The 72,089-nt window shown below is 36.9% G+C and overlaps 3 protein-coding genes and 2 long non-coding RNA genes across 6 annotated transcripts; 3 read left to right on the top strand and 2 right to left on the bottom strand.

Moving 5' to 3' along the window:
• Positions 1-27,337: 27,337 nt before the first annotated feature.
• Positions 27,338-29,449, top strand: LOC145124829 (Tetratricopeptide repeat (TPR)-like superfamily protein). The gene has a single exon (XM_079060293.1). It carries the CDS (start codon positions 27,437-27,439, stop codon positions 29,222-29,224), a length of 1,788 nt encoding a protein of 595 aa, XP_078916419.1. The 5' UTR covers positions 27,338-27,436; the 3' UTR covers positions 29,225-29,449.
• Positions 29,450-30,363: 914 nt separating this feature from the next.
• On the bottom strand, positions 30,364-50,628 carry LOC145126117 (BEACH domain-containing protein C2-like). The gene is made up of 32 exons (XM_079061528.1): positions 50,351-50,628; positions 47,945-49,968; positions 47,075-47,859; positions 46,122-46,769; positions 45,905-46,039; positions 45,726-45,830; positions 45,456-45,569; positions 45,029-45,105; positions 44,835-44,916; positions 44,280-44,591; positions 42,499-43,109; positions 41,875-41,959; positions 41,369-41,563; positions 39,969-40,535; positions 39,282-39,425; positions 38,747-39,199; positions 37,963-38,108; positions 37,739-37,808; positions 37,574-37,657; positions 36,993-37,049; positions 36,854-36,922; positions 36,681-36,767; positions 36,482-36,598; positions 35,452-35,601; positions 35,258-35,342; positions 35,039-35,159; positions 34,437-34,533; positions 34,233-34,346; positions 32,953-33,322; positions 31,548-32,335; positions 30,883-31,005; positions 30,364-30,771 (listed from the first exon to the last, which is right to left on the bottom strand). The coding sequence occupies exons 2-32, from the start codon at positions 49,920-49,922 to the stop codon at positions 30,697-30,699; spliced, it is 8,844 nt and encodes a 2,947-aa protein (XP_078917654.1). The 5' UTR covers positions 49,923-49,968; positions 50,351-50,628; the 3' UTR covers positions 30,364-30,696.
• A 5,271-nt stretch (positions 50,629-55,899) lies between these two features.
• Positions 55,900-58,416, bottom strand: LOC145123398 (cytochrome P450 76T24-like). Its single transcript, XM_079058613.1, has 3 exons — positions 57,917-58,416; positions 57,378-57,809; positions 55,900-56,715 (listed from the first exon to the last, which is right to left on the bottom strand). The coding sequence occupies exons 1-3, from the start codon at positions 58,361-58,363 to the stop codon at positions 56,107-56,109; spliced, it is 1,488 nt and encodes a 495-aa protein (XP_078914739.1). The 5' UTR covers positions 58,364-58,416; the 3' UTR covers positions 55,900-56,106.
• Positions 58,417-58,562: 146 nt separating this feature from the next.
• Positions 58,563-61,318, top strand: LOC145123399 (uncharacterized). Of its 2 annotated transcripts, none has more exons than XR_013715120.1 (5): positions 58,563-58,924; positions 59,078-59,390; positions 59,519-60,042; positions 60,263-60,354; positions 60,793-61,318. It is a non-coding gene; the product is annotated as an uncharacterized LOC145123399 (long non-coding RNA). The 2 variants fall into 2 exon arrangements; XR_013715119.1 differs by having other exon boundaries at positions 59,022-59,390.
• Positions 61,319-62,036: 718 nt separating this feature from the next.
• LOC145123400 (uncharacterized) lies at positions 62,037-64,041 on the top strand. The gene is made up of 2 exons (XR_013715121.1): positions 62,037-62,798; positions 63,861-64,041. It is a non-coding gene; the product is annotated as an uncharacterized LOC145123400 (long non-coding RNA).
• Positions 64,042-72,089: the final 8,048 nt, after the last annotated feature.

Here is a 72,089-nt window from a genome sequence, read left to right as displayed (position 1 = left end):
GTTTGTTTCCCGATTTCCGATTTGTTTGACAAAGAACTTAATCGAACACATCAATTTAGTTCTGACCGGGCCCGGTACATAGGTCAAAACAAAATCATCGAGGGGCCCAGATATCGCTTCTATTTCTAGAAGGAACAGATAAACTTCGACTCATATGCTTGTTCTACTACTCATTGAATTGCACACAAAGGCACGTTTTATAACATCAAGTTACTGATGCGTTTACGTGCAATCAATGCACAACCAACTCATAGGTAACAACTCATATCTCTAGGTTTGAAGACTTATATGATATTACCGTCTCACGATCACTCGAGATAAATTCCATGAAGTGATACAAGTGAGCGTGGGTTTATTCCAATACTCATAACTTATGAGTACTCATGAATGTTGTAGCAACCATTGCTATGGCTAAACACCTTTAGTCATCTACAATCCCAATTCATGACAGTCTTGATTCATACCTACTTCCGACATATGACCGACTGTGGAGAGTTTGAATAAATTTATTATTCTGGAAGTCAAAACATGCAAAACTGAAACAATAGTAAATAATTGACAATGATAGCAACACCTTACTCATGAATAAATCACAACTTTTATTCATCATCAAACGTCGATTACATTTTACAAGTTTCAGTAATAACTATCTAATCTGTAAAACTAATATTGTCCCTCAGCCCGATGCGTCTCGCATGCTGCAAATGCTTCACCCTCGTCAGTCCCTTCGTAAGGGGATCTGCAGGGTTCTCATCTGACGATACCCTCTTTGCCACGAGGAGTCCCTCTTCTATCTTGTGTCTTATGAAGTGATATTTTCTGTCAATGTGTCGGGATCTGCCATGATCTCTCGGTTCCTTGGCTAAGGCAACCGCACTATTGCTGTCACAGAAAATCTCCATAGGCTCCTTAATAGCTGGTACAACTCTAAGGTCTCCGATGAAGTTCCTCAGCCATATCGCCTCCTTTGCCGCTTCACTCGCTGCTATGTACTCTGATTCACAAGTCGAATAAGCTACAGTCTCATGTTTGGAACTCTTCCAAGTGATTGCCCCTCCATTTAGGGTAAAGACCCAACCCGACTGAGAGCGGAAGTTATCCCTATCAGTCTGAAAGCTAGCATCACTATACCCTACTACTCTCAAGTCATCACTCCCACCAAGGGTAAGGATCCAATCCTTAGTCCTCCGCAGGTACTTGAGAATCTTCTTTACCGCAGTCCAATGAGCCTTGCCAGGGTTCCCCTGATATCTGCTGACCATGCTCAAAGCGAAGGCCACATCAGGACGGGTACAAGTCATAGCATACATGATCGAGCCAACAGCGGAAGCATAAGGTAATCGACTCATCTCAGCTATCTCATCTTCTGTACTCGGGCTCTGAGCCTTGCTCAGTTTGGCATTGCTTTGGATCGGTAATTCTCCTTTCTTGGAATTCTACATGTTGAACCTTTTCAACACCTTATCCAAGTAGATACTCTGACTAAGTCCAATTAGTCTTTTACTCCTTTCTCTTAATATCCTTATCCCTATGATATATGCAACTTCTCCAAGGTCCTTCATAGCAAAGCACTTCCCAAGCCAGGACTTAACCTCCTGCAAGGTTGGGATGTCATTTCCTATGAGTAGTATGTCATCCACATACAGTACCAAAATGTTGGGTTTTGAGCATTCTAACACTCCTATGGTGTACATGCAACCCTATAAACCTTGGATCTATGTTTTCTCTATTATACATGCAAATATTAACTATTCCAAGGTTTCATCCTAACTAGCATATTATGAAGCACCTATACTACAAAGTTCTAGTTAGATGGCATACCTTTTGATGTAGCTTGATGTCTTCAAGCTTTAAGAGCTTAGCCCCAATAGTGTGGAAGCCTCAAATGGAATCACAAATCTCCAAAACGCCTTGGAAGAACTTGAGAGAATATGTATGCACACTAAAATCGGCCCACTCTTATTTTCATACACTTGTGCCTATTTTGTGAGCCAAGGACCCTTTTATATATTATGGAGGATTAGGGTTACATCCATATAAACCCTAATACCCATGACCTTTCATTTACATAGGATCCATGGGTTAAAAGCTCCATGGACCATCCATGAAAGCTTAGCCCAACCTAAATGAACTTGGCCATTCCATATATATAAGAGTCCATATTTAATTAGTTCTTTTTGATCACTTAATTAATTCTAAATTAATTCTTGATCAATACTAATTAAATAATATGATTCCATATTAATATATTAGAACTTATAATATATTAATATAAATCATAAATATACTATTCTCAAAAGACTATCCATATAAATTGTGCCGGTGAAGTGCAACCCAAATAGACCATGCCAGGTCGGGTCAAGTACATACCAAATATAGTTATGGACTTAGACATTAATCCAACATTCTCCCACTTAGATAAGTCTAAAACTATTATTGAGTATGACTTCAAAACCTAACTGGCAATCGTAGCTCTTAAAGCCGCTGTCGAACTCTGACCTTGCCGATGAACTCTGACCTTTGTAAATGACTAATCCATTAGATAAGGGATCATATATTCCTCCATTCTAGATATCATATGGACTGAGACATGGATTATCAATCATTCTCTCTGTCCATTTGTTGTTTCCCGATTTCCGATTTATGATGACTGACTGATTGAACAAATCAAATCAGTCCTGGCTTGGCCAAGCACTCACATGTGTCATCGCTAAATCATCGAGGGGCCCACAGATATCGCTTTTATCCCAAAGGTAAAAGGAATGGATAAACTTCGACTCATATGGCTTGTTCTACTACTTGTTGAATCATACACAAAGGCACGTTTTATAACATCGAGTTACCAATGCGTTTTCGTGCAATCAATGTATAACCAACTCATAGTAACAACTCATATCTCTAGGTTTTAAGAATATAAGATATTATCGTCTCATGATCACTCGTGATAAAATCCATGAAGTGATTCAAATGAGCGTGGGTTGAATCCAATACTCAGAACTTATGAGCACTCATGAGTGTTGTAGCACCGCTTTGTCCAACATCTTAGACCTCTACAAGCCAACCCATGACAGTCTTGATTCATATCTACTTCCAACATATGACCGACTGTGGATAGTTTGAATAACTTAGTCATTCAGGAAGAATGACCTAGTTTATTCTGGAAGTCAAAACATGCAAAATGAAACACAAGAATAAATGAATCAAATATGGTATCAAACCCTATGAATATAAATAGACCACTTTTATTTATCACCATACTGATTACTCATTATTTCATTGTTTCGGTTTTATCAACTTTATACCTGAATTAAAAACACTAGTTGTCCCATGCTCCAAGCATGTACACTATGTTTTTCTAAACAATAGCTTTGCCATACACCAAGTATGCACTCTATGTTTGTCTATGATCCTTAATTTGTGAAATAAACCAATTGAACATAATTTTAATGATTCTAATTTCACACTCCCAAATCCTTATCGAAAAATGTGAGAATTTCAAATTCCTATCATTTATCGAAATTTGTTTAGATTTTAAACTTATATGCACTGACCCTCCTGTAATGAATATGTACAAAGTCACAAAGACTTGTCAACAGTCATTATAAGGTATTCCAATGGAGATCAACTCCATGGAAACTAAGTCTCATATTCAAAGTACATTGCTTTGGACATGCTTCTTGCATTAAGTTTTCTAATCTTACACAGATAACTTCCACCTATGGAGACAACTCCATATTCTCATTTTGACTATCACTTCTGAACAAGAGATGCCTCTTTTCAGAATATGTGAATATGGTCCTTCCAAAATTAGCACTATACTTCCAACTGTCCCTGAGCAACCAATCTTTGGTAAACCTCAGATTGTCCTCGACAATTGCTTAATCATTTTAGTCATATCCAATTCTAGACCTTTTCCCTTCTTAATGCCTCTGGGCATTTGGAAAAATTTAGAAATGACAAATATTATAGCACATGCAATCGATCCTGTACCCAAAGCAAATGGTACACGATTCATGATGTCTCAAATAAAGACATGATTCTAGACCAGTCTTTTGCTACAATATTTTTATTTGCCATGTTTTCAAAATTTGACTATGAAGAGGGATGTCGTAATCATAATCGAATTTTGAGAACGCAATATATAGAATTTCCTTAAGTTGAACCAATCCAACATGAAATTCATATATATATTCTTGACTAAAGATGATTAAGGTCTCAATATAAGCCTTTAGAACTGAAATGAAGTATATCCTCTCCCTTAATTATAGCAAAACAACTTTTTCAATCCCTGCAGCCTCACGAATTGAAACTTTTGTTTTCTATAATTAACATTGCTAACCTGCAACACTAACAATAATTATCATGCTCCCACTAACATGATGATTATTAGCATAACACTTATGCTCCCACTAGCTTTGACATGTACTCATAAATCAGCTGGACTTCTAGAAATCAATACTTTATTGACTTTCTTACCAAAGTTTAGATTTCTGATACGAGATGCTTTGATAAAACTTTATCAAAATCATACACCTTTCCTTAGATAGCATGCATGTGTGTCTAAACAATTTCAGAACTATGAAAAGGGATGCCATAATCATAGTCTCAATTGTTTAGACCTTTTGCCATCTGCTTCAAATCTACTTGGTGGAAGTGTTTCCTCACCATCATTTTCATGAATCGGAGAGAAACCTTATGACCCTTAGATTTTATGGTGTATGTGTTCTTATCCATGTGAATCGTCAAAACCATAGTCACAAGACAAGGATAATGACAAATCCAAACTCATATGGACTGAACTTATGCAATCTTAACTTCTTGCCACCTGGCAGTACAGGGCCTGCCATTGCTTCCAAGTTGTTATGCAACCAATTGAGAACTTTCAGAACTCCTATGCAAAGCCAACTTTAACTGGAATGGGCACAGAATATGTCAACACGATAGGTTATAAACCTCAAGTCGTGTGCTAGTGAAGAACCTCAGGTTTTATTCTTGATTAGTTCTTGAAATTCTTTTTAGGATCTTTAAGACTCCCACTATCCTCTTGACATATAAGACTATCTTGCCAAATATTCAAGAGATAGTGCGGATTCTTTATCAAGACAAACACTTCACACAATTGGCCTTAGTTGGTCTCTGTTTTATCCAAAACATCACAACTTACCAATTTCAAATGTACAAGAGTAGGACACTTTTACTCTTACATTTGACAAGTGTTTTAAACCTTTCTTTAAGATATTTCACTCAAGTTACAATCTTGGAGTATGACTCTAAGAATTGTTTTGGAACGAAGTATGACTTATCTTCCTGATCTAACCATTTCAACAATTCATGACTCATCTTCTTAGTCATAAGAATGCACTAAGATGACCTTTAGAGGACTAATTGTGATATGATTTCTAAATCATTAAGATGATCACAAACATGATACTAAAGTACTCTCCCATCTTTTCAGATTTGAGAAACTTTTATCTTTCTGCCTAATTTGATTCTTCCCATTCGTTCTGCCATACATTGAGACTTTTCCAATGTTTCAGAATTATACTTAAACTTGTAATTATAACCATATTTACTAAACTTTAGTAAATCAAACAGTCTTAACGAGCTTTGTGGTGGACATGACCAGTGCACAAGAATGTGTATTCGATCCCTTTAGTCCTTCACTTGACTCACACATCCATGTGAACAAGTAATTAGTCTTGATTTTCCAATGCTTGAAAGTTCTCATTCATCATACTATTCAACTTGCATGATTCCAAGTTTCGGTCCAATTGAAACTTGGGTGATGAGGAACTTTCCTGATTTGGTAAATTTAGACACTACCACAAATGAAAGAATCAAATCCATTTTCCAATATTGCTGTCAGTGGAATCATATAAGCAACAATTTTCCACAAATGCCATTGTAAGGATACTTCAAATAAATAAAATTAAACAATTTTCTTTTATTTTAAAACTTTGCGGAAAAACTTATCCTTACAATCCACATGGAAAATTGTTGTTATCTATTCCTTAGCAATATATCATAACTTCTTAAGCAACTGCTCAAAATTCTGATGCGATCGAAATCCACCTTCGCAATCAGAATCAGCATATACTTCCTTTAAGATTTCTCTCTATTCTTTGATTCTTAAAATATCAACATGTGACCCAGTCACATCATGTAATGAGGATCTCAGAATAGAACTTAACAGAGTTAGATAATGGGCTCTACCTGTTGTAGAGTCAAACTTATTGACTTTAACATCCTTAGGTAAATTTGGCAGCTTTGCAATCAACGCCCCTTCCTTTGGCAAAATAAACATATGGACCCTTTGGTAATGGGACTATCTTAGACTTAGCCTTTCTCTTTACCATTTGGTCAACCGGGTTGACTATGGCCAATCCCTTTCCATTGGGAAGAGAATGCTTTTTCTGGATTTCCAGTGTCACCATTGTCACTGTCCATAATGTTTTCGGGAAGTTGATCTTCTAATCAAATTTGCTTTACTATCGTTCCAAATCATTGCTGATTCAGCAGCACCAAGCAAATAGATATGATCATTAAGGTTCATGTCATAGTCTGTTTCATAGTAGTCCCAAAGGAACTCACTATGTGACTTAGAAAGTGATTGGACATCCAACTTTCTCAAGACTTTGACACCCAACTCTCCCGGCTTGTCAATATGTGACTTCATCTCTAAGATGTGATCACACATAGACCTTGCTTGCCATTAGGGCTTGAGTGACCTTGAACTTGTGGGTTAGGGAGAATAATTGGAGGAGGTGGAGGAAGAGAAGTATGACTTCCATGAGCCAAACTCGGGAAGTCATATTCATTAGGAAAGCTTGGTTTGGGAAGATCATTGTTGTCTAAACCAGACATCAACAATGGGAGAAATTCACGTAAAGTTGATTTAAGTCCTTAATACAACACCCAATATGATATATTAAGGCTAGGACCCAACAAACTATTTTATAACTTGGAAGAGGGATGCCGTAATCCAAGCTATAAAATATTTGAAGGTAGGTGAATGACGATTCACCAATTTCCACCAAGATAAACGAAATGTATTATTAGGTTTTAATTGGTTTTGAAACTCCTAGATTCTTTTGAGATTCATTGAACTTTTCAATGGCATGTTTCAATCTCGAGTGTGCCCTTCAGGTTTTGTGACTGGGATGCCGAGGATCACAAAACAAGGTGTGAAGTAACCATACAAATATACTTGGTACCCTTAATATTTACCCCTCAATCGATGTGCCGGTTAACCACACACGCTCCAACGATACTATGATAAACATTAAGTTACCCTTTGCCTACCTTGTTAAGTCCAGGTTAATGTGCCGGTTAACCACACAAGCTCCATTAACAGCTTAAACAAAGTGCAAAGTGTAATTTCATGGATTAGCACCTTATTCACATTTTCCTAAGTAACTAAGATTGGGAATTTATAAGTGTTTAGTTACTTAGTATTTATCATTATACTTATAATGAAGGGAGAATTATAGTCCTTGTCCTACCTGTTCGGCTAACGACCCTCCACCGGTCAAGGAAGCGGTGAGTGAGAGTGGACACCCATTAAACTGCCATTTTATAGGCAGTAACCTTATACCCCCTTATAGACCGGCTTCGTGAATGAGGCCTACTAATGGTAAGACGACTTGCTCTTATACATATAATATATTAAACTTTTAATATTATAATAGTATAAGGGTGTATTTTAGACATTTAAAATACTTGGTGGTTTAATCTATTAATTAAACTAGACTTTTAATTTAATTAAACTCAAACCATATATTTATGGATTAATAATACTCTTTTAATTAAACGCTTTAATTAACTATTAATAAAGTCCATAAGAGTTAATTTGAACTATTCAACAAAACATCATAATCCCAATTATTAAACTCAAAATTAAAACCATTTAATTAATTGTTTAAGTTATGAACCCAAGAGTTTTAGAATTCAATTCTTTTTTTCATACAAAACTTTTCTCAAATTCCAAAACTTAAGGGCAAGTTTTGTAATTCTTGAAAACCTTTGGATTCCATAACTTATGGAATTAATGGTGTTTTATGATGAAACTTTCCATGTTCCATAACTTAAGAACAAGTTATGGAATTCTTTAAAACATTAACACCAAATTTTGTAACTCCATAAAAACTTTGAATCAAATTTTTTTTTTAAAGAAAAACTTTGATATCCATAACTTATGGAAGTTTCAAAAACCCTTAAGATCACAACTTTAAAAAAAACTTTTGAGCTCCAAAATTTTATGACAAAATATGTAACTCCTTAAAACATTTAGATCAAACTTTTAAAACTAATAAAATTATCATATCATTTTATCTTTTACTAAATTTGACCTAATTCAACTCATATAACAAATGATTCAAATTTTACAAATAATTCGTTTTTCACAAAACAAGTAATTATCTTAAAATTTGACAAACGTCATGTTTTTTTCTCCCTTTTTTTCAACTTGAAAATAAAACATTTGCATCAATATAACAGAAAACAACCCATGGCTCTGATACCACTGTTGGGTTTTGAGCATTCTAACACTCCTATGGTGTACATGCAACCCTATAAACCTTGGATCTATGTTTTCTCTATTATACATGCAAATATTAAATATTCCAAGGTTTCATCCTAACTAGCATATTATGAAGCACCTATACTACAAAGTTCTAGTTAGATGACATACCTTTTGATGTAGCTTGATGTCTTCAAGCTTTAAGAGCTTAGCCCCAATAGTGTGGAAGCCTCAAATGGAATCACAAATCACCAAAACACCTTGGAAGAACTTAAGAGAATATGTATGCACACTAAAATCGGCCCACTCTTATTTTCACACACTTGTGCCAATTTTGTGAGCCAAGGACCCCTTTATATATTATGGAGGATTAGGGTTACATCCATGTAAACCCTAATACCCATGACCTTTCATTTACATAGGATCCATGGGTTAAAAGCTCCATGGACCATCCATGAAAGCTTAGCCCAACCTAAATGAACTTGGCCCATTCCATATATATAAGAGTCCATATTTAATTAGTTCTTTTTGATCACTTAATTAATTCTAAATTAATTCTTGATCAATACTAATTAAATAATATGATTCCATATTAATATATTAGAACTTATAATATATTAATATAAATCATAAATATACTATTCTCAAAAGACTATCCATATAAATTGTGCCGGTGAAGTGCAACCCAAATGGACCATGCCAGGTCGGGTCAAGTACATACCAAATATAGTTATGGACTTAGACATTAATCCAACACAAAAAGCTAACTATACTCCCACTAGCTCTGACATACACGCATGGCTCATCTTCACTTCTTGAGAAACCAAACTCTTTGACCTTCTCATCGAAACAAAGATTCCAACTTCGAGATGCTTGTTTCAATCCATAAATGGATTTCTCAAGCTTGCACACTCTATTGGGGTACTTTGCACTGACAAAACCCTCTGGCTGATTCATGTAAACATCCTCAGCCAACTTTCCGTTAAGGAAAGCGGTTTTGACATCCATTTGCCATATTTCATAATCATGAAATGCAGCAATGGCTAGCATAACCCTAATAGACTTAATCTTTGCTACTGGTGAAAAGGTTTCATCATAATCAATACCCTGAGTCTGAGTAAAACCCTTCGCAACCAGTCGAGCCTTATAAGTATGCACCTTCCCATCCATGTTGGTCTTCTTCTTGAAGATCCATTTGCACCCGACTGTCTTACGGCCTGGTACATTGTCAACCAAGTTCCAAACTTGATTGTCATACATGGACTGTATCTCGTTGTCCATAGCCTCCTTCCATTTAGCAGACTCTGGGCCTGCCATGGCTTCCTTAACACTGTTAGGTTCATCCATATTTACCAGTGTACTGTCACTGATAAATGTATCACCTTCCGTAGTAATATGAAATCCATAATAAAACTCAGGTGTGTTCCTAACCCTTGTGGAACGCCTCGAAAGTATAGACTCGTCAGCTGGATCAACAGGAATTTCCTCCTCAAGTTGATTGCTAGTGTCTGAGGTTCCTTCACCAATTGAGTCTTGAATTTCTTCAAGGTCAATTTGCCTCCCACTGTCTCCTTGGTTTATAAATTCTCTCTCTCGAAAGACCCCTCTCCTAGCCACAAAGACCACATTCTCACTGGGTCTGTAGAAGAGGTAACCAAAGGATTTTTGTGGGTAGCCGATGAAAATACACCTTTCACTTCGAGGTTCAAGCTTGTCATGAGTCTCGCGCCTCACGAAAGCCTCGCAACCCCAAATCTTGATATGGTCCAAATTGGGAACTTTCCCAGTCCACATTTCATGAGGTGTTTTGGCAACCTTCTTTGTAGGGACTAGATTAAGGATGTGGGCGGCAGTCTCTAAGGCATACCCTTAAAAAGAGATTGGTAGTGAAGCCCGACTCATCATAGAGCGAACCATGTCCAACAAAGTTCGATTACGCCTCTCAGCTACACCATTCAGTTGTGGTGTCCTGGGAGGTGTCAATTGTGAGACAATCCCACACTCCTCAAGATAGTCGAGGACCTCAGTACTAAGATACTCACCACCTCGATCAGATTGAAGCATCTTAATGTTCCTGCCCAATTGATTTTCTACTTCCTGTTTAAACTCTTTAAACCTTTCAAAAGTTTCTGACTTATGTTTGATTAAGTAGACATAACCATATCTACTAAAATCATCAATAAAAGTCACATAATAACGATTAGCATCCCTTGTGGCGGTTTTGAATGGTCCACATACATTAGTATGTATAAGGTACAACAAGCCCTCACCCCTTGCACAAGTACCAGTGAAGGGTGATTTTGTCATTTTTCCAAGTAGACAAGACTCACAACTATCATCCGACTTGAGGTCGAACGACTCCAAGACTCCATCCTTTTGGAGTTGGCCTATGTGTTTCTTGCTTACATGTCCAAGACGACAATGCCACAAAGATACTTTATGCAAGCTAGTAGAAGAATCAATACATAATACATTATTTCCTAAATTATCTACCACCGATACAGCTTCATACACACCATCACAAGGTAATGCTTTAAAATAAAGATCATTATTAAAGAAAGCATTAATACTACCAACTTCATTATCAAAAGAAAAGGTAAAACCTTTTTTGTACAAAGCATGAAAGGAAATAATATTCCTCGCCATTTCAGACGAGTACACACATTTATTCAAATCTAACTTTAACCCACTACCTAGCAACAAAGTATAAATTCCAATCTTGGCAACAGGTATAACCTTCTTGTTCCCCATGATTAAGTTTATCTTTCCGTGCTCCACATCCTCACTTCTTCTTAGGCCCTGCAAGTCACAACAGATGTGAATACCACAACCTGTATCAAGAACCCAAGAATTAGAATATGGTGAGTTATTAGACAATATAGTGTAAATACTTGCATGGGATGGTTTCACTTTCCCATCCTTGACATCCTGCAAGTACTTTGGGCAGTTTCGCTTCCAGTGCCCCTTATTTTGACAGTAGAAGCATTCAGCATCCTTAGGGATGGCAGAAGGAGTGATAGAACCACCTTTGGTTCCAGATGAGGAGCCTTCAAGGGACTTTCCCTTGGTACCCTTCGAAGGGTGCTTCCTCTTCTTCCCTTTGCCTTGCCCGATAGCCAAAACAGGGGTAGTAGTAGGAGTAGGAGTAGCAACCGACTTACTCTTAAGACCACTTTCGGCAGTCTTCAGAAGTCCTTGAAGCTTACTGAGTGTGACTTCCTCCTTGTTCATGTGGTATGTCATACGAAATTGATCATAACACGAGGGCAAGGAGTGCAAAATGATATCAATTGCCAACTCCTCAGGGAAGTTCACATTCAGTTTCATTAGACGGTCCACATACCTTTGCATTTTCTGCATGTGGCTCGTGATTTGTTCGCTATCCTTCATACGGGTAGTGATCATGGAGGAGATTATTTCATACCGCTCTTGACGAGCACTCTGATGGTACCTTTCCATCAGATCCTGATGCATCTCAAAAGGGTAATAGTCCTCATAGGACTTTTGGACTTCAGCTGTCATGGTGGCCATCATGATGCATGCCACCTTGGTGGCATCTCTTTCATGTGCCTGATACTCAGCGACCTCCTCAGGAGTAGCAGTGGACTCATCAAGCTCCTTTAGCTCCTTATCGAGGACATATTCCTTGTCCTCGTAACGAGTGACCATCCTGATGTTCCGGATCCAATCCATGAAGGTGGAACCATCAAAGATGACCCTCCCACAAAGGTTCATGAGGGAAAAGGAGCCAGTAGGGTTAGAGCCCGAAGCATTGTTGTTGGAAGACATCTGAAAAGAAGAAAACAAGTTTAGATTAGATATATCGAATCCTTAATAATACACCCAAATGTAATATTAAGGCTAGGATCCAACACAATATATTATAACTTAGAAGTGGGATGGCGTAATCTAAGTTATAACATATTTGAAGGTAGGTGAATGACGATTCACCAATTTCCACCATGAAAACGAAATGAATTATTAGGTTTAATTGGTTTTGAAATTCATAGATTCTTTTGAGATTCATTGAACTTTTCAATGGCATGTTTCAATCTCGATTGTGCCCTTCAAGTTTTGTGACTGGGATGCCGAGGATCACAAAACAAGGTGTGAATAACCATGCAAATGTTGGGTTTTGAGCAAACTAACACTCCTAAGGTGTTCATGCAACCCTAGAAACCTTGGATCTATGTTTGTCTAAAATACATGCAAAATAATTTTCCAAGGTTCATAACCTATCTAGCATACATGGGGTACTTTTAAACATAAAAGATACAAGAAGAATTACATATCTTTTGTTAGTGAGTTGATTCCTTGGGAGTTTGAGAGCCAAGCACCAATAATGTGAATGCCTCAAATGGAAATCACAAATCACCACAAACTTGGAAAACTTATGAGAGAGTATCCAATCACTCTAGAAATTCGGCCACTCTTATGCACACACACATAGTGTCTTTTCAAGAACCATAAGCCTCTTTATATAGTGTAGATGATTAGGGTCATGAACCATGCAAACCCTAATAACCCATGTCTTTTCCTATTCCAAGGATCCATGGGTTAAAAGCTCCATGGATCATCCATGGACTCCCATTTAAGCTTAGCCCATTTCAAAATGAGTGTTAGCCCACACTATATAAGTACAATAGCCCATTATTTAATTAGTCACCTTATGATCACTAAATTAATTCATAATTAATTTAAGATCAATACTAATTAAATAATACAATTTCATATTAATATATTATAACTTATAATATATTAGTAGGTCGCAAATATACTCTTCTCATAATGTTATCCATATAAATAGTTCGGGTGAAGTGTAACCCAAATGGACCATGCCGGGTCGGGTCAAGCATATACCAAATAAGTTATGGACGTAGACACCTTATCCAACAGTCTCCCACTTAGATAAGTCTGATAACTATATTTGCCTATATAGCTTCAGGAACCAACCGACAATCGTAGCTCTCGAAAACTCTGTTGAACTATGAAGCGCCATTTTAGATAAGTGATCACATAATCCTTTGCTCTCATGATATCAGCCGGAAAAATACATGGAACAATGTCTAACTTATTGTCCAGCAGTTTGTTTCCCGATTTCCGATTTGTTTGACGAAGAACTTAATCGAACACATCAATTTAGTTCTGACCGGGCCCGGTACATAGGTCAAAACAAAATCATCGAGGGGCCCAGATATCGCTTCTATTTCTAGAAGGAACAGATAAACTTCGACTCATATGCTTGTTCTACTACTCATTGAATTGCACACAAAGGCACGTTTTATAACATCAAGTTACTGATGCGTTTACGTGCAATCAATGCACAACCAACTCATAGGTAACAACTCATATCTCTAGGTTTGAAGACTTATATGATATTACCGTCTCACGATCACTCGAGATAAATTCCATGAAGTGATACAAGTGAGCGTGGGTTTATTCCAATACTCATAACTTATGAGTACTCATGAATGTTGTAGCAACCATTGCTATGGCTAAACACCTTTAGTCATCTACAATCCCAATTCATGACAGTCTTGATTCATACCTACTTCCGACATATGACCGACTGTGGAGAGTTTGAATAAGTTTATTATTCTGGAGTCAAAACATGCAAAACTGAAACAATAGTAAATAATTGACAATGATAGCAACACCTTACTCATGAATAAATCACAACTTTTATTCATCATCAAACGTCGATTACATTTTACAAGTTTCAGTAATAACTATCTAATATGTAAAACTAATATTATCCCTCAGCCCGATGCGTCTCGCATGCTGCAAATGCTTCACCCTCGTCAGTCCCTTCGTAAGGGGATCCGCAGGGTTCTCATCTGACGATACCCTCTTTGCCACGAGGAGTCCCTCTTCTATCTTGTGTCTTATGAAGTGATATTTTCTGTCAATGTGTCGGGATCTGCCATGATCTCTCGGTTCCTTGGCTAAGGCAACCGCACTATTGCTGTCACAGAAAATCTCCATAGGCTCCTTAATAGCTGGTACAACTCCAAGGTCTCCGATGAAGTTCCTCAGCCATATCGCCTCCTTTGCCGCTTCACTCGCTGCTATGTACTCTGATTCACAAGTCGAATAAGCTACAGTCTCCTGTTTGGAACTCTTCCAAGTGATTGCCCCTCCATTTAGGGTAAAGACCCAGCCCGACTGAGAGCGGAAGTTATCCCTATCAGTCTGAATGCTAGCATCACTATACCCTACTACTCTCAAGTCATCACTCCCACCAAGGGTAAGGATCCAATCCTTAGTCCTCCGCAGGTACTTGAGAATATTCTTTACTGCAGTCCAATGAGCCTTGCCAGGGTTCCCTTGATATCTGTTGACCATGCTCAAAGCGAAGGCCACATCAGGACGGGTACAAGTCATAGCATACATGATCGAGCCAACAGCGGAAGCATAAGGTAATCGACTCATCTCAGCTATCTCATCTTCTGTACTCGGGCTCTGAGCCTTGCTCAGTTTGGCATTGCTTTGGATCGGTAATTCTCCTTTCTTGGAATTCTGCATGTTGAACCTTTTCAACACCTTATCCAAGTAGATACTCTGACTAAGTCCAATTAGTCTTTTACTCCTTTCTCTTAATATCCTTATCCCTAGGATATAGGCAGCTTCTCCAAGGTCCTTCATAGCAAAGCACTTCCCAAGCCAGGACTTAACCTCCTGCAAGGTTGGGATGTCATTTCCTATGAGTAGTATGTCATCCACATACAGTACCAAAAAGCTAACTATACTCCCACTAGCTCTGACATACACGCAGGACTCATCTTCACTTCTTGAGAAACCAAACTCTTTGACCTTCTCATCGAAACAAAGATTCCAACTTCGAGATGCTTGTTTCAATCCATAAATGGATTTCTCAAGCTTGCACACTCTATTGGGGTACTCTGCACTGACAAAACCCTCTGGCTGATTCATGTAAACATCCTCATCCAACTTTCCGTTAAGGAAAGCGGTTTTGACATCCATTTGCCATATTTCATAATCATGAAATGCAGCAATGGCTAGCATAACCCTAATAGACTTAATCTTTGCTACTGGTGAAAAGGTTTCATCATAATCAATACCCTGAGTCTGAGTAAAACCCTTCGCGACCAGTCGAGCCTTATAAGTGTGCACTTTCCCATCCATGTCGGTCTTCTTCTTGAAGATCCATTTGCACCCGACTGTCTTACGGCCTGGTACATTGTCAACCAAGTTCCAAACTTGATTGTCATACATGGACTGTATCTCGCTGTCCATAGCCTCCTTCCATTTAGCAGACTCTGGGCCTGCCATGGCTTCCTTAACAGTGTTAGGTTCATCCAGATTTACCAGTGTACTGTCACTGATAAATGTATCACCTTCCGTAGTAATATGAAATCCATAATAAAACTCAGGTGTGTTCCTAACCCTTGTGGAACGCCTCGGAAGTATAGATTCGTCAGCTGGATCAACAGGAATTTCTTCCTCAAGTTGATTGCTAGTGTCTGAGGTTTCTTCACCAATTGAGTCTTGAATTTCTTCAAGGTCAATTTGTCTCCCACTGTCTCCTTGGTTTATAAATTCTCTCTCTCGAAAGACCCCTCTCCTAGCCACAAAGACCACATTCTCACTGGGTCTGTAGAAGAGGTAACCAAAGGATTTTTGTGGGTAGCCGATGAAAATACACCTTTCACTTCGAGGTTCGAGCTTGTCATGAGTCTCGCGCCTCACGAAAGCCTCGCAACCCCAAATCTTGATATGGTCCAAATTGGGAACTTTCCCAGTCCACATTTCATGAGGTGTTTTGGCAACCTTCTTTGTAGGGACTAGATTAAGGATGTGGGCGGCAGTCTCTAAGGCATACCCCCAAAAAGAGATTGGTAGCGAAGCCCGACTCATCATAGAGCGAAGCATGTCCAACAAAGTTCGATTACGCCTCTCAGCTACACCATTCAGCTGTGGTGTCCTGGGAGGTGTCAATTGTGAGACAATCCCACACTCCTTAAGATAGTCGAGGAACTCAATACTAAGATACTCACCACCTCGATCGGATCGAAGCATCTTAATGTTCCTGCCCAATTGATTTTCTACTTCCTGTTTAAACTCTTTAAACCTTTCAAAAGCTTCTGACTTATGTTTGATTAAGTAGACATAACCATATCTACTAAAATCATCAATAAAAGTCACATAATAGCGATTAGCATCCCTTGTGGCGGTTTTGAATGGTCCACATACATCAGTATGTATAAGGTCCAACAAACCCTCACCCCTTGCACAAGTACCAGTGAAGGGTGATTTTGTCATTTTTCCAAGTAGACAAGACTCACAACTATCATCCGACTTGAGATCGAACGACTCCAAGACTCCATCCTTTTGGAGCTGGCCTATGCGTTTCTTGCTTACATGCCCAAGACGACAATGCCACAAAGATGCTTTATCCAAGCTAGTAGAAGAATCAATACATAATACATTATTTCCTAAATTATCTACAACCGATACAGCTTCATACACACCATCACAAGGTAATGCTTTAAAATAAAGAACATTGTTAAAGAAAGCGTTAATACTACCAACTTCATTATCAAAAGAAAATGTAAAACCTTGTTTGTACAAAGCATGAAAGGAAATAATATTCCTCGCCATTTCAGACGAGTACACACATTTATTCAAATCTAACTTTAACCCACTATCTAGCAACAAAGTATAAACTCCAATCTTGACAACAGGTATAACCTTATTGTTCCCCATGATTAAGTTTATCTTTTCGTGCTCCACATCCTCACTTCTTCTTAGGCCCTGCAAGTCACAACAGATGTGAATACCACAACCTGTATCAAGAACCCAAGAATTAGAATATGGTGAGTTATTAGACAATATAGTGTAAATACTTGCATGGGATGGTTTCACTTTCCCATCCTTGACATCCTGCAAGTACTTTGGGCAGTTTCGCTTCCAGTGCCCCTTATTTTGACAGTAGAAGCATTCAGCATCCTTAGGGATGGCAGAAGGAGTGATAGAACCTCCTTTGGTTCCAGATGAGGAGCCTTCAAGGGACTTTCCCTTGGTACCCTTCGAAGGGTGCTTCCTCTTCTTCCCTTTGCCTTGCCCGATAGCCAAAACAGGGGTAGTAGTAGGAGTAGGAGTAGCAACCGACTTACTCTTAAGACCACTTTCGGCAGTCTTCAGAAGTCCTTGAAGCTTACTGAGTGTGACTTCCTCCTTGTTCATGTGGTATGTCATACGAAATTGATCATAACACGAGGGCAAGGAGTGCAAAATGATATCAATTGCCAACTCCTCAGGGAAGTTCACATTCAGTTTCATTAGACGGTCCACATACCTTTGCATTTTCTGCATGTGGCTCGTGATTTGTTCGCTATCCTTCATACGGGTAGTGATCATGGAGGAGATTATTTCATACCGCTCTTGACGAGCACTCTGATGGTACCTTTCCATCAGATCCTGATGCATCTCAAAAGGGTAATAGTCCTCATAGGACTTTTGGACTTCAGCTGTCATGGTGGCCATCATGATGCATGCCACCTTGGTGGCATCTCTTTCATGTGCCTGATACTCAGCGACCTCCTCAGGAGTAGCAGTGGACTCATCAAGCTCCTTTAGCTCCTTATCGAGGACATATTCCTTGTCCTCGTAACGAGTGACCATCCTGATGTTCAGGATCCAATCCACGAAGTTGGAACCATCAAAGATGACCCTCCCACAAAGGTTTATGAGGGAAAAGGAGCCAGTAGGGTTAGAGCCCGAAGCATTGTTGTTGGAAGACATCTAAAAAGAAGAAAACAAGTTTAGATTAGATATATCGAATCCTTAATAATACACCCAAATGTAATATTAAGGTTAGGATCCAACACAATATATTATAACTTAGAAGAGGGATGTCGTAATCTAAGCTATAACATATTTGAAGGTAGGTGAATGACGATTCACCAATTTCCACCATGAAAACGAAATGAATTATTAGGTTTAATTGGTTTTTGAAATTCCTAGATTCTTTTGAGATTCATTAAACTTTTCAATGGCATGTTTCAATCTCGATTGTGCCCTTCAAGTTTTGTGACTGGGATGCCGAGGATCACAAAACAAGGTGTGAATAACCATGCAAATTCACTTGGTACCCTTAATATTATCACCTAATCAATGTGCCGGTTAACCACACACGCTCCACCGATCTATGATAAACATTAAGTCACCCTTCGTGTTCCTTACTACTCCAAGTTAGTGTGCCGGTTAACCACACACGCTCCACCAACGACTTGGTAAGGTACAAAGTGTGAATTTCATGGGTTAGCACCATATTCACATTTTCCTAAAGTAACTAAGATTGGGAATTTATTAAAGGTTTAGTTACTTTATAATATTCATCATACTTTTAATGAGAGTTTAAAGTCATTGTCCTACCCGTTCGGCTAACGACCCTCCACCGATCAAGGAAGCGGTGGGTGAGAATGGACACCCATTAAGTTGCCATTTTATAGGCAACAACCTTATACCCCCCCTTATAGACCGGCTTCGTGAATGAGGCCTACTAACGGTAAAACGACTTAATCTTATACATATATATAATAATTAACCATTAATGTTATAAATAGTATAAGGGTTGAATTTTAACTTTTAAAACTCTAAGGGTTTGGAATTAAAGTATATTAAAGTGTGTGTAACTTTACAAATTCCAAAACTTGAGGACAAGTTTGAAACTATTCAAAACTTTTCATTTCATAACTTATGAATTAAAGGTTCATAAAATGAAGACTCTTCATTTTCATGTAACTTATGTGTTTTAAGTGTGCATAAATGAAAGTGACCTTTGGAAATCCATAACTTGAGGACAAATTATGGACTCCATTAAAACACATAAATGATCAAGAATTATCAATAAACAATTTAGCAAATAATTCCTATGATCTAACAATAATTCATAAGAACATGAACATCATATCAAAAATTCCAAGAACATATGAACACATATTATTATGCAATTTTGATATAAGCCATTGTAAATGGATTAGCATAAACATTACACCATCTAAAACAGGTTTTACAACACCAAAACAGTTTAGGGTAATGTTTCTAGTCCATTTTTAGCAGCAAAACTCAAAAATCTGCATTCTAAGGCTTCTACTCGTCGAGTGCACGAACCTACTCGACGAGTAGGATGAATTTACTCATGGACTCGGCGAGTCCCCCATGGACTCGGCGAGTTCATGCTGCTGAATGCAGAAAACTTGAGTTTTTCAACAAGTTTGCATCAAGTATCAAACAAACAAGCCTAGGCTCTGATACCACTGTTGGGTTTTGAGCAAACTAACACTCCTAAGGTGTTCATGCAACCCTAGAAACCTTGGATCTATGTTTGTCTAAAATACATGCAAAATAATTTTCCAAGATTCATAACCTATCTAGCATACATAGGGTACTTTTAAACATAAAAGATACTAGAATAATTACATACCTTTTGTTAGTGAGTTGATTCCTTGGGAGTTTGAGAGCCAAGCACCAATAATGTGAATGCCTCAAATGGAAATCACAAATCACCACAAACTTGGAAAACTTATGAGAGAGTATCCAATCACTCTAGAAATTCGGCCACTCTTATGCACACACACATAGTGTCTTTTCAAGCACCATAAGCCTCTTTATACAGTGTAGATGATTAGGGTTATGAACCATGCAAACCCTAATAACCCATGTCTTTTCCTATTCCAAGGATCCATGGGTTAAAAGCTCCATGGATCATCCATGGACTCCCATTTAAGCTTAGCCCATTTCCCAATGAGTGTTAGCCCACACTATATAAGTACAATAACCCATTATTTAATTAGTCACCTTATGATCACTAAATTAATTCATAATTAATTTAAGATCAATACTAATTAAATAATACAATTTCATATTAATATATTATAACTTATAATATATTAGTAGGCCGCAAATATACTCTTCTCATAATGTTATCCATATAAATAGTTCGGGTGAAGTGCAACCCAAATGGACCATGTCGGGTCGGGTCAAGCATATACCAAATAAGTTATGGACTTAGACACCTTATCCAACAGCAAATTCACTTGGTACCCTTAATATTATCACTTAATCAATGTGCCGGTTAACCACACACGCTCCACCGATCTATGATAAACATTAAGTCACCCTTCGTGATCCTTACTAGTCCAAGTTAGTGTGTCGGTTAACCACACATGCTCCACCAACGACTTGGTAAGGTACAAAGTGTGAATTTCATGGGTTAGCACCATATTCACCTTTTCTTAAAGTAACTAAGATTGGGAATTTATTAAAGGTTTAGTTACTTTATAATATTCATTATACTTTTAATGAGAATTTAAAGTCGTTGTCCTACCCGTTCGGCTAACGACCCTCCACCGATCAAGGAAGCGGTGGGTGAGAATGGACACCCATTAAGTTGCCATTTTATAGGCAACAACCTTATACCCCCCTTATAGACCGGCTTCGTGAATGAGGCCTACTAACGGTAAAACGACTTAATCTTATACATATATATAATAATTAACCATTAATGTTATAAATAGTATAAGGGTTGAATTTTAACTTTTAAAACTCTAAGGGTTTGGAATTAAAGTATATTAAAGTGTGTGTAACTTTACAAATTCCAAAACTTGAGGAAAAGTTTTGAAACTATTCAAAACTTTTCATTTCATAACTTATGAATTAAAGGTTCATAAAATGAAGACTCTTCATTTTCATGTAACTTATGTGTTTTAAGTGTGCATAAATGAAAGTGACCTTTGGAAATCCATAACTTGAGGACAAATTATGGACTCCATTAAAACACATAAATGATCAAGAATTATCAATAAACAATTTAGCAAATAATTCCTATGATCTAACAATAATTCATAAGAACATGAACATCATATCAAAAATTCCAAGAACATATGAACACATATTATTATGCAATTTTGATATAAGCCATTGTCAATGGATTAGCATAAACATTACACCATCTAAAACAGGTTTTACAACACCAAAACAGTTTAGAGTAATGTTTCTAGTCCATTTTTAGCAGCAAAACTCGAAAATCTGCATTCTGAGGCTTCTACTCGTCGAGTGCACGAACCTACTCGACGAGTAGGATGAATTTACTCATGGACTCGACGAGTCCCCCCATGGACTCGGCGAGTTCATGCTGCTGAATGCAGAAAACTTGAGTTTTTCAACAAGTTTGCATCAAGTATCAAACAAACAAGCCTAGGCTCTGATACCACTGTTGGGTTTTGAGCAAACTAACACTCCTAAGGTGTTCATGCAACCCTAGAAACCTTTGGATCTATGTTTGTCTAAAATACATGCAAAATAATTTTCCAAGGTTCAAAACCTATCTAGCATACATAGGGTACTTTTAAACATAAAAGATACTAGAATAATTACATACCTTTTGTTAGTGAGTTGATTCCTGGGGAGTTTGAGAGCCAAGCACCAATAATGTGAATGCCTCAAATGGAAATCACAAATCACCACAAACTTGGAAAACTTATGAGAGAGTATCCAATCACTCTAGAAATTCGGCCACTCTTATGCACACACACATAGTGTCTTTTCAAGCACCATAAGCCTCTTTATACAGTGTAGATGATTAGGGTTATGAACCATGCAAACCCTAATAACCCATGTCTTTTCCTATTCCAAGGATCCATGGGTTAAAAGCTCCATGGATCATCCATGGACTCCCATTTAAGCTTAGCCCATTTCCCAATGAGTGTTAGCCCACACTATATAAGTACAATAACCCATTATTTAATTAGTCACCTTATGATCACTAAATTAATTCATAATTAATTTAAGATCAATACTAATTAAATAATACAATTTCATATTAATATATTATAACTTATAATATATTAGTAGGCCGCAAATATACTCTTCTCATAATGTTATCCATATAAATAGTTCGGGGTGAAGTGCAACCCAAATGGACCATGCCGGGTCGGGTCAAGCATATACCAAATAAGTTATGGACTTAGACACCTTATCCAACAGCAAATTCACTTGGTACCCTTAATATTATCACCTAATCAATGTGCCGGTTAACCACACACGCTCCACCGATCTATGATAAACATTAAGTCACCCTTCGTGATCCTTACTAGTCCAAGTTAGTGTGTCGGTTAACCACACATGCTCCACCAACGACTTGGTAAGGTACAAAGTGTGAATTTCATGGGTTAGCACCATATTCACATTTTCCTAAAGTAACTAAGATTGGGAATTTATTAAAGGTTTAGTTACTTTATAATATTCATTATACTTTTAATGAGAATTTAAAGTCATTGTCCTACCCGTTCGGCTAACGACCCTCCACCGATCAAGGAAGCGGTGGGTGAGAATGGACACCCATTAAGTTGCCATTTTATAGGCAACAACCTTATACCCCCCTTATAGATCGGCTTCGTGAATGAGGCCTACTAACGGTAAAACGACTTAATCTTATACATATATATAATAATTAACCATTAATGTTATAAATAGTATAAGGGTTGAATTTTAACTTTTAAAACTCTAAGGGTTTGGAATTAAAGTATATTAAAGTGTGTGTAACTTTATAAATTCCAAAACTTGAGGAAAAGTTTTGAAACTATTCAAAACTTTTCATTTCATAACTTATGAATTAAAGGTTCATAAAATGAAGACTCTTCATTTTCATGTAACTTATGTGTTTTAAGTGTGCATAAATGAAAGTGACCTTTGGAAATCCATAACTTGAGGACAAACTATGGACTCCATTAAAACACATAAATGATCAAGAATTATCAATAAACAATTTAGCAAATAATTCCTATGATCTAACAATAATTCATAAGAACATGAACATCATATCAAAAATTCCAAGAACATATGAACACATATTATTATGCAATTTTGATATAAGCCATTGTAAATGGATTAGCATAAACATTACACCATCTAAAACAGGTTTTACAACACCAAAACAGTTTAGGGTAATGTTTCTAGTCCATTTCCAGCAGCAAAACTCGAAAATCTGCATTCTGAGGCTTCTACTCGTCGAGTGCACGAACCTACTCGACGAGTAGGATGAATTTACTCATGGACTCGGCGAGTCCCCCCAGGGACTCGGCGAGTTCATGCTGCTGAATGCAGAAAACTTGAGTTTTTCAACAAGTTTGCATCAAGTATCAAACAAACAAGCCTAGGCTCTGATACCACTGTTGGGTTTTGAGCAAACTAACACTCCTAAGGTGTTCATGCAACCCTAGAAACCTTGGATCTATGTTTGTCTAAAATACATGCAAAATAATTTTCCAAGATTCATAACCTATCTAGCATACATAGGGTACTTTTAAACATAAAAGATACTAGAATAATTACATACCTTTTGTTAGTGAGTTGATTCCTGGGGAGTTTGAGAGCCAAGCACCAATAATGTGAATGCCTCAAATGGAAATCACAAATCACCACAAACTTGGAAAACTTATGAGAGAGTATCCAATCACTCTAGAAATTCGGCCACTCTTATGCACACACACATAGTGTCTTTTCAAGCACCATAAGCCTCTTTATATAGTGTAGATGATTAGGGTTATGAACCATGCAAACCCTAATAACCCATGTCTTTTCCTATTCCAAGGATCCATGGGTTAAAAGCTCCATGGATCATCCATGGACTCCCATTTAAGCTTAGCCCATTTCCCAATGAGTGTTAGCCCACACTATATAAGTACAATAGCCCATTATTTAATTAGTCACCTTATGATCACTAAATTAATTCATAATTAATTTAAGATCAATACTAATTAAATAATACAATTTCATATTAATATATTATAACTTATAATATATTAGTAGGCCGCAAATATACTCTTCTCATAATGTTATCCATATAAATAGTTCGGGGTGAAGTGCAACCCAAATGGACCATGCCGGGTCGGGTCAAGCATATACCAAATAAGTTATGGACTTAGACACCTTATCCAACAGCAAATTCACTTGGTACCCTTAATATTATCACCTAATCAACGTGCCGGTTAACCACACACGCTCCACCGATCTATGATAAACATTAAGTCACCCTTCGTGATCCTTACTAGTCCAAGTTAGTGTGTCGGTTAACCACACATGCTCCACCAACGACTTGGTAAGGTACAAAGTGTGAATTTCATGGGTTAGCACCATATTCACATTTTCCTAAAGTAACTAAGATTGGGAATTTATTAAAGGTTTAGTTACTTTATAATATTCATTATACTTTTAATGAGAATTTAAAGTCATTGTCCTACCCGTTCGGCTAACGACCCTCCACCGATCAAGGAAGCGGTGGGTGAGAATGGACACCCATTAAGTTGCCATTTTATAGGCAACAACCTTATACCCCCCTTATAGACCGGCTTCGTGAATGAGGCCTACTAACGGTAAAACGACTTAATCTTATACATATATATAATAATTAACCATTAATGTTATAAATAGTATAAGGGTTGAATTTTAACTTTTAAAACTCTAAGGGTTTGGAATTAAAGTATATTAAAGTGTGTGTAACTTTACAAATTCCAAAACTTGAGGACAAGTTTTGAAACTATTCAAAACTTTTCATTTCATAACTTATGAATTAAAGGTTCATAAAATGAAGACTCTTCATTTTCATGTAACTTATGTGTTTTAAGTGTGCATAAATGAAAGTGACCTTTGGAAATCCATAACTTGAGGACAAATTATGGACTCCATTAAAACACATAAATGATCAAGAATTATCAATAAACAATTTAGCAAATAATTCCTATGATCTAACAATAATTCATAAGAACATGAACATCATATCAAAAATTCCAAGAACATATGAACACATATTATTATGCAATTTTGATATAAGCCATTGTAAATGGATTAGCATAAACATTACACCATCTAAAACAGGTTTTACAACACCAAAACAGTTTAGGGTAATGTTTCTAGTCCATTTCCAGCAGCAAAACTCGAAAATCTGCATTCTGAGGCTTCTACTCGTCGAGTGCACGAACCTACTCGACGAGTAGGATGAATTTACTCATGGACTCGGCGAGTCCCCCCAGGGACTCGGCGAGTTCATGCTGTTGAATGCAGAAAACTTGAGTTTTTCAACAAGTTTGCATCAAGTATCAAACAAACAAGCCTAGGCTCTGATACCACTGTTGGGTTTTGAGCAAACTAACACTCCTAAGGTGTTCATGCAACCCTAGAAACCTTGGATCTATGTTTGTCTAAAATACATGCAAAATAATTTTCCAAGATTCATAACCTATCTAGCATACATGGGGTACTTTTAAACATAAAAGATACTAGAAGAATTACATACCTTTTGTTAGTGAGTTGATTCCTGGGGAGTTTGAGAGCCAAGCACCAATAATGTGAATGCCTCAAATGAAAATCACAAATCACCACAAACTTGGAAAACTTATGAGAGAGTATCCAATCACTCTAGAAATTCGGCCACTCTTATGCACACACACATAGTGTCTTTTCAAGCACCATAAGCCTTTTTATATAGTGTAGATGATTTGGGTTATGAACCATGCAAACCCTAATAACCCATGTCTTTTTCTATTCCAAGGATCCATGAGTTAAAAGCTCCATGAATCATCCATGGACTCCCATTCAAGCTTAGCCCATTTCCTTATGAGTGTTAGCCCACACTATATAAGTACAATAGCCCATTATTTAATTAGTCACCTTATGATCACTAAATTAATTCATAATTAATTTAAGATCAATACTAATTAAATAATACAATTTCATATTAATATATTATAACTTATAATATATTAGTAGGCCGCAAATATACTCTTTTCATAATGTTATCCATATAAATAGTTCGGGTGAAGTGCAACCCAAATGGACCATGCCGGGTCGGGTCAAGCATATACCAAATAAGTTATGGACTTAGACACCTTATCCAACAGTTAACACCACCACCAATCGACACCTTGCACAAAGAAACAATCATCTGTCATCTCCACCAACAACTTTATCACCCCAAACAGTCTCCATCAGAAAACACACCTACAAAGGATTAGTAGAATAAGGGAGAAGGCTTACCAGGCAAGAAAAACCAGGGCAATAAGGAAGGAAGAATTAGGACATGACAATGTTTAATTCGAAATCAACAAAGGATTTAGGGTTCTTAAACTAAATGCATAAGACAACATAGACAGATGAGGAGATGAGCGACGATGATGCATCAGGAACCTGCAAATCTGATGGTGATAACTGGAGAGGTCCGACGACAACATCAATGGTAGTGGTTTGAGGGGTCTAGGTCGTTGGAAAATGCTTGAAAGAGAAATAGAGGAGATAGAGGCTATCAGGTTGACGGAGAGGAAGAAGGTAGAGTGAGATTGAGGGAGACAAAGCTCGTGGGGAAGGGGAAGGGGAGGTGTGGGTGGGTTGGGTATTTATTTTATTTAATTTTTTTAATCTAAAAAATGATAAACAAAATAAAATAAAATTGGAAAAGAAATTATTAAGGGAAAAGTAGTCATTTTATGTCCACATGGACGACCCGGGTGAAAGAAATTATACAATGATGGTCCGAATTAATTTTTGAAAATAAAAACTAAACGCATTGGCAGACTTAACTGGTTCCCGGAGGGTCCTGGGTCACTCCTCTGTTTCTGTTCCGTAATGTAATTTTTTTCTATTAAGGCGCAACGTGTATAAAAACCAGTGTCACTGTTATTTTTGGTGCCATTACAAAAACATGAGAAGTATTTGCATCGTCCCTTGAAAATATATTTTGGTAGTTGCACAAGATGATTCGTATGATTTATTCAAAAACAAATATGAAAATTTATTCCACCGGCCCGACCCATCAAATTCAAACACCCAAATCCTAAAACCTAAAACACACCAAGGGTTTTGCCTTTTTGGATACTGCTCCAAACATCACACACAGGAAAAATGTGGCGATCCAGAGTAATAGCACGAAGAGTTCGATCTATCAGAGGATTCTCGCATTCCAAATCCGATTTTCCACAATTGCATTCTCAGGTACACAACCTTCAAACCCTAGCATCATATCGCCACCTGGAGAATTTCAGATCAAAAGATCTATTTACACAATCAAACGCCATTAGATTCTTTAGTTCCAGTTCGACAGATTCAGTTGCGGATGCTGAAGTGAGTACCGGTAACAACAGTGATGTAATTGGGGCTGAAAACGAAAACAATGATAGCTTCAGTTTTGGAGAAATGTGGAAGGATGGTATTAACGAGGCTAATAGCGTGTTAGAAATGGATGTTTCTGATTCGGAAATTAAGGAATCGATAGAAGTAGTTACTGAAGAAACGCACGAGGTTGATATCGATGAATTACAGAGAGTGCTATCTCTTCTTAAAATCAGAGATGGTGATTCTGATGTTATTACTGTGTCCTTAGAATCGAAACTAGATGATATGAATTTGAATCTGAACGAAGAGTTTGTGGTGAGAGTTATAGAAACTCCACATATTCATGGGGAGAATTTGATTGCTTTCTTCAAGTGGGCTACTGGAGTGAACAATGGAGAAGTGTTCTCTGTTACAACAAGGTCTCTCGATGCACTTGTGAAGGCTGTTTGCAAAGAGCTCAAAAAGAAGGTTGCTTATAGTTTGTGGGATTTTATTAAGGATCTGGGTGTCAAAGAAAACAATGTTTTGACCACAGAGATGCTCAATTCTCTAATCTCTGTGTTTTCAAGATTGGGTAAAGGAATGGCTGGGTTTGAAGTTTTCAACAAGTTTGAAGATTTCTCATGTCCAACAAATGCAGATTCATATTATTTCACCATTGAAGCGCTTTGTAGGCGATCCATTTTCGACAGAGTTGGTTTAGTTTGTGAGAGAATGCTCAGTGAAGATAAACTACCTGAAGCAGGAAAACTTGGAAGCATCATATCTTATTTATGCAAAGCTGGAATGGTGAAAGAAGCTCATTCTGTTTATTTATCAGCAAAAGAAAAACAAAAATTCCCACCTCAACCATCTGTTAACTTTTTAATCACTTCTCTCTGTGATCGAAAGAAAGTAGATTCGGATTCTGTCCACTTAGCTTTAAAGATGTTGGATGATTTCAATGGAGAAAAACAGAAACACGCAATCAAACAGTTTTCTTGTGTGATTCAAGGGCTGTGTAGAGTTAACGATTTTGAAGGGGCAAAAACTTTGTTGTCCAAAATGATCGATGAAGGTCCACCTCCTGGAAACGCAGTGTTCAATACTATCATCAATGGGCTTTCTAAATCAGGAAATATGGAAGAAGCTATAAAGACAATGAGGATAATGGAAGGTAGGGGATTAAAGCCTGATGTGTTTGCTTACAGTGTGATCATGAGTGGGTATGCAAAAGGTGGTGAAATGGAGGCAGCTGAGAAAATGTTGGTGGAGGCAAAGAAGAGCCACTGTAAGCTGACACCTGTCACATATCATACAATGATTCGTGGGTATTGTAAGCTTGAGAAATTTGGACAGGCTGTGAAGCTGTTGAATGAGATGGAAAGTTATGGGGTTAGGGCTAATAGTGATGAGTATGGTAAGTTGATTCAGTCTGTTTGTTTGAAGGCTGCTAATTGGAGAATGGGTGAGAAGTTAATGGAGGAAATGGAAAGGAAAGGTTTACATCTTAATGGGATTACTAAATCACTTGTGAGAGCTGTTAAAGAGTTGGAAGAAGAGGCAAAAGCGACTGAAAATGTGAGTGTTGAAACATGAAGTTTTTGGTAGGTGGTGGTTATGAAGAAGGTATGACAGACCCTGTATTTTGTTTTTCTTGAAACAAAGATTCGTATTTGAAGTTAGGCCTTTTTTTTGTTGTTTTTCCATGCTATAGATCGAAGAGAAAAACTATACAAACATGATTTGTTGAAGACCTTTTCATGTAGCTTTTAGCATTTTAACCATCAAAAGAATAACAAGGGCAGTTGGTTGGTATGTTAAGTGACTTCTTTGGTTTGTTTTTTGATGATTGCCTTTATCACAAGTCATTTTCTTGTTCTATTTGTTGACTTGTTATTGAAAAAGTCAAAAGTTGTTGAACAAGTCTCATCACTATTTGGTTAAAAAAAATGTAAGCACATTGCTATTATGGGCAAAAATATAAAGTCCAAAACCCATATTATCTTGCTACCTGTAGTTTTTTTTTAGTTACATACATCATTAATATATTCCATGGATATAATTATAAAACTAGTGTTGAGACTTGAGAGTGAGAATCCAGTTTTCTCTTTGTGGATCGAACCTAAAGTTATTGTCAAGAGTAAATTAAAGTTTTGGGCACTATGGTTTACACCTATCTGCAATTTGAGTCCAAGTTTTCAAAACATGATAAGGTTGTTTTTTATGGTTGCAAAATCTTTCACGGTTGGTTCCTATTTGTCAATAACCCTCCGTTAAGTACATGTAAAATGTCAAAGATTGCTTTTGTTTTTGTCATTTAATTTTTAAATAAAAGAGGCCCACGTACCATTCCACTCGATCCCCACTCTGAACCTCAAATCTTAAACCAGCCACTTGTCCACCAACTGCCACGACTGCCACCACCATTGATACCATCATTAATTACCATTAAATTGAAATCCCCAAACTTAAAATTAAACCAAATTAAAATCCTAGCTTACAAATCAAATAATAATCACAAATGGGAAGTACAGATGTAATCACAAATAGAAAGGACAAAATTTAGAACCAAAATCAAACTGCTGAGAGTTAGGGATGAGTTCTAGGCGGTTGGAGGAGAAACAATAGATGGCAAAGAAGAAAGAGAGGAAGGTAAGTAAACCCAGAGGGACCAAAACTTATAATTTACTCTAATAATATCCAATTATACTGGCTGCATTGCAATGAAAAAGGTATTGAGATGGAAGGAATCAGCTTTCTTTCACAAATAGCAAAACATCATCCATCATCTAGTTTTACATCAAAAAGTGCACAACCTCAAAATTTACAACACCAAACTCAAATACCACATAACATAACATAACATAACATAACGTGTAAGTCAGTCTATTGTACATCTAGATGTATAGTTTTCTAGTTTATATACCATTACCAACAACTTGTTGCCTCACCTCACCTCACCTATTATATGTTTATGTTACACCACAAAGAAAATCATTGAAGAAAATAATGTGTTGACTCAACCTCATTACTCAGCTAGTAGTAGGGTCAAAGAGTACGCAAAATGGTTATTTCATGAATGGACTAAGTCCATCACCCTCCCAACCAAGCTTCAACATCTGATCTACCACCTTCAAGCTCAACTACAAATACAATTACCACCAACCAACCAACCAAAAAGTAAGTCAACACTGCATGTCAGCAGGTCATATCACCATATCAAAGTTCTAGAAAGGCTAGTTTTGTCAACTTACAGCAGGATCTGTGAAGACAATCAATTGCTTGTCGGATGTTGAAACCAAGAGATTTGTGTTGTCCTTATTCATTGCAATTGCTGTTATATCTTGCCCTTCTTTCAGCTGCAAACTGTGAAATACCTGCCACAGTTTTTTATGCTTGTCAGCAATTATTTTCTTATTACCATCAAAATTGCTTTGTATTTGGATTGGATGATATTTGCTATAATCAGATTTAGCTTTATCCTTAAGATTACAATGTTTGTTTGTAATAAAAGCATGAGATGATGCTCTAATAAATGAATCAATAAAAATTCTTTGCATTTAACCCATTTCTTTATTCCCAACAAATCACACCCTGTTTTGTTTTTCAACTCCAAATATTGTTTTTTTGGGTCGAGTGAAAGTAGCAGTAGCAACATACTTTCGTTTATGTTTTTTATTATATATAGCATCCTACTTTCATTTCTTTCTATCATGGCATTCTACTTTCGGATTTTTCTTATTAGAGCATTGTACTTTGAAAAATCTACCCACCAATGCAATAATTGGTTAAGACTTTTCAAAGTATGATGCTATAAAGATAATCAACAAAAGTACATTGCTATTTCTTGCATTTAACCCTAGTCTTTTTGACCTCATCAAATTCAAATCAGTAATCACAACTTGCAAATTAATAATACCTCAAGCGTATGAAGATTAAGGAAGCAAACTGAAGGGGATGTAAACTCCAATCTTTCAACTTCACCATCTTCATTCAATTCAACATCATCACCATCAACACTTTCAGTTTCTTCCCTTTTGGACCGGATTCTGCTGACATCATCATTTCCAGAAGACGAATTTAACCCAATCAAAAGACTTTGACCATCAGAAGAAACCTCCATACAGCTAACGGTGCATGATCCCGGAATCCGAGTTTGAGCAATCATCTTCCCATTAAGCGTATGAGTCGAGAGAGTACAGGACAACCGATTCCAAGTCACCACAACGCCAGCTGGCGAAAGGCAAACCACATGTGCCTTCACACCATCAAGCCTCCTAAGCAACCGACCCCGACTCACGGAATGAAGCAAAACATCCGATGAATCAGAACATGAAGCAACGACTCCAAGATCGGAATCAACACAGCAACAAACCACTTCCCCAAAATGCCCCCGGATGACCTGGACGGGACCCTCGATGCGGCGTTTGCGGTTTTTGTCTGATGAAAGTAGGTTGTTGTTTGTGGATTTAGTGGAAGTTGGTGTGGTGGAGGTGGGTGGTGATTCGGAGATGCTGGTTTTTTGAGGGTCGGTGGATTGGTGGATCCGCCAGACGAGGACCATTGTGTCTCGGGAACCGGTGACGAGGTAGTTGCTGTCGGGCGAGAGAGACATGCATGTTACGGGTGCGGAATGGCCTCGGGCTATTTCTAGGGTTTTTGCAGCATCTGATGATATTAGTCTCACACTGTTGTCCACGTGTCCACCTGGTTGGAATCCACAAAATATAAAAGGCTTAAACGGAAGAAACAGCAATGTAATTCCATTTCTTTTTATTACAGCATTCTACTTTGAAAATGTCATCCAAATGCAAACTAATTTTTGGGTAGATTTTTCAAAGTATAATGTCATAATAAGCAAAAAAATGAAGTACAATGCTTTGATAAAAACATTGAAAGTACAATGCTATAACAGAAAGGAATAAAAGTAGGATGCTCCATACAATCGAGGCTATCAATATTTTATAATGATTACTAACTTGAAACTTCTCCAAAAGAGAGATATTGCATTTATTTCAGCGATTCCAAAAAAGAATCTGTTACATATCTGGCAAAATACAGATAAGCACTTGGACTTTCACGCTGTATCAATTTAGCCACTTAACTATTTTCGGTAGTGACTAAACATTTAAACCACCATACTTTTTTGACCGCTTAAAACAACATGATGAAAGTAAAGGTGTGTTTTTCTGTATTTTGTTCTCACGTTACATGTACTTGATGTGGATTATATTTTTCAATCAAGCTTTTCTATATTTTAGCCTTACCATTTGACCTTTAATAATATAATATAATATAATGATCAAAGGGAAAAAGTTGTTTACCTGTAATGATTTCATTGTCATATGTGATGCAGACAATGGAAGAGTTTCTAAGACCTGGTGCTGCATACGCAAGAGCCTGTGGATATAGCCATTCATCTGATCCAGACACTGATGGTCCTTTGAACATACGCATGAAACTTCCACCACTTGAGCTTGCAGTAGCCTTGGCATGTTGGAACAGGAACGGAGTTCCTTGCCCATCTGGCGTATTTGGTTGCCACCTGTGTTGTGCTATATGAGCTGCTGGAGCATCCGTATCAACAATCACAAGAGAATCTGAAAATGCCCGAATAGCGGAAGCAGGTAGATTGCATCGCTCTGGGGATGAAACATTGTATGGTTTCACTTCTTTTGGATTTCGAAAGATGGTCTGAAATGCAAGAAATAGCAACTTACTTTCTTTTGTTTGAGTATTATGACATCCTACTTTCATTTCTTTCTGTTACAGCATTGTACTTTCCGTTTTTTTTTTCTTATTGTGGCATTGCACTTTGAAAGCTCTACCAAATTATAGCATTCTACTTTCAACTTTTGTTTTCTTATTAGAGCATTGTACTTTGAAAGATCTGCCAAATTATAGCAGTGAAAATTGCTTTGTATATGGATGACATTGAATTGTATGTCCGTTTTTTTCTTAGTAAGGCATTGTACTTTGAAAGTTCTACCCAATTATAGCATTGTACTTCCATTTACTTCTGATACAACATTGTACTTTAGAGAAAAAACAATATATTAAGGCATTGTACTTTGAAAGATACACCCAATTAAAGCAGTGAAAATTGTTTTGTATATGAACGATTTACACAATTATAGCATTGTACCTTCAACTTTTTTATTATTAGGGCATTGTACATTTGTAGTTTTGTACTATGCAAAATTTTACCCAATTATAGCAGTGAAAATTGCTTTATATATATACAGGGCATTGCTATATATCGGATAGATTTTTCAGAGTACAATATTGAACATTCATTTCTTACTATTACAGCATTGTACTTCACTTTTTTTATTTATTATGGCATTGTACTTTGAAAGATCTACCCAATTATAGAATTGTACTTTCGACTTTTCTCTTTAGGGCATTGTCTTTTGAAAATTCTACCAAATTATAGCATTGAAAATTTCTTTGCATATAAATGAGATTAAATAATCTAGTAGATTTTTCTACAATACTGTAATAGGAAAAAGTAGAAGTAGGAGGGTGTAATAAACAAATGCATGTCCTTAGGACTATACACAGGGCATGGAAACTATATTAGTGACAACATTAATAACTTTACCTGCATTTGAAGAACATCTGGAAGTGGCATCTTTTTTATGTGAGGAGTAGTTAAAAGTTGTGACGGGGTTTGTCCAAAGTAAGCAATTTGATCTTGCATAGCGCGTTGTTGGACCTTTTCATGATCAAAAATAAAAGAAATAAAAAACCAATATATTAAAAAAAAAAAAAAAAACTTAATTAATCGGCTAACAATTAGACTTACTGGATCCGTGATTTTGTCTATATCTACAGTCCCTTCATATGTGATGTAAAAGAATACATTGTTTGCTGAAATAGCTTCTTTTCCTCGCTGCTTATACCTGACATACAAAAAATTGAGTAAATGTCATGTTGTCTTACAGTATTTTCAGGGTGATTGGATGTGCATTTAAACTAAATAATCAGTTATGATGTTTCGGGAAAAATTCTGATTATTAAGGTCAAAATAATCAGATCTGGAAATCTAAAACACAAGTTGCTCAAGGAAACCAATTGTTAAGTTCCACATAAAAATGACCAATCTCCAGTTTTAATCAACTGATTATTTGATTATGATTTATTTCTTTTGAGTTGCAATAATTTCTTACAAAATGCACATCCAAACACCTTAAAATTCTTTGCATGTTTATATGGTGCAAGGAGAAATGAAGATATGATAATGGGTTCAATATATCAGAAATTTGATGGAACCCACAAAATGAAGAAGAATGTAAATGGCATACAAGACTAGCATCCAAATTGATTTATTTCAACCTTTTACAAAGTCAAAACATCAAAACAAAATAAAACCCAGCACTATAAGAATATGAATGAAGTAGAGCTCACCCGAATATGAGATCTATCCATTCATGTAAATGTGCAGAGACATGCTCACTCTCAAGAGCCATGCGATGCTTATGCACAAAATCAACAGGGTTTTCGGCCCAAGGAGGAAGCTTAACACAATCTGAAAAGTAAAACAATAGAATCAAATTACAACCCTTAAAACAGAAGAATAAAAAAATAATAAAAAAAAAGTGATCAATTAAAGTTCATAGTCCATACCTAGCTTATCTCCAAGTTGCGTGGTACCAAAATCAATCGAATTTTCATTTAATAATATCTCTGGAAGGTAAAACAGCTCAGGAACCTAAGACAAAAAGAAAAGCAGGTTTTATTCTACATTTTGACATAAGAAGCTAAAACCTTTTCTACAACAAACAAAAGATCAATTTTGTAGTTTTGTTATGTATTTGTACCAATTCTTTCACGTCACTCATGTCCTCCATAACACCATTCCAAGTAGCAGGAATATCTAAAAACATTCTGTCTGCATGATCAAACTTTCCACCTTGTAATTGAATTGAGAGAGTAGTAAATGGCTCCACTCGCATGAGGTAATACAAGACCTGTCACAAAGAAGCAAGTTTAGTTTTACACTTGCACACTGTTGATCGAAAGGGTCATAACGTCATTAAAAAAGACTCTGGGAAAACTAGAGTAATTTGGCTAGTTTACCCTTTCATCAATATGATGTTATAGTCAAGGCTCATTAAGGCCAAATATCTCTTAAAGTGAGATTTTATCAGAAACAGGAATGATGAACAAAAAGTGATTGGACTATGAGGCAGGATGACCAAATAAAATATATATCCTAGCAAACTGATTAGTGGCAAAAAAAAATATATGTTTGTTGACTACAATGGCAGAAAAAATAGTTTTCCTTCAATAGCATATTTAATTATATGACATGAGGAGAAATGAATATGTATTTGTAGGTCCCATTAACTTGATGCGAGGAGACCGTTATGGAGAATGGAAGTAAATGATACAAAAGGAATAGAGCCTAGATTTGTGATGATAATAATATCTGAATTATTGCATCTTATTCCATATATATAAGGACTAGCAACTTACTTTCTTTATTTATGTATCATAGCATCCTACTTTCATTCCTTTCTATTACAGCATTGTACTTCCGGATTTTTGTCTTATTAAGGCACTGTATTTTGCAAAACTTGCCCAATTATATCATTGTACTTTCAACTTGTTTTCAGCAAGACGTTATACTTTGAAAAAACCAACACAATTATAGCTGAAAATTGTTGTGTTTGTATGACATTGCTATCATTGCATGGACTTTTCAAAGTACATGTTGAAACAGAAAGAAATGATAAGATAGTACATACTATTATAAACAAATCAATGAAAGTACATTGCTATTTCATGCACTTAACCCCGTATATAAACCATCCCGTAAATCAATAAGAAAGTGATTAGAAAACTTACTGTCCCGGCACTTGAATAATGGGAACCGTAATGGAACTTGGGTATGACAGTATCGTTGAAGCTGTAGTATCTCTCCTGAATCTTTTTCAACCGATCATCATTTAGTGCTCCAACAGGCTGCAAAAAATATAATATCAGGGTCAATAATCAACATCTCATCCTAAAATCTGTTTAAAAAGAAAAAGCAAAGCGTTGTGACCTTCGATAGATCTCGGTAAGATGAGGGATTTGCAAGATCCAAATGCGTTGATTTGTAATCCGAAAGAATCCATGGGAAAACAGGGTACTGCATGAAAAAGAAAAGTTATAATAAATGAAGTCCAGGCATTTGGATTAGATAATTAAGAACGTTTGTTATTTTATTATATTCACCTGAGTGATGTCATTATAACTACGCCCAGCCAGTGTGTTGAGTTGCATTAGATATTCAAAGTTGCTGATCTGCAAAATTTGAAGTGAGAAGCTGAATTTTTATAAATGGACAAAAGACATATTTTATTCTTTATTGTACCTCCCATCTTGCCCAACGTTCCATAAGTTGAGTCCTTTTGAGAAGTTGATCCGGTCTCTAAGGAAAAGATTAAAGCACAGTGATATGAGTCCTCAAATAAAGTAAGTTTTGGTGAGAAATAGCAACATACTTTCATTTATATGCTTATTTTAGCATCCTACTCGCATTTATTTCTATTACAAAACATTCTTTTTTCAATTTTTTTTCTTATTAAAGCGTTGTACTCAATTTCTTTCTTATTAGGACTTTGTACTTTGAAAAATCTACCCAACTTAGCAATGAAATTTTGCTCTGTATTTGGATGGCATTGCTATAATCAGGTAGATTTCTCAAAGTACAATGCTGTAATAGGAAGTATCTTGTGAAGTCCTAATAAGCAAAAGCAATTAATATGACAAGACAACGGGTATCATCCTCCTCAGTATATTCTGTTTAAAAATTACTAGAATGCTTATTTTTAGAAACGTTATGTATGATTCAGTTCATGATTAATGATTCATAAAGCTAATATAATTTTTCTCGATTTGGTTAACAAATTGACATATATGGTCCAAGTCACAGAAAGGAAAAAACATAAAAACCTGGGTAGCCAAGTATATATTGTTCAAATGAGAAGGATGTGCTTGAACAATGGCTCGATACGCACTCCTCCTACCCTCCATAGTCTGAAGCAAGAAACATTAAACCACTTTATAAGTAGAATGTCACCAATATAGTTATAGAGATGAAATTGTGATGGTAAATACCCCAAAATCAAAGAAGAAATTTGACCGGTCAACCATAAACAATTCCAGAGCACTTCTTCTTAGGAGATATCTGTCATAGCAGTATTAACTGTGAGGTGAGTAACAACCAAAGAAGGAAGTAGAAAGATGTACTATAAAACACAAAGATTGCGACAGATGAACCATCATTTTATCTTAAAATAATCATTAGATAAAAGTGAAAAATAATAAGCTGTTCATCTGACCTCCTGCTGTATACTTGATGAAGACAAGACATTAACCAACTCCGATCCTTATCTTCAACTTTGCTTTCAGTTTTATTATCCAATCCATCCTCAAGGACATTGCCCTCAGATTTGTTAAGAAGAAAGTTGATCTTTTTCGTTGTTATCTGGAAACAAACATCACACATGTGTTTAATAAAAGTTCAGATAGTAAGAGAATAGCACATGCATAAAAGATGCCGAGTATAGAAGTTGTTCTGTTTGTTTATACCATTTCTATCCGTTATCTCTTATCACACAATATCATAGGACCCATAAAACGAAAATGTTGAATGGCCAAAACAAAATTAGACCTAAGTTCTCTTTTTTACTATATGAAATTAGCATATGTTTATTTCATGGTTATTTATAAATAGTAAGGAATTTCAATCATTGTCTGAAAAGGCAAGTACAGAAACAAACATTTTACTCAAAGCCAATACTAACTACTTGTTCACTTTTCCATTTTAGGACAATCCACTTTATGGTCATAGGCCAAAGGTCATAACATACTGCTACACATTAAAAAGTTTTGCAGTTAGTTATTTTGAGAATGAAAGGTGTAAAATACTAAAATACCCATTTCGTCCCAAGAAAATGGCTAGAATACCCTTCACTAAAATATAAATTAAGAAACTACTGTCATTGCCATGGGACACCACAGAAAAGGTAAGTGTTGCAATTTACATGAGCCAAAGGAAGTACCATATATATTCTTGAAGCATATTGCAATTTGCAAATGAGTCAAATGACAATTAAAGCTTACCTGAAATGTTCCTTGCCAAACCTTTAATGGCCGGACCATAGATGCTGAAATCTCAAGAATAACTCTTTCGTCATCCTCACTTGGAATATAACCAGGGCCAACTGATGATGAACTCCCAAAATCTTCATCATTCCCAACTTGAGACGCTGTAGAATCTGGCACTTGCAATGGCTGCTCTGCGTTCCCAGATTGCCTTGCTTGAATATCATCCGTCTTTCCCTCCACATTACCAAAATCTTCTTGTTCATCATCCTCATTGACTAATTCTATTGAAATAGCTTCTGAAGGCAAAATAGAAGCTTTAGGACTGACTACATTCTCTTTATCATGTTTCGGTTCCACATGATCTTCAAAATCTGCAGCAGCACCAAAATGATCTGATCCCTCAAAATCCCTCCTCAGACATGTTCGCATCCTTGTAGAACTTTCCATGTGATCTAGCTTCCAAAAAATCTATAAAATATAGTTTTAGATATGTAAAACTTACATGAGAAAGCAATTAGAAAGATAATTAAGGCCATGGCCATGAACATACTCGCTCAGGATTGTAAAGATTTTCACTGATGGGCCCAAAGAGACATTTTGTTTCTATCAAGTAATGGATGAGTTTCCGCCAGGCGCGTATGCCAGTGAGTGCACGATGCCTAGCAATGGAATCAACTTGAGCACGTCTATCAACCTGAAAAATATGATTCAGATTAGATTCCTAAGCTGTTCATTATAGTATCCTACTTTCATTTCTTCCTATTACAACATCCTACTTTAAAATTTTAACCAATTATAGCAATGTCATCCAAATAGAAAACAATTTTCACTGCTATAATCAGGTAAATGTCCTAATAACAAAAAAAAAATTGATGTACAATGCTATAATTTAAAGATTTGTAAAATACAATGCCTTGATAAGAAAAAGACTGTAAGTATAATATTGTTGCATTTAGCCCTATGTTGTAATCTATTTTGGTTCCAACTTTGAAGTACTCATCCAAGATCATTGGTGGAAGCTATATGTTTCAAAGATCATTGTGCTCAGTGCTCAACTATATATATGTTTCTTACAATTAACGGGGTGCATCATCATTTTTTAGGGTTCAAAGCAAGAAACAGCAACGTACTATCAATTATTTGTTTATTATAGCATCCTAGTTTCATTTTTCTAATACAAGCTTTTTCTTACTTTCAATGGTATTCTTATGCGGACATAGTGCTTTGAAAACTTTACCTCCGATCGTTGCAAGTTTCTTGCTAGAGCTAAGCTTCCAACTAAAACTGCAATAAATTTATACGAAAGAGCATTCAGATCTTTCTTATAAACTGGTTTGTTGTCAGCAGATGGCAAACATTCCATCCAAGCAGTTCCCATTGCTTCAGAAACATTCCATCTCTTTACACGATCCATATCACTTCTATTCCGTCTTTGTGCAGCTGTAGCCATTGCAACAGCACTCAGACCTCTTCCAGAACCAATCTTTGCATTGCGTTCAAGATCACGAGCAGCAGCTAGTGCTGCTGCTTTTGCAGCAGCCTTGTCTTTTACAGATGATGATGATGATGATGATGACGACGACTTGTTAGCTGCCTCCATTGGTTCTCGAAAGCTAGAAAAAGATTGAAGTCTAACTGGCTTTCTATCGACTACAGAAGAGTCACGTTTTAGATGATGCACGGCTGTTGCAGGAGTAGCAGCTTCACCTCCACCAGCACCTGCAGCAATCATTGCTAGAGCCAATGCAGCAGGTGGAGATGCAAAAGCAGCAGCCCATCCAGGCGAGATCATAGCAAGAGCACCCTGATTGCATGACTTCAAGTGTTAAAAGTTTTGGCAAATATGATGACATGTACAAGTAGAAAGTAAATAAACATTTATTTATTATCAGGAAAATTAACAAGATGATTTCACTTTGCTTCTGATTTGGTCATTGGACTTTGAAAACTATTGAGTTAACCGCTTAACTTTTCCAAATTGGTTATTGGGAAATTTACAAACAAACAAAAAAAAAACAATATATCTTGTAGTTTTGCTGTTTAACCGGTATATTTTATTTTTTCCAATGAAACCATATAAGTTTCAAACATTTTTTCAAACTAACCATTTTGAGCAGCTATATCAGCTTTCACCAATATTTTTGTTGGTAATTTCTAAAGTAACAATTTTGTCCTGTTATATCATGTCAAAATGGTTAATTTGGAAAAATGTCTGGAATTTTTATTGTTTGATATGAATATTAAGAGTATAAGTGATTAAAACATAAAAATGCCCAAAATATAATGGTTCTTCTGTAATTTACCCTTGAATATTCTGGATCATTTAGAAAAAGAACCATGTAACATGCTGACAAGTTGAACAGTTTTTATAACAGTTTCGCAAAGTTGCGTTATTTTTACAACATTTATCTAAAAGTGGATGGTTTCAGAAACTATTTTTAAAGTCCAGTGACCAAATTAAATGAAATGAGAGTGTGTGTTACTATTTATTGCAATTTGCATTTAGGTATCGAACAGAGAAAACCAAGAGACCAACTACATGTTGCTGATATGGAAATTGTTTAATGAAGCCATGGAATTTAAAACCCCTAGTATTAATAACAAAAGTTTATAATCAGCCAATTTAGTAAATTTCACCTCTATAGGCAGTGCATCAGCAGCTAAGGCTGGGTCATCGACAGCCAGAGGATTCAAACCATCGGTGGCAACAAGCTCATGAATTCCAGCTAAATAAGGTCGCCATCTCCTTAAAATAGAAACAAAGGGAGGCAAAATAGCTTCTAGATACTGTTTTCTGAGAGGGACCCTGTCCCTGCTAACCGCATGCCACACCTACGAATGCATTTCATAAGATAACAAGACAAGGATAAAAGATTGCTCCCTCTGTCCCATGAAAACCAAGTTAAAATTACTTATTTACCCCTCCCCAATCATTACAAGGAAATGGTGCTGTTGATTTCGGTCCACTAGAAATTTTTATTTTCTCCTTAGCGAAAGGTGCTTGAGATATTTGATAACTAGTCAAACGTTTTCTTAAACAATGTGCCAAGTCAATGATTGCGGTTTTCACAGGAAGGGAAGCGTATAAGGAACAATTTAGGAGAAAAAAAAAGTTAAAAGAATTTCTATATGTTTGAAAAAACCTCGGAATATAAGACGGAAGATGCAACCAACACTCTCTGTCGCTTGGACTCGGAAATTGGCATGTTCAAGAGGGGTGAAAGCACGCTGTTCATCATCAATGAAAAAGTTAGTTCACCCATCAAAGCCTCAAATGACTTACGAAAATATATACACAAAGAATAACTAGAATGAGCATTGAGCAAAGAGAAAATTGAACTTATTGAAGCTTCATTAAATCAAGATGATTTATAAAAGAGCAAATTGCAGAAAACAGCAACATACTTTACTCTTTTTACCAATATAGGCAATGTACTTTATTTTTTACTCATAATAACAATATACTTGCATTTATTTACCGATAATAGCAACTACTTACATTTTGTACTGATAATAGCAATAGTGACTCATCAAATTAATGTACTTGCATTTTCTTTACACATATTAGCAACGCGCTTGCATTTTCTTTTTTACCGATAATAGCAATATGTAACAAATAAACTGCAATACCCATAATGGTAGCAAAATGTAAGTACATTGCTATTATGAGTAAAAACTAAAATACATAGCCCATATTGGTATAGCATTATAGCAATAGTAAAGTACGTTGCTATTCTCAGCAATTTCCCTTTATAAAATAGGCATACCTCCACAATAACACAGAACGGGGCTGCCTCATTGATGTCCGTGGACTATTTTCTAATGATGATGGAACAATCTTATCTTCAAGCGACCCTTCATCAACACTAAGATTCCTTGTAAGCATATTACTTTCACCATCATCTTCTTCCCTCATGGAAACAAGTATCATCCGAAGCATACACAAGAAAGGTTGGTCACTATCCAACAACTGATAAAGAGCCGCCATGCCTCCCATCCCTGTACCAGAACCTCCTCCAATACCAAGACCACCACCAAGTCCAGACTCATCCAACAACAAAGCTTGTAGCATGGAAACACACTTATTTATTAAAGGGAGTTCAATCCAGTTACCATTTGAATCTTTTTCCAAAGAAGAGTTCCAGGCGTCCCACCCACTGCCACCACCACCAAAGTCGGAAGCTTTTGAAGGAAGACCGACTCCATACCATAATCTACTTCTGTATTTCCAACCTTCTGCTAAGTCTACAGCACAGCTGCCATATGATACAAACGCGCAAGAAACTGAGTCATAGGGTTCAGCTGCTGCTGCAGCTGTAAGCCGTTCCATTACTGTTGCTGAGATTTGCCCCTTGGTGTCGGCCATAGACGCAAGCACCTTTTCAGAATAACAACACTGATTTAGAACTAAGGGTTTGTCTGGTATAATGGAATGGAATATTACACTACTTTATCATGTTTGGTTCGGTGTAAGGAATGGAATAAATCATTCGAACATGTTGTTTGTTATATACTTATATGTAATTTAAAAACTAAATGGAAGTAAAATGATAGATAAAGGAAAATGTTATTTTTTTATATAAACATATTTCATGTCGTGTCGTTTGAAATATATACTATATGCATCGAATGGTCACTTTATTTATAACTTTAAAAAACTGTTTACAAAAGTAAAAATTTTAATTAAATTAAATACCATGAAATCTTAAAATAGAATGATAATAAAAAAAAATATTTATCAAAAATGATTAAATTGGAGTTTTGAAATTTTTAAAAAATATAATTGTTATTGAAGATCATATAAATAAAAGTAATTATTAATTAAAATATCACTCCATTCCTTCAAGGAATGAAAAAAAATAATAATAAAATAACACCCTTCCCCCATGGAACGAAAATCAGCTCATGAGAAGGAATCACATTCTGTGAGGAATGTTCCGTTCCATTCCATTCCTTTGTGGCAAACAAACATGTTTTTTCCATTCCGTTCCCCTTTGATTACATTACAGTATACCAAACACTGCCTAAGGGAGGAGGGAGTCGTTCCCTCCCTACCCACCGAACCCACTGTCACATTAATTTTTGTCTCTTCTTTTTCTTCATCTTTCCCAACCCACAACACACGGAAATCCTATCTTTTTGAACCCACTCAATTAATAAAAATACAAAACAACTAAGGTACAAGTTTTAAAACACATGGTACAAGAGAAAATAAGAAAGAGAAAGTAGAGAGAGATGATGATGTGGGTTAGTGAAACCAATCAACCCACTCGTTGAAGCAGGAGTGGTACCGCCGATAACTATATTGCTAATTAAGATTTTACATTTGATTGTTTTGTATTTTTTTTTAATTGAGTGGGTTGAGTGGGTTCAAAAAGATACGGTTTCCGTGTGTTGTGGGTTCGGAAAGATGAAGAAAAATAAAAGAGAAAAAGTGATGTGGCAGTGGGTTGGGAGGGAATGACTCCCTCCTCCCTAAGGGGTAACATGTTAACGAAAATGGAATGACACATCAGCATGGTAACCATGGAAGTAAGTGCAAACGTACATCAAGGGGAAGAGTTCTAGAGTCATTAGAAGACGCCCGTGCTTCAAGTGGTTCTGGGATTGTGGGGAGATTTGTGCTGTTACCAACACGAACCACAGATGGAAGAGAAGAGCCAGAACCCCCTTGAACGAGGGAAAAACTAAAAAGCTTGCTTTGTAGGCGTAAATGATCTTCAACAAGCATTAACACCACAATTGCATTCTCAACCAAAGCCACAGAAAGTTGAGCAGCATTCTCTGCTTCTGCCTTAGAAACCTCTGGTGGTAATCCATAAGCAGCAACACCAGCAGCTGCTGCAGCAATCACTTGAGTCTGCAAGGGAGGAAGGAAAATATAAATATTAGAGTCAATTACAAACTTAGTCCCTGTGTTTTACTCAAAATCACAAGTTCAGTTCAAATTTTGAAGTCATTTTATATGTGTCAGGAACCATATCCGCAATGAAATGCAAACTTGAGGACGAGATGGGGACAATTTCAAAATTTTGCAATTTTAGGTATAGCATAAGGACCAAATCTGTAATTTACTCTAAATGTTAAGATGTAGAAGGTCTACCTGAGTCTGCAGCTCCCTAGCAGCAAAGTCCAGCAACCCACATAAGAGCCTTCTTTTAAAGATGGGCAATGATTCCTCACGTCTGTCAAATTAACCAATATTAGAGAAGTTAATTAAATGAAGCAGCATTACATATAGTCAGTAGTCATATGTAAAAGTGTATGTGTGTGTTTGTAGTGAATGGAATGGTATACCTTTTGCGCTGTTCTCCTGTGCTAGATCCACCTACCATAGAAAGCCACTCTGCACAATGAATTGTAGCTTCAATATCCTGTCAAAGGGAAGTATGACCAAACAATATAAATGAACTGATAGTGATTGAAAGTTCAGACTACACATGCTTCAATCAACTTTGGCAATAAAGGGAAACAAGAAGGGGGTGTAGTTTAATAAAAATATTTGACTAAAAGCCAAATACCAAAAATACTCCTTAAGAAGACAAAATGGAGAATACATATGGACCAAAAACAATATCATCATGAACATCTTGTAATAATAGTTAATGGGAAAAGATGTAAATTTGGGAATGGATAAAAGAAAAATTATGTAAATTCAGAAAGGTATCAAAGAAAGCTTATAAAAGAAAACTTATGGACCACAATCAATATCACTGATATCTACCTTCCATCCGTCCTTCTGACGCATGGAATGCTCTAACATGATAACGAGGAAACTGTGTACAAGGTCTTCAACATCTCTGAAGCTTGAAGACATTGAAGCGTTCTTCCCAGACGTCTGTAGGAACAAGCATGCATATATATCATTTAAAATGAAATGAAAAATGAAGTGCATAATCTTTTAGAGGAACAAGTTCCAAATTTACTATACTTGTATCAGTTGCAAGAAAAAATAAATTCGGGTGGTGATAGTTAATATTTAATATAATGTCACCTCGTAATTAGAAATAAGAATTTCCAAGATCCATTCAGGCCATTCATCCATCTTAGTGAGCCTGTTTCTATTTTCAGCATGACTGCAAGCCAAAATCAGAAGATCCTGAAATCAAAAGGAGAAGTAAATATACAAAATAGATTTTTCAGGGACAAGGGTATAAATGGAAACAGCAGTACCTGTAATGCGCGACATTGAAAAGTCTTTGGTGCATGTGGAAGTGAACTCAAAAGAACCACCAGAAGCTGTGAGTGCTCAAAGCGATGTTGTGAGTCATAGAAGTTCAGTCCCTCATCTGTTGTGGATGCATTTAACTGGTACAAAAAGATATTCTTTTTTAGTTTGTTAAAAGGAGAAAAAAAATTCATAGATACAATACTGAATATGAAGTCATACCGAGGCGCCCAATAAAGCCAGGTAGGCATTGTTAGTCATAAGCCTGTTAGGCGCTGCCTGAAAAGCCCTTTGCAAAGCATAACGTAGAAGTGAAACTTTATCTTCAAACATGGTACCCCCTCCCTCAAGCAACCGATGCATGCCACGTGTCATATCATTAGAAGCTTGAGATCCGGACTTTAGATGTCCAGAAATAACTAAAGCACCAAATAGCCCAATTATTGCAACGACAATACCATCACTTTTGTCAACATTGTACACATTGTTCCTTGCATTGTCAGCACTGATGGAAAAATTTATACCACCCAAAATCTTTTTTAACTGACTCTCAGAGACTGAGGACTTGCTTTCGATTCTAGACCCTATGAGAATGGTATTGACACTGGTATGAGTCTGAGGTTCATTAGATGACAATTCATCATTATTGCTATTTTCCAAACCATCGCCACCATTGGCTTTAGATTCTTCATCATTGACCAAAGGGTCTGGTAATGGTACGTCATAATCTCCAGCTTTTGCTTCCCGTTGCAATAGGACAAGAAGTGTTTCTATGCCACCACATGAGATAAATGCTTCTGCAAATGTTTGAGCTCTAGAAGCTTTTGGTTGTACTACCAACCTATATATCAAGTGCAATGCCCTTGCAACCTAAAAAAAAAAAACAAATATTAGAATGTTTTTCACTTGATATTATTCTCTTCAAAACTAGAGTACATTACAAAAATGGTCTATGTGCTTTCTGATGTTTACCGTGTTTAGTCCAAAGTTGATGCATTTTTCATTTTTGGTTCTAATTTCAAGGTTTCATATCGATTTTAGTCTTTATTTCAAGGTTCCAAGGACTGAAACTGAAGAAGAATTCAATTTTTGACTAAACACGGTAAAAATAGAAAGCACAAGAGCCATTTTGTAATTTACTCATAAAATTATGTTGTACATTATAATATTATTACCTGATTTGGTTGTGGAGAATCAACCAGGAAGCCGAGTAGACAACGAATATCGTCCACGGCCATTGAAGGAGGAGCGGCCCCCACAAGAAGTTCAATAAGCACTAAAAGCTCATCAACTAAAGCATTCACTTCACCAACCGGACGTGTGGCTCCATTAATAGATATAGTATTTACAGAATCCTTTTCACGAATTGTCCAATAACATCTCCTGCATCCATCAAGAAGAGTCTGAATAGCTTTTGCATCACGCATCACAGAAGCCTCTGTGAATGCCATATCAGCTAAAGAAGACAAAAGCTTCTTCTGTAACCCGTAGCTACATAAACTCCAAATTTTCAAATCCAGTAAAAGTGTACTGAAAAGCTGCACTTTAAGTGCATGATTATTCTTCTGGGATTGACATAAAGAAACAATTGCTGCAACGATTTCCTCATCACCCACTCCATGCTTGGAACAATCAAGTGATGATAAAGTTTGTAGAAGATAGGTTAAGATAACTGACAAAACCTCTGGCCCTTTAGTACGACACAGCTCGTTATTGTTACCTGGATGTTGAATTGCAAGTGACATAATCCTAAATATTGGTGCAGCAAGAGCAGTTGTGGCTACTGACAAAGCAAGATCGCCCTTTTGTAACTCCAAACTTTTATTATCAACTTTGCTTACTACAAATGGAAGTAAAGACATTGGACCCCCATATGCTAAAGCCCATAAAGCTTCTGCAGGCCGCATCCTTGTAGCTACATGTACTTGCCCAAGCACCTCAGCAGGTCGTCTGAGCATTCCTGAAACAAAAACAAGTATCTTTTCAGGCACCAAAATTACGTTTTTGCCCTTAGTAATCGTTACAATATAAGAAATTTATAAAACCTGCAGCGCCAGAAGGTGAAGCATCGGGGCAGAAACGACCACTTAGTAGACTAGGATGGTATAGAAGGTGCAGGCAGCCTGCAATGTCTGCATCTAAACGTGCACTTTCTTCTGAAACCTTTTGCACATGAGAAAATGTCGATAACCATGGTGAACCTGCAGCATTACCAAATGATGGAAGTGCATCTCCACCTCTAGAAGCCAACTGGCCCATCCTCTCCGGCCCAATTGGTTCTTTAAAGATATACACGGGTCCCATCTCAGCAAACAAAGGGCATTGACGCCTTCGTCTCTGCAAACCAGCCATTGTTGGTGGTGGATTTGTCCCAATGCAGCAAAACGCAAGTGGCTTAGAGATTCGAGGGAACTCAAAAGGACGACTTTCATACAAGGTTCCATCAATGTACAATCTCAGTTCACTTTCTGCCTTACCAAGTAACCCTTGTTTGGAAGTATGCTCAAGACCAATAAAATACCAACATTGTGGCTTAAATGCATGGGTAAAATGTAAAGAGGCCTTCCTACCCTTCCCACTACCACTTTCAACCACCAAAAACTGAGCGTGAAAATACGCTTCCATTCCCTGATTATCAGCAGATAAGAAACTGAAAAGCCGAGGCATGTGTGCCATGCCTTCACCCGCTAGTGCACTGGCTGCAGCAGCTGCAGACACAGCTGATGATTTCCCTGATTTAGCTGCTGCTGCTGCAGCAATGGCTGCAGCAGCAGTAGCTGTGTTTAAAGTGTCTGCAAATGATTCGATATAAATCCAAGTCGCGAACGCGTACCCATTAGGGAAAGGCCAACGGCTCTCTCCTGGACCAAGTAAACCAGAGCTTTCACCATCAAATTCAAATGAAGACATTGGACCCCTTGACTCTTTGCTGCCCAAAGCCCTCTCCATACAAAGCATTAATCGAGCTGCCCATGGAGTGTTGATTGTTCTTGTAATTGTGGAAAACCACTTGTTCAGATCCGTTACACTAAGGGAATGTCCAGCTAAGTATTGGATACAGGAACATAACGGAGTTCCATCCCATTTCAATTGCTTACTTGAATCATCAAGAAAAATCTTCTCAGCTGACTGCAAAAGGACCCCTAGCAAACCTGATGAACAACACATAGCTCTGTTTCTTGTACAAGCTTGCAAAATAGCAAGCAATCCACGAACCATACGTGTTCTTGGGGACATGAAACCGACAGTATCTGATAACCATGGAAGCCAAGGAATAAGCTCGCCTGATACCACAGCAGCTCTGGAGTTCAACATGACACTAGGTGGGTTATTATCCTCATCTTCCTCAAAAGATTCAACGCCACCCATTGTGGCAAGAAGTGAATCAACCACTAATAACGCGATGCTTTCTGCCTCTTCCCCATCCCCAAAGCTTTCTACACCGCTTACTATGTTCTTCAAGCTCTCCATGCTTTCTGCCTTCCCCATGATAACAGAATCCACCAAATGCAAAAGCTCAGGTGAAACATTTGGCATGGGTTTTGGTTTAGGTTTTGGAGGTGAGTGCCCATGATCCCCATATGCATATAAAGGGGAATCATAACTGGTTCGAGCAGATGATTGCTCAGAGAGCTGAGGTGATTTTCCCCCTGATCCACGGCTTGAGACATTACTATCCTGGTGTACTTGAACAGCTGCCAGTGAAGAATCATCCTCCATTGTTCCCCTTTTAATGGAAACTCCAGATGTCTCCCCATTTCCACCAGATGAGGTCCTTAGATTATCCAGATCCGCAACAATCTTCTCTTTATCTAATGATACCTGCTCAAACATGCCCTCATCTACATATCCACTTTCAGAATCAACCCTTCCCACAACATCTGCAATGTTTATATTAACAGTACCGATTTCTGAATCAGATGTCTCCACTCTTAAATCCGCCCCACTGCCTCCACCTACTTCAGGAAGTGAATCACCACAAGAAATTTCTACGTGTTCTAGTTTTTCTTCTTCTTCTTCCATAATATTACGGCTATTAGTTGTCAATTAACAAATCCTTATCAGTCACCTGAAAGAAGAGTCGATCACAGTCACTTACAGAGATCGAAAAGACATTTCAAATAACGAACTCCAGTAATCACTTCAATCCAGGTTATTTGCAAGTGAAATTCACACATGGGATCTGAATAAAGTCCAAAGACTAGTTATAAATGTTCTAATTCGAGATCTAAAGCGATGCAGACACTAATTCACACACATTTTAGAAAATCAGAACTTACTTCTCATCTTAAAACCATCAAATGAACTAAAAACAATGACGATATCAAAAAGCATTTTCAAGTTTCAGCCATGGCACTAAATACGCATTTGAGATTTACATTGGCACATGAGTCTCTTCGAATTTTCGCATGGACTACTGGAAAAAGGAGAGTAGAAACCAAAAAAATTACCTAATTTTCTTAAAAGCTGATCAAGTGTTTTGCAGTGAGATCGCTATCAATGTTGAGCAATAATGACTGTGTAGATCTATACAGTGTTTTAATGCTGACGATTGGTATAAATCGTGAATATTTCGAGGGTTTTTCTACTTCAAAATATCACTTCCACGGAGATACGGAAGAACACCGGATGAAATAGAGGAGGAAGAATAACCTGATTCCGGCGATGTTAATACGACCGAGTTTAGAGGATTGTCGACCAGCCCGCGTTTGTGTTTGGGGCTGCAATATGTATTTTGGCCCCTGTACTATGCTTGGGTGTTTATTTGGGTAATTTTTATTAATATATACATATAAAGAAGCCCCTTATGAACAATATATCTAACCCAATACTATTCATGGGGTTAGTTAGTCCACCAGGGTCACCATCTTGATTGATCGTCTTATCATTCCAATACCTTCCATCGTTCTTTCTCCTCTCTCAAACACACAACAATTAACTATCTCGTCTTCTACCGCCTCTTTGCTCTGCTCCGGTGTCTCTGCCTTACATAACATGTTTCAGGTTGTGTGATTCCGATGGAAAGAGATACGATTGAAGTGACGATTAAGGTATGAGGGTGGTTTGTAGACGATGTAGCAAGACCATGATAATTTTTTCGGTCTTAGCCCTAATTTATTGTTTTGTTTTCAATTTTGGAATCGGAACACAGTCGTCGCCCATGATCAACGTCGGATAATCACTAACACCTTCAAGACCATATTTTTCTACGTAGATTAAACTCTGGACTACACAACGACTTCTTACTTCTTTCTCTCTCGCCAAAAACCGGTGCCAGAAGGAATCAATTGTACCTCTGCCTCCGCTTGCTTTAGCTTCTATCATGTGCTTCCAACCATAAACATGCGTTGCTTGCAGTTGCCATCACCAACGTCTAATGTCTGTAGGTATTCTCTGCTATCTGTCAAAAAAAATAAGGGAAGCCCAAGTTAAGGTAATTTTAAGGTCATGTGCTATTGAATAATCATATTACCTGAACAATATAATGATTTATTCATCTCCCAAAAGCCCTAATATTTTTGAATTTGATGGTTTGTTGTTTTCGATTTTGGGATTAATCCCTCACTGTGGGTTGCAGGACCGGACCAAGAACATGATTTAGAGGTCTCCTAGTTATGAATACTCGCCTATGGTTATTGATTTTAACCCAAAGAAAAAGGAAGATGATATAGTTGTCACTATTTTCTCGTTTAATATCTCAAATCAGGTAATATGTCGATACTTTCTTCAATTTTCCTTTCTCAATCTCCTTAATTCTTATTATTCATTCTTCATGTTATGTTGCATATTTTGATTCAATCACAATACTTTTGAGATTTTTGTGCTAATAAATCTTTAGTTTATGTAGATTGTTAGGTAGGATGCAGGAGATAGATATATAAAAGATGTTGACTATTAATATTAGTTCTTTCAAGATTTTGGTTAGTTTATCTTGATTCTATCATTTTTAATCAGCTTTTTTGCTACCACTATGTTGATTATTGTAATCAAGAATAGATTAAGGGTGAAAATACTTTTTTGATTGTCTACTTTACAAGGAAGCGGTACAAGACTATAAATAGAGGTATGACCCCTATACAAAGGAAACCCTATGGGCCCATGTGCTAACTAGGCCAAAACCAATATACGTAATATTTACATTCTAACACTCCCCCTCAAGATGGATCATAGATGTTAATCATGCCCAGCTTGTTACAAATAGCAAAGATCCACGAACCAGGTAAAGCTTTGGTGGAGACATCAGCTAGTTGACTTCCTGATCGAACATGGGGAGTAGAGACGGTTCCAAATTCTAGTTTTCTCGTGTGAAATGGCAGTCTCCTTCGATATGTTTAGTCTTTTCGTGAAACACAAGATTGTTTGAAATATAGATAGTCGCCTCATTATCACAGTACAAGTTCATTGGTTTCGATTGAGCAAAACCAAGTTCATCCAGTAGATTTCGTACCCATATTAGTTCACATGTAGTCTGAGTCATAGCTCGGTATTCAGATTCAACACTTGACCGTGACACGACATTTTGTTTCTTACTTTTCCATGAAACTAGTTTCCCTCCAACAAATACACAATAACCTGTAGTAGACCGCCTAGTTGTAGGATCTTCATTGTAGTCAACATCAGTGAACCCTTCGATGACATGATGACCATGATTTTGATATAAGATGTCATGAGCAGGAGCACCCTTTAGGTACTTCAAAATATGACTAATTGCATCCTAATGAGTGGTTGATGGAGATGACATAAACTGAGTTACAACACTCACCGGAAAAGCAATGTTTGGACGTGTAATCATCAGGTAGTTTAATTTTCCTACAATTCTTTTGTATTTCTTTGGGTTCTCAAGTGGATCTCCTTCATTTGCTTTCAATTTCATATTTGGAACCATTGGAGACTCTCAAGGTTTTGGTTCCAACAATCCAACCATGGTCTCACATGATAAAAGGACTAAGAATCATTTTTAGCAAATAACTAGAGGTCTAGGACTTAACCAAAATGATTAAAAACATGTAGGAACAAGAAATCCCTTGATATGTTCAGTTTTGGAAGTTCACGAGTATTTTTGAGGTGATTCCTTTGGTTCCAACAGCCTACATTCGATCTAAAGTATTAAGGGGCTAAGAAAGAAATTAAGAGGGTTTAAAACCCATAAAAACTGTAACGACCGTCACTTGAGGTAATGATTATTAAATATTTCTTAATTAATTGTTGGGCTAAGTGTTGTTAGAAGGACCAAAATGAGTGGACTTGTAACGCCCGGTACCCGGTACATATTTTAAATTTACAGACTTTATGTTTTTACACTGGGACTCGGCGAGTTGGAGGCCCAACTCGTCGAGTAGACAAGACTTTGGACGCGGGTTTTAAGTAACCTACTCGACGAGTCGAGAGCCCGACTCGGCGAGTAGGACTGTCTGGATGAAATCCTAGTATTTAGGGTTTGCACCCTATTTAAACAACTTATCTTGACTCAACCTAGCCTCCATCGTCCGTCCCTACTAAGAGAAACCCTAAATCGAAACCCTAACCTTGTTTGAGTGTTCTTGAGCCATTTTTGTGTGTTTGTGGTGATTGTGAAGCTTGAGAAGGAAGAAGGAGCTTGGAAGTTCGAGTGGAAGCTAGTAGATCCAGAGGTTGTGCCCCATTTCCAGATCACTTGAGGTATAAAGCTGAAACCTTGACCATCTAACTCTTAGATCTCTAGTTAGGGCTCATTTCTACCCTTTTCTAAGCTTTGTAAGGCCATATTTGGGATTAGGTGTGTATCATGGAGTTACACTTCGGATCTGGAACCATTGAGGGTTCCCATGGAATAAAGGTGCCAACTTTATGGCCATGGGAAGCCCATGCATCTTATAAACCCATTTTATAGCCTTTTGAGCCAAAAACCCCATGCATGGACATCAAGTTCGTAGCTTTACGTATAAAATGGACCTTAAGAGGTCAGATCTATGATTTGTATGCATTAAGACCCACTGAAATCGACTGTATAGTTTTGGACAAAGAGGGACTCGACGAGTCGTTCATGGGACTCGGCGAGTCGGGTCACAGTTTCCCCCAAACGTCTTCTGGAAATGGTCATTGGTTGAGTTGAAGGAAAACTCAGCATGTTGGGGTTTGTTATGGACTTGAAGATCGAAGGACTGGACGAGTGCAAGGAGGAACTCGGCGAGTTCAAGGCAATGTCCCAACCACATGAAGACGGACTCGACGAGTTCAAGGAGAACTCGGCGAGTCATAGACTAAACACCTTCATGCGGATGAAGATGAACTAGGCGAGTCAGTTGAAGAAGGTCCCGGTATTTTGTTGAAGGCGAACTCGTTGAGCTCTTGCTAGGGACTCGACGAGTTGATGGACCAACTCGGCGAGTCTAGTCAACAAGATGTTGACTTTGACCAAAGTTGACTTTGACCAGGGTTTTGACCTTGACTTTGACTTGGACTTGAGTTGACCCTTGTAAGGGTTATGAGTATGAAGTGGTAATTTAGAAAGGTTGTTGTGTAGGGATTGAGGAGTTGGGAAGAGTTGATTTCCATACCGAGGACAGTGCATACACTACACGACATCGATGTGAGTTACCTTCCAGTAGTAGTGGGTCTACAGCCACAACGCCGACCCACTAGTAAGAGTTGGTTGATAGATGATTGTCTTCGTGATAATTATCTAGGTTTGCTACTACCGATACGTGTTATGTGTTATGAAGGGTCCAGTTAGTGGTTTGGTCTAGGCTTTCAATTGTAATAGTTCTTTTGAGTCTTTATGATGTAATAGTAGGTTATTTTGGTGTTTACGGCCGTAAACCCCTTTACGGCCGTAAACCCTGTTTCCGGCCCAAGTCTCCTATAAATAGAGGTTGTGTAGGTCATTATTGGTTGTTGATGCTAGAGAGTTCACGGTCGCTGTAAACAAGTTGTACCCGACGTTTTTCAGTTATAAAGCGTGTGCAAGCTTGTTTCTATTCTACTTCTACTCCAATTCTTGTTCTCTTTGATTGTTTGATTGTTTGATCACTGGTAAGATCCGTTTTCAGGACCTTACAATTGGTATCAGAGCAAAACCGGTGTCAAAGCATCATTCAATCGAGTTTTCGGACCGTTTAAACTAATATTCATCATTGTTCGAGATTGGATTTGGTACTTTCACTGCTAAAAGGGATCGAATCTGATAAAATTCGTGTTTACATAATTTTTTGGGAGTTTACTGCCAAGTGATTACAACCGTAAACTCAGTTTACAGCCGTAAACTCAAGAATCTTCAAAGACCGTAAACTTTGTTCTTGGACCGTAAACAGAGCATCTTCAATAATCGAAAACTCATCTTCAAAGACCATAATCAGTGCATCTTTATTGACCGTAAACTACTAGACCGGAAATCCGACCGTAAACTCAGTTTACGGACGTAAACTATCTGATCGGAAACTCATTTTTGACATTCTTCTTGTTTTAATTTTTGATTTAAAATTTAATAATCAATGGATTCTCAAAGTCAAACACATCATCATGAACTGGATTCTGTCATGGGGACAACCACACGTATTCCAAGACTGATGTCTGCAGATGGTTTTCCTGAATGGAAATACCGGATTGAGAAGTATATTAAAATGAAAGACTTCAAACTTTGGAGAAGCATCATCAAGGGTCCTGTCCGAATTACCATCATTGTTGCAGGACAAGTGATTGACAAAGCAGTTGAAAACTATACAGATGAAGATTTTGAGAAAGTTGAAGAACAGGAAAGAGCTTTGGCCACTCTGACCATGGCTTTATCTCCTGATATAGATCAAGGTTTCAGAGAGTATACTTCAGCTAAAGCTTTGTGGGAAGCCTTGATTGAGGTGTATTATAATATGATCTGATTATTTTAGTGTCTACAACAAATTAACTCCTGGAACAGATATGCCACTGTATATTCCATTCAAGTATTCATCAATACAAAGATTGCTTTTCAATTAAAAAAATCAATAAAAATTCATATCAACGACTAAACTTAAATAGCAACATAAAACCATCGATAGTTATCGTTTTCTTATTTTATACATTTACTTATTAATTAAACCCGCTAATCATATATATATATATATATATATATATATATATATATATATATATATATATATATATATCATGCTAACATTGTTAAAAGTTATATGAAACCAATACCATGATCACAACAAGAGCTAAAACAACAAATACAATTATTTAAAAACCATCAAAGTTTAATCGGAATGGCCATGAGTGGTACTTTTCTTGGCAATGTGAGTCCAAACTTCTCCTCCATATCCATATCTTGTGCTCTTATATTTCCATCAAGTTTCCAATCAAACTTATGAATCAAAGACCCCAACATTATATGCAACATTCTATGAGCAATATTTAATCCCGGGCAGATCCTCCTGCCCGAACCAAATGGAATGAACTCATAATCTTGGCCTTTATAGTCAACCTTGACTTCCAAAAACCTTTCTGGTATGAACATTTCTGGTTCTGACCAAATGTTAGGGTCACGCCCCATAGCCCAAACATTACAAAGGATTTGTGCATTTTTAGGCACGATGTAACCTTGGACTTCTACATTGTCTATGGCTTGGTGAGGGACAAGAAAAGGGGCAGGTGGATGAAGTCGAAGAGTTTCTTTTATTACTGCTTGTAAGTAAGGGAGTTGTGAGATATCTTTTTCCTGTATATTTCTCCTTTTGTTTTGCATGATTTTAACGATTTCTGACCGGGCCATTTCCATTTTCTCTGGGTTACGAATAAGCTCCGCCATTCCCCATTCTAATGTGCTCGATGTTGTATCGGTTCCAGCTATAAACAAAGCCTACAATAATTTATGAAATGAATCATACGTATGCCTATTCTCATGAAAAGTTATTTGTCCAAGAATTAGTGCACAAAAGAGAAAAACGCAAACTACTTTCACAAATAACCATTAAACTAAAGGCATTTTGTGAACAAAAAGTTCCACCCTATGATAGTATTTCTTTAAAACAATGACGTTATATAGAAAAGCAATACTTCATTGCCCTTTATGGAATTAATCATTAATATAATATCCAGAAAATAACTAGATACTTTCAATATATCAATTAAACAACTAAACTATTTTATTTGTATCAACATAAAATAGAACGTGTTTTCACTAGTATATATATACGTGTTTAACCATTTATGTATTTTTTAAAGTACTTTATGCTTTAATTATACTACGAAGTCTTGTTAAATCAATAACATGCATGATAAAAGAAGAATTCATTTCTTACTTCAACTTTTTGTGCTTCAAATAAAACCAAATCGTTTTCAAATTTCAAGTACTTTTTAACCAAACACTTTAATTCATAACCTCTAATTATGGTTTGACATATTAAATTTATGAGAAATTTATACCCTACATTACATATCATTAAGAATTCGTTTTCATGTTCAAAAAAACAAAACAATTACTATGACTAAGTTGTAGTAGTTGTAAAAAGATTTACTTACAAAGAACAGATGCCTCATGTCCTCTCGACTAAAGACTGATTCATCTTCGTGTACGAGGTTGAGCAGCGAGTCCAAAACATCATTATTTGTTGATAATGAACTTACTCTTGATTGCAAACGTTGGTCAACTATCCTATCGATGATAGTCAACAACTTTTTCCCATAAACATTTCCTTGACTCACTAATCCTTGTGGATCAAACGGTTTTAGTATCGGAAAAAAGTCTGCTAGATTTGGCCTCCCTCCAAAGTTCAATAACGCCATCACTGCTTCCTTGAATTCTTGTGATGATTCAGTATCATATTCAGCAAAATCCACAGAGAATATTAAGTTGGAAAGAATGTTAAGTGTTGTTGTAAAGAAAGCAGCACCAATATTAACAGTCTTTTCATTTCTACAACATTCATGGACATGGTCAACAAGTTCTTGTACCTAAGCATAAATCATAATCAATTGAAATTGATAATATATTGGATTACTCAAAATTGTAAGAGAGATTAAAAAGATTCAAAATCAAACACATAGTTGAAAACATTTACCTTCTCCCCACGAAGGAGTTGAGTAGCATCTAAACATTGCACAGAGAAGAAAAACTCTCTGGTTATTCGTCGTAGTCTACGCCATTGATCTCCGGTGGGCAGCCAAGCTATGGAGTACTTATCGTGGTCCATTATTCTGGCAGTGTACGGAATCGTCCGGCTAGAAAACGATATATCATGAGTGTGAAAGAACTCTTTGGCGAAATCAGGTGACGAAACAACTATCGTTGTTCTGCTTCCAAGCTTAAGCGACATCAAAGGACCATAACGTTTTGAGAGTGTGGCGATAGAGCGGTGGGGTTTGTCGCTGAGTTTTAACAGGTTTCCGATGATCGGAAAAGGGTAAGGTCCCGGCGGTAGCCGCGAGTTGCGGCGGCCGGAGGTGGTGAAGGCGTAGATGAATGTGAAAAGGAAAGAGAGTAAGAGAAAGAAGGTTGGATAGTCCATAGGTTTATGTGTGTGTACGTGGTGTGTAATGCGAATGCCTGATCTTATTGGGGAGTCCTGTTGATAATGCCAGCTAATTTTGTCCTTATGTATCTAAAAATGGGTAGTACTCTTTATGGAAATAATTTGGATTTTCATATAAAATTCTTTATTATATTATATTATACTTACAATTAAATCATAAAAAGCTTAGCTACAATAGTATTTTTTTTAGCCGTAGTAACTTTTCCGGCTGGCTTCTTACGTTTTATAGGCTTCTCAGTTTTTCACCGGCTTGCTTAATTTTTTACCGTTTCTTTGGTTTCCGGCTGGTTTGCCCTGCAAAACTGTGGGTCATCGGAGGTATACCACCGCCAACATCGATTTGTGTTCACCGCTGCTTCATCCGATCTGCTTACTTCCTTTCTCATGCTTTCCAGACTTCCTCTACTATGCTTTACTTCCGTCGCTCGATTCCTCCTTCATTTCCCCTACAGTGAAACTCTTCGTCGCCTTCTGATGTTATGTTCCATCTCGCCTCCCTCTCTATTCGATTAGGGCTCGACTTCCTCTCTTAATCAGGTAACAACATTTTCAAATTGTGTAATTTTTTCAATTTCAAGGTTAGTTTTGGATGAAATTCGATTTTTAATCATGGCTTAATTTTCGATTTCAACAGGTACAACACAAGTAATTTTGAGTTTCTTACTTCCCATTTATCGTTGTTGGTTGCAGCCTCAAATCTTTTTTGGAAACGGCAAATGATTAAACAACGAGCACCCGGGGTTCGAGCTCCGGGCAAACCCAGCCCATAGGGGTTTCCCCATATGTGGGAGGCACCCAAATTGGGTTTTGCAGGGATTGAACTCCCTACCCCAACGTTCTCCTCCACCATCCCCTGTTTACGGACCCTAATCCGGGTAACCCTTCGTTCGTGTTTTCTTCTCCCTCCACGCCTACTGTCTGTTCTAAAGATGCATAAATTGGTGTGAAATCAAAATCAGAGACGATAATGGAAACTGCAATCATCTATCATTCTTCGGGAAAGGTAACCACTTTTTTTTGTTAATTTTGTAATGTTTTTCATAATTTTAGTTTTTCATCACATTTGGTGTGTCAATGAGTTATTTGCCTGTGAACTAACTACGATGATTTTGGTGTTTGTTGCTGCATTAGAGTTACAGTTTTACATGGAATGTGGGAAAGAAGTACAGTTAAAGGTAATGTTCATATTTTTTTTACTTCATTGGTCTTTAGAAGTTTGATTTTGCTCAGCTGGCCATCACCACTGGTTTCACCAACAATCACACCTATCTTTGTAGGTTGAACAACTGAATAAAAAACAGATGAATTGACTTTCCAATCTTTTTTCTGTTTTATTTTGTATAAATGATGGTACGTATGGAAAAGGAATAGAGAACAGAATAGGATCGACACCAGCAAGCTGTGCTATGGGTGTAGCCCATGTGAAGCCACCTTATCTATCCTCAATTTCCATTTTAACATGCAACCTTATATATTTAATCTCATGAATTCGTAAATAAATAACCAGATGGCCTAAAAACTCCATTTCTTTTGTCTATCGTCGTATGCATTGATTTTGTTTGTTTTTCATGGATAACATCTGCACTGCTGGGACAAAAATTCATTATAGGTTGAGAAGCTAATAAGAGATTTCAGAAACCATGAGGCTTATTCAGGTGATTGTTTTATCACTTGTTGTTGATTCAAACCCAGTTTTCTATAATCCTATTTGTTTAGGTTGATAAATATAATATTTTCTCTTCCTTCACTGATGATGGTTTTTTTCGTTTCATGACCTTCCTGTCATGTGGAGCAAAAAAAATTCAGATTTTAAAACATTTAGAACGTCATAGTTGCTAAAAATTAATGATCATTTTCCCATTCATAATTCAACAGAGTACAAGAGAAGGTGAAATCCTATCACTAAAAGATATCAAAATCAAAGGCTCAAGTTTCTGAAAGACTATGCACTTTAATCCATCCATCAGGTTCTAAGATTTCATACTTATTTCATATATTTTTTTATATGATCTTGATTTTATATGCTTTAAGTTTCTTATGCTGGCTTTTCTGCTCACAGGTGACATAAGGTACACATTCGTCTAACTAAAGTATAAGTTTATATATCTAATTGAGATGGTGATGATTACATTGCTTCACAATGTTTTCATATATTTTTTTGTCGTTTTTTGACTAGCTTATAAGAAAAACTAATTGTAGGAGGTAAAATGGTTGAATGAGATAAGTCAAAGTTGTGTAGTATATTAAAATTTTTGTTACATCATAAATGTGTTTCAAATATAATAACTTCTATAGTATGTGAAGTGTTGGTTTATACTATATGAAAGTTTTTGTTTAAAGGATCTTTCTCATCAGTTATTATTATTATTAATTTTAAATTTGTTAAATGTTATGTTCTTTTTCAGGCTGATAACGATGATACTGAACCAGAAGATGAGGAAGAGGCTGATGAAAACGATGTTAAGGTAATTATGATGAAATAGCATCATGCTTTTATTCATTTGTTTATTATAGCAATTATAGCCCCTTTTGAAAGGGCAATACTGTAATAAATAAATAAACGAAAGTATATTGCTATTTATTGCATATGTCCTTTTTGTCTAAACACCACCAATTCTCGTTCTTCTTTTTGTATTTATGTATGCATGGTGAGCTATAGAGAAGGCTATTTTCAGCTGTTAGAGTTTAAGATTTTTTTTTTTTTTTTTTTTTTTTCTATTTACTTTTTAGTTGAGTTTCTAGGACTTTTTTAATAGAGATTATAAACAATTGGAAATGTAATGCAGATGAGATTTTCTTAACCCTGAATTGAGAATTCCATTGGTCTCTATTAACTACAGGAATTTTATTGGAATCTGTTGTGGTGGATTGGAATTGGAATTGAATGGAATGGAATGGAAACACGGTTGATTACTATCTTACTTACACACACTAAATAAAAAAACAAACACCATTCCAACCCATGTAAAGCATGGGCACATACACTAGTTTACATTATATCATTTAATTTTTGTAGTTTATAATTTGCACAAACATGATTTTAATGCATTAGTTTAACATACTAGAAATATATAACAACATACTCTAAAATATTTTTTAGAGTAAATTACAGGAATGGTCTCTATGGTTTGGGGTAATTTACGTGTTTGGTCCATAACTTATTTTTTTAACTCGGAAGGTCACTACTGTTTGTTTTTGTTACGTGCTTGGTCTTTGTCTTACCAAAAAGGACTATTATGCCCTTATTTAAATAAATTAAAATAGTCTTTTTAGGTAAGATAAGGTGAGGTAGGGGTGGGGTTGGGGTGTGTTTATTTAAATAAATTAAAAAATCAAAGGCAAAATAGTCTTTTGAGGGTAAGACAGGGATCAAGTGCGCAACAAAAACAAACAACAGGGACCTTCCAAGTTAAAAAAATAAGTTAGGGACCAAACGCGCAAATTACCCCAAACCATAAGTACCATTTGTGTAATTTAGTCTATTTTTTACAAAAGAAAGGGTAAATTTTACCCATCTTTCATGGTGCAAGTGGCAAGTGTCAAAATGTATGTTTGGTCTCTATTTTCAAAAATTAACTTGATACTCTCATTTGTTTTATACTTGCACGCTTCATCTCGAAAAGACGAATTTCTTGCGCTTTTAGTCTGTTCTAGATTTAAAATGACCGTAATGTCATTTTCTATTTATTTTTCAATTAATCTAATAACATTTATCATTATTTTTAATTTAAAAAGAAATGGGTTCCACTTCCACCACCCTATCTACTTTCGCATCACCCACCCAAGTCAACACCAAACACCACCGTCACCTCCCAAACTCCGACAACAGCCACCTCCCCTATGATGTCAAAATCCTGTCTCCGGAGGTTCATTTAAATTCAGAAACAAAAAGCTCATGAGATCTTTCAACGTTTTCGTCATTCCTGAGGTTGAAACCTACTTTTCTGACAATGAAAACCTAGCTCGCACCTGTGTGATCCTCGCAATCGATGACGTTGTTGCAATTATAGATCTAGTGAAGGCATCACCACCGGAGGTACATCCGGCCTTCCATCCGACACCCTCTCCACAGTCGGAATCGAAGCCCCACAATCGGATCTACACCTTTATCGCCTCCTTTTTCACCTGTACGCTGCCATCGATTCTTCTCCGATCTTCTTCTCTCTAGTAAGTGGTAACCCTTACTCCGACGACGAAATAAGGTTTGGATTTCAACCTTCCGATGGTGACGACGATATAGGGTTTGTTTCGAACCTCCATAGCACCTTCTATTCCTCTGGCGGTGTTAGTGTTGACTGATGGTGGTGTTGTTTATCCATCTGTGGTTGTCAGATCTATGGAGAGGAACACCAAAGGGTGAGAAAGAGGGAGACGAACCCGGGGTATGGATTGACGATATTTTAGATATAAGGTATGTGTTTTATTTTAGGGTTTATATTTAGGTTTCTTTTTTATTTTCGAGAGGAATGGTGGTGTTTGCGGAGGTAGTTACTGGCCGGAGGTCACAGGTAGCCGGAGGTCGTTGGTGGCGAGAAGTGATTGTGGTCGGAGGTGGTTGATGATTAAAGGGGTTGGATGGAAAATTTCCTTTTCTAAAATTTATAATTAATAAAAAATAATGGGTAAATTATAAACAATTCAAAAATAAATGAAAAAGAAAAAGAAAATGGTAAGATAGTCATTTTATGTCCACTAGGGATGTAACGTGCATATTTTAACGATACAAGGGACAACCCGAGTTCATTTTTGAATATATGAACTAAATATGCATTTTAATACATACACGCGGGACGAATGATATAATTTACCATAAAAAAATGAGTTTTTATCTGTTTTCATGTCCCTATACGAATGGATTATGATGAGCCTTTTTTTAGAGTTTGGATGCGTTTTACTTTCTAGTGATATAGAAACGACACACTATATTAAATTTATATTGCTACAAATATTAGAATATTCATATATATTTTAAATAAAAATATAAAAAAGTTTTACAAGTAAATTGATCAAAATTCATTACACTTAAATTTTTTTTGATTTAACACCATATTATGTTTTGTTTTAATTTAGTCACAAATTTTTCCAACTCTTTGCAATGTTGATAATTTTATAGGTTAACTCAATTATCCGTTGACAAGGTCCGTCATTTGGTGACGTGACATGCTTACATGGTATATTTAGTTATACGACGCTGATAATGACTTGTCAAAATTGATTTTTTTTTACAATCGACATTAAGTGTTTTTTTTTTAATTTAAATAAAAACTAAGTTGCATTTTTTTTAAAAGTTTTGACACTATTTATTTTCAAATCCAACATCATTTTTTCCAATCTCATTCTATGTTTATCATTTCCATTTTGAAATTGTATAAATAAACTTTTTTACATTTAATCGTAATGTTATGTATAAATACATATTATTTATATTATAACCGTACTTTTCTTATAATAATTTTTTAATATGTTAATGAAGGCGCGGAGTGAACACTCAGATAAACTAATGTGATCTCAAGAAGATGAGAGTCCACCCTTGGTGTCGTTCCAAAGGACATCGTCCATGGCGAGTTCCAAGTGTCTCACTAACATCCCAATTGTCCTGTTCAGAAAACACAACTTTCCCCATAAATAATCCAAAAAAACTATCGCTCATTTCATATATTCATATTTTTTTTATTCTAGCAAATATTTTTCTTCTTCACTTAACATTACTTTGTGAAAATCTGGTCTCAAAGAATATCAAACAAAACACTTTTTTTTGTGTGTGTGTTTCTGAATTTTAGATTTTACATAAAATCAAAAGTAAAGTTTTCAACCATTATCCAAAATATAGTTTCGTGTTACTTAACGCAATATGACTGAAATTACAGATTTTTGAAAATATTTTCACACACGATCCTTAAATATCCAAGTTATAATTGATATTCGCTAACCGTTTTTTAACATAAAATACGAATTAGGGAGTTTGGTTTATCGCGAAAGATATAATTTTTCGAAGATCCATAATTTACCTACGAAATTGATGACGTGGACCCACCATCTTTACGACATGTGGCGTACTTAGAGGAGACCTTTCCGACCTATACAAACGACATGTGGCACCGAGCAAGCTCGGGTAATGTATGCCATATAGCATGATATCAAGAAGTAAATTATGCAACGGACAAAAGCTTCTAGATTGTACCTATAGAAGCTATAACATAACTAAATATTAACATATCCCATGCCATAAATGAAACGTGACAACTTATGGCATACAACTGTAGAACCATCGTAACTGTTCATAAACACCATAAATGAGAAAAATATAGAGTTTATTCGGCAAATGACCAAAATTTAGGGTTACTTTAAGTAGAATACAAAACATACTTTAGAAAACATAAACATACAACCTTCATTATAAACATACTTTGAAATAAACTTCATTCATTCAAATCGAACCACAAAAACTTTGATCTGTTTTCGTATTCCGACCATGGGTTTTCTGTTGCTTGTGTCCCTAGGTTTACTGTCGCTTGCGTCCATTGGTTATCTGGATCTTGCTGCCATTGGTACTCGGTGCAACCCTGCCATTGGTTATGTGGCTCTTCCTGCGGTTGGTATTTGGTCCCTTGCGTCCATTGGTTCTGTGGCTCCTGCTGCCATTGATGTTTGGCCATTGAAATAAACTTCAGATCAGTGTACACCTCTGCGGATCTGTGTACACCTCTAAGGATCAGTGTACACCTCTAAGGATCATTGTACACCAAAAAAGACCTAGCATTTGCTGTTAAATTCTTGAACCTGGATCAGTGTACACCTCTAAGGATCTATATACACCTCTAAGGATCAGTATACACCTCTGTGGATCAGTGTACACCTCTGCAGATCTGTGTACACCTCTAAGGATCAGTGTACACCTCTGCGGATCAGTGTACACCTCTAAGGATCAGTGTACACCAAAAAAGACCTACCATTTGCTGTTAAATTCTTGAACCTGGATCAGTGTACACCTCTGCGGATCTGTGTACACCTCTAAGGATCAGTGTACACCTCTGCGGATCAGTGTACACCTCTGTAGATCTGTGTACACCTCTAAGGATCAGTGTACACCTCTGCAGATCAGTTATAGAAGTTATAGACGTATTTAAATGGTTTTTTTGTGAGTTTGTGAGTTTCAATTACCAGTAGAAGTTGTTTTTTCGTTGTGTTTGTGGAGAGTGATTTGTAAAATGAGTTTTATTATTTTGTGTACGGGAGGGTCGTGGCAGTTAGTTAATGGAGATGAGGTTTACGTTAGAAATAATGTGAAAAACTATGGTTTAAATCTTCCTCCTAACATTGACCATGAAATGTTATTACAAATGGTTAGAAGTAAGACACGTGTGTTAAATAGTCATATATGTTTGTCTTTCAAACACCCGGAGTTAGGGTATGTCATGGAGCTTGGAGATGAAACTGATGTATTTCAACCGAGACATGTAATGTCTGAATCAAAGAAGACGGTGCATTTGTATTTCAGGTGGTAGGTGAAGAAGCTGAAGAACAAGCAGTGGTTAACAATCAGTTTAATCCAGCAAAAACTAATAGAGGTCGTAGAGAAAGCCAATGTGATGGAAACCGTTCAAGGGGAAGAGGAAATGAAGTGCTAGTGGGTTATGAAAAAAAAGTTTCGGTTACTGATAAATTTGTATATGATAATGATACTTTTGTATCAGATAATGATAAAGAAGCAAAAATGGGCATGACCGAATTACAACGTCAAAATTTTTTCGAGTTTGGAGAAGTTCCTGAAATTGATGATCGAAGATGTGAGGAAAAATCAAATGAAGGGTGGTCAGATGATGAGTACACACAACGAAAAACTGCTTTTAATCCATGGTATTGTATTCCTTCTATTCCTGATTGTCCAGAACCTATTCTTGAACCCGGACCATTTCACAGTTTAGGTCCGAATGATAAATTATTTGTCAATCAAATCCATAACACCAAAAAAGACCTAGCATTTGCTGTTAAATTCAAAGCCGTTAGAGAAAAGTTTCAGATAAAGGTTGAAAATCTTCAAAATCTCGGTACCAGGTTGTTTGTATGCAAGAAATCTGTCATTGGCGTTTATACGCATCTCTCATTAAAGGAACATAAATGTTTAAAATTAAGACGTTTAATGACGAGCATACATGTTCTTCATTGCTTATACACCCAAATCATAGGCAAGCAAATAGCAAAGTTGTGGGGACCATAATACATGACATTATGGGTCAAGGAAGTTTGAGAGTTTGGAAGCCTAATGATATAATTAGAGATATGAATGCTTTGCTACAAATAAATATGAGTTATTCACAAGCGTGACATGCTAGAGAATTTGCTTTAGGATTGATGATGGGGACCCCCGAAGAAAGTTTCTCCAGACTACCAGTTTATTTTCACAATCCGAAGAAACATAATCTTGGTACTGTGGCGTACATAAAAACTGATTCGGAGGATCGTTTTGAGTATTGCTTTTTCGCTATTGAATACGCGGTAATATATTTTTAAATATATTTTTTATTTTCTTAAATGTTTATAAATAAATTATATTGTTGATATATTAATGGTTTTTATATTGTTGTTGCAGATACGTGCATTCAGAGAGTGTTGTAGAAAAGTTATTATTATGGATGGTGCTCATTTGAAAGGAAAGTACAAATGCACCATCTTGCATGCAGTAGCTGTAACGCCCGTAGATCCGGGCTAGTCAATTTAGAGACAATGGGCATCAAAAATGAGTTTTTGATGGAAGATTATTTAGAAGGATTAATCTTAACAAAGTTGTATAATATGTCACAAGGGTTCTGTACATATAAAGAATGCCGAAATCCGAGTTATAACGAAGAAGTTATGGCTCGTCGAAGTTTCGCGACAAAACCGGCACGACACTACGCGACGTAAATAGTGACTTTACGATAGATGACTTTTTGGCCTTAGTGAACTAAACAAAAGTTGTAGTATACGTTAAACCGAGAGCGTGCATAAAAAGAACGCCCAAATCTGACTTCATATGAGGAAGTTATGATTTTTCTAAGATTTGGCCTAGCAGTGCACGACCCGAAACTCGAATTTTAGATCGAGCGGTTTTTGGCCAACGCGACCTAAATGAGAATTGAATATCTCATTAATAGGAACTCAACGACAAAAAGACAGACGAAAACAGATTCCGTATGTAGAAGTTATGAATTTTACGCGGACATTTAACAGTGTAGTCACCTTCTACTGTTAAATTTAAGATCGGTCGAGAATTACTCGACGAAGTCAAAAGAAAAGTTGTAGATATTATTTTTACCTACGCGTGGATATAAAGAACTTCAAAAACGGAGCTCGTATGTGAAAGTTACGGATTTTAGAAGTCGGAAGTGTGTTGTGCGAAAATGGGTGATGTGACACAATCTTGGCCATTGCTTTCTCCCCAAGTCTTGCCACCAGATGGTGACATGTGGCACCAAGTTCAGCCATATTTCACTCTATAAATAGAACCTCTCCCACCCTCTTTTTCTTCACACCTTTTCCATTCTTTCTTCTCTCTACACTCTCTTTAAACCTCCCAAAAACTCCCCTAGCGCTAGAAGAAAGCCCCGGAGCGCTCGACGGCTCCGAGAAGAAGAGCTTTCGGCTCGAAAGTCCTGCCCCTGCAGAGCCCGGCTTCTAGCTAAACCCCCTCGTAGGTAAGCTACGCCTACCTAATTTTTAATATAGCTTTTATTTAAATATAGTAACGTTATTAGGACCTTATAATAATTATTTAAGATATTATTATGGGTTATGTAAGTGTCGTTATAATATCTTTTTAACCACTCGCGGTACGGGGAATCCGGTTTGAAGGGCCGCCCGGGTTGTTGGATTTCAGAAGTGCTATATGCTAAAATGATTATGCCCTCCGGTGTTTCATGTCCGGCCCTGTCTGTACATAGTGGGTGAAGAGTATTGTTTTAACGCTTATATAATAGTAATAATAGCAAGACTATTAATTAGTCTCGTTGAACATTAGACTAAACTCTAGTGGTAATGATACTAGGTTTTGTTAAAGGAAAATTGTTTTAAGAGTAACGAAGTGTTGTCCGAGTGCCGAGTCACCACCTTTACATGTGAGTGCATAGTTACTTTCATCTTACACATAGATATGAAGTATTTTATATAAATTATGTGCTATGTGTGTATACTGTCTGAATACTTGCTATTTATGTCGGATGAAACATTTTATACATGTTGTAAATGATCTAAACTGTATATGTATTTTATATCTACAAAATGTGTTGGGTAAAACATGGGTAGATTAGAGGTGAGATAAATGATGAGCGATAAATGATGAGATAAATGATGAGCGATGAAAGATGAGATGAATGATGAGCGATGATATATGAGTGATAAAATATGATGCGAAGCGATGACCTAAGTGATGACCTAAGCGATGAGCCAAAACGATGAGCCAAAGCGATGATCCAAAACGATGAGCCAAAACGATGAGCCAAACGATGACCCAAGCGATGGCCCCGTCATCTAGCAGAGTATGGATGACAACCACGGACTATTCTAGACAGTCTAGTGGAACACTAGCAGGATCGCAACCTGTAGGTGTTGTGAACGATGTGTTCACCCGGTGTACTCTAAAAAAAACCCATTGACATGTATTGCGAGTGGACTCTCGAAAACGATATTGTCAATAAACGAAATAAACCCTGTCGACTATGCAGACTTAGTGTCGATTACTTAGGATACTCCTTAGGAATGAATGAACGAGGAATAGCTGAATCTTAGGGAAGATCCTTAAGAGTAAAGAAGATAATGGGGATGGGTAATTAGGTTGATTGTTTGATGTTGAACATAATAATTATATTATTGTGGGTTGAAAACCGTATGTACTCACCAGGTTTCCCAACTTGACCCACTCAAGCTTATTTATATCACATGTGTCGATATGAAGGTACTTTACACTGAGAGATTTAAAAGAGATGTAGATCACTAGTGTAAATGAATGTAAGTTCTGTTTATGCTTATGTTTCTGTATTGACGATGACATCCCAAATGTTTTAAAATGGATAAAAACACATTTCTTCGGAAATGCTTTGATAACGTATTTATAATGTTTTTTTTGGGAACAAATTCCACGACATTTTTATTAAAAGAGGTACTCTGATTTTTATAAAGCATAAACAAAATCGGTCTTTTCTGGCTGAGAAAATGGGGATGTCACAGTTGGTATCAGAGCATTAGTTTAAGCGAACTAGGAATAAGGATTTATTTCTAGACTTAAACTTAGAATGCTAAGCGATGATCGTGAGGAGTGTGTCTAATATATTTTAGGAAGTACACCTGAATAGACATAAGCACTATCTTATTTAGGAAAATGTCTAACATGCTTTTATGTGCTAAATGATTTATGATATGCATTATATGGTCGGATCTATGGTCAGTTGCGACCGGATCTGGAAACTTTATGTGTTCAGACTTCTAAACGTTTAATTACGGTATTAGAACTGGCATGTAACTTTTCGGAGTAATAGGGAGATTTACAGGTCAATCGTAAATAAAATCTTTCTTATCTTAATTCTCGTCGTTTCACATCGAACGTCTGATTTGGTGTATAGAACGAAATGACAAGAACCCGAAGTGGAAACGCGAATGGAAATAGAAATCAACCGCCTCAACCACGAGTGATTAAGCAAATACCTGTTGTAGTAGCCACTCCTGAGCCAATCACAATGGCTGGAGTACAAGCCATGATTCGGGCTATGCTGGCTGAGCAAAGAGAAGAGATGAGGCAGATGTTGCATGAAAATAGGGATGAACCTACGGTGCCCATTGTGCAACCTGAGTTGATCGCTGAACAATCGGAGGAAGGAAATTATATCTGCACTGTGAGTCAAGTTGGAACCCAAGGGGCAAGGAGGAATGGCCGGAGAAGGGAAATGACAAGTATGGGCGGATGTATAAGAATTTCTTGGGTGCAAAATCGTCGAGTCTCTCTGGAATCCCAAAACCAGTGGAGATTATGGACTGGATCTCCGAGATGGAGATGGTATTTGAGAGCTGCGACTGCAGCGATAAGCAAAAGACCGTCTTTGCAGTCAGACAACTAAAGACCAGAGTGTTAAGTTGGTGGAAGTTGTTGGCAGATACAATGCCACGAGGAGAAGCCATACGAATGTCGTGGGAAGCATTCACGGAGCAGTTAAAAATGCAGTACTGCTCAGAGATAGATCTGATAGACCTAAACAACGAGTTTTAGAACCTGAAGAAAGGGAAGATGAGTGTTGATGAGTATGCCACCGCATTCACTGAGAGGATGAAGCTATTTCCCTACTTCGTGCCTACTGAACTCTCCAAGATAGATAGGTTCGCTAACGGACTGCCCGCAGACTTTGGCCCAACGCTCAAAATGGCAACTACTTTGAAAACAGCCGTTAGAGCAGCTAAGAATATAGAGACCCAGATAAGAGAAAGGGTTCTATAAAAAGATAAGGCGGGAGAAAAGAGGAAGTTTGAAGGATCTTTAAGGCCCAACAAGGAGAGTAAATTCTCGAAGTTTGGAGGAGGAGGAAGAGGCGAAGCAAGATGGTGTGATAAGTGCGAGAAGAAACACTTAGGAAAATGTGGCGAAGATGTGATATGTTTCAAGTGTGGAAAGTCTGGCCATTACGCCAACGAGTGCACATTCAACAAGAAGGTATGTTTCAGATGTAACAAAGAAAGGCATATTTCTAGAGACTGCCCAAAGAAAAACGAAGCAGCAAGGACAAATGCACCGCCAAAGCCAAGGGCATTTCACATGATCCTCGACGAAGCAGATAACAATGTGAGGATTCAAGGATGAGGACTTCATATTCGAATATCGAGTTATGCAGTAGCCATAGTATCGTATGATGTAGCCTGTTAGAGGCATAGTCTAGGGTGAACTTGAACACTTATGTAATCGTTTCAAGGAATAATATAAAACCTTCGTTTTGCTATCTGATGTGTTAAGTTGTTATGTGATTTTCTTGTATGGTGACTTGGAAAACTGCGAGACAATACTTGGGACGAGTATGAGTAGATGTGAATGGTAGTAGAGGCCTATACTACCGGAAGCACATGACTCACACTTGGATCAGGGAAAGTCACAAGGTTACCAAGAAGATAGTAGTTGATTCCATTTTGTTCATGTATGTCATTACCATTGTTTCGGTAATGACTAAGAAGATGATTGTTATTCTGACCCTAGTGGTCATATCAAATTGAGTCCGACTACAATGAGTATGTTACGTGGTTCAGAGAACCAAGTTCGATGTAGCATCTGACTTAAGCCAGAAGATTGAAATAAAAGATAATCAAAGCGATCAGTAGAGGTATCGCGATAGTTGCTTGTAGCTAGAAATTCTACCTTTTAAGATGTATTTAGAACATGAAGGAAGGTATAGTCTGTTCTGGAATTTGACTCTAAGAGACCTGAGTCTAAGCGTTGCAACATGCGATGATAGGTCATTAAAATATGACACATCGGTCCATTGTAGTAATAAAAGAACTTATCTTAAATTTGTTAAGAAGAAGAAGCAGTATCCAGTAAGGATCAAGATTGTGACTTGAAGGTCATAATTTGGAGTCTAACGTGAGATAGGGAGCAGGTGCAAGATCGAGCACCGCCTGCAATCAAGGAGTCCAAGCGTTAAATACTCGTTCGAAGCAACATAGCAGTTACGGTTATTACCTAGGATGAAGA

This window comes from Lactuca virosa, chromosome 7 (genome assembly GCF_052849685.1).
Source record: "Lactuca virosa cultivar CGN04683 chromosome 7, Lactuca_virosa_CGN04683_v6, whole genome shotgun sequence".
In the NCBI taxonomy this organism is placed as follows: domain Eukaryota; kingdom Viridiplantae; phylum Streptophyta; class Magnoliopsida; order Asterales; family Asteraceae; genus Lactuca; species Lactuca virosa.
Note: the sequence above shows the minus strand (reverse complement) of the source record. Positions and strands in the feature narration are given on the sequence as shown.

What these genes read in the sequence shown, in the direction of transcription:
- LOC145126117 (XM_079061528.1), bottom strand. Translation starts at nt 49,922, where the DNA reads ATGGAAGAAGAAGAAGAAAAACTAGAACACGTAGAAATTTCTTGTGGT. An exon ending in CGTTCTGTGTTATTGTGGAG is followed by an intron (nt 41,960 to 42,498) that starts GTATGCCTATTT and finishes GATGATGAACAG; the next exon opens with CGTGCTTTCACCCCTCTTGA. An exon ending in GAAACTTGCAACGATCGGAG is followed by an intron (nt 39,426 to 39,968) that starts GTAAAGTTTTCA and finishes CATATTTTTCAG; the next exon opens with GTTGATAGACGTGCTCAAGT.
- LOC145124829 (XM_079060293.1), top strand. Translation starts at nt 27,437, where the DNA reads ATGTGGCGATCCAGAGTAATAGCACGAAGAGTTCGATCTATCAGAGGA.
- LOC145123398 (XM_079058613.1), bottom strand. Translation starts at nt 58,363, where the DNA reads ATGGACTATCCAACCTTCTTTCTCTTACTCTCTTTCCTTTTCACATTC. An exon ending in AACTCCTTCGTGGGGAGAAG is followed by an intron (nt 57,810 to 57,916) that starts GTAAATGTTTTC and finishes ATTTATGCTTAG; the next exon opens with GTACAAGAACTTGTTGACCA. An exon ending in ACATGAGGCATCTGTTCTTT is followed by an intron (nt 56,716 to 57,377) that starts GTAAGTAAATCT and finishes AAATTATTGTAG; the next exon opens with GCTTTGTTTATAGCTGGAAC.